The following is a 72,089-nucleotide window of genomic DNA, read 5'->3' as shown; positions in this document are numbered from 1 at the left end:
GAAGTTCTGGATTTCTGGGAGCTGTCTTTTTTATTACCCCCTCCCTCTTATCTCTTGTCCTATTCATTGCTGTCACTTTCACCTACATCTTCAAAATGTTCTACGTTACTACAACACGTTACTTAGCTACGTACACGCTTTGGCTGGTATGCGTTTCTAGCATTCATGGATTTAGCCTCTCCAATCATGAAAGGGAAATATTAACAAGAATGCATAAACAGGGATTTGATGCATGTATTAGAAAGATAATTTGCAATACTCGGTTTAAGTTTCAGTTTTGAGTACACTACATACCTTGAATGGAACAATGCATGTAGATTCCATCACAAGTTACAATGTCAATTATATGGTACTTGGATATATTTTGAACTTGACATATATTGAAGCTTCTAATTTTATTAATTAAAAGAGGAAAGTTATACTTACAATTTATTTTCGTTTACAACCTTTTACAATCATATCTTAACCATTGATTTCCGTCAATCAACGTTTATCATTTATTGTGAATTAATAATTAATTAATGAGTTTGATTTGTAAAAATAATAACCGTTGATTGGCGAAAATCAACTATTAAGCTATAGTGTTATAAACAAAATAATATTTATCTAGTTAATGCAGATAAGTTATCTACATTTAATCCCAAAACGACATCGTTTTGGGATTAAAAAAATTAAATAATTACAATTATAAAGACTATAATAACCCTGAAATAAATTAAAATTACAAAAACATCATGATTTCGACCTCAAAACGATGTCGTATTAGGCTTATATGCAGTAACTACATAAAAAGCGAATCATATTATAAAAGGTGTAAATATAATCTTCCACTAGTTAAAAATGTTCAAACTTCAAACGCTTCATATAATAAAGAATGTCAATTATAAGGTACTTAGATGTATTTGCTACCTACACTTCACCTAAACTTTATTTGTTAAGAGAGCAAGTGCATGATTGAGCAATCAAAATATCCACTTAGTCTTACCAATAGTGCTTGATTTCCACCCTCCCTTTCATGCTAAGAGGAGTAGGGGCTCATCTTTATTCTTGAAGATAACAATATACAGAACTCCAAGAGCTTAATGGATTCTATGTAATATTGCCATTGGGAAACTCAAAATCTCTTGAATGGAGTGAATAAAAGGCTCTGCTAACAACATCACAGTGACATGGATGTTCAAACTTCAAAGCAATATGGGACAAACCATCTGCATACCAACAAGTAGCATTATTTTAAAGATATACTTTGTATGTTTATGACTTTTTTAATCAGAGATAATATTTCACCGCATTAACTAGGTAATACAGCATTTACAAATCATGTTTAGAACAATCACTAGTGTCGAAAAGCACATTTTGTCCTTTAATTTATTTATTTTTTGATAGAAGCATATTTTGTCCTTTAATTGTTATCATTACCACCATTAATTTTACTATACAAGCTACCGCTGTATACTTTTCCCTTTAGGCTTTTGTATTATAATATAGATATAAGATATGCATTATTCAAAAGTTTTCTACAAAGTCAATCTCAATCAACATGGTTATGGACCATTTGCCTGCAAAGAAAGCGGAGAAAGGGGAAAGCGTTACTGTTTTCGGTTGCAAAAATCATGATAGCTACGAATGATAGCATTCACCAGAGAACTTACAAGCCAAGCTTTGAATTCCAAAAAAGGCACGGGAAAAATGAGGAGAAAGTAAACAATGCAATTATATTAAAATTTCTTTAACTGAGACGATTTTATGTATATATAATCTTAAGGATTTTGATGATTTACCTCACAATCTAGAGGCTTTTAACTATAACAATTATTATAGTTTAAGTAAATTAATTTTATAAAGTGAAATGTCACTTTTTTTTATACAAACTGTAATTATCTACTTGAGACAAGTTGGCCTCAGGTATTCTCACAAACTTTAATTTTTTGAGTTAACTATGAGACTAATCCTTAGCTAAGAAAATCGAACTCAAATTATTTCCTCACTCTACTCAGCTTATGTTAATTACGTTAGGTAATGTCACTTCATTTTTAATCTCAAACACTTGGGTGAGAAGCAATATGAGTGAAAGCATAGTTAGAGCTAAATTACATTTGAACACATTAATAATAATAATAATAAAATTTTGATATAACAAATTAAATTTTTTTAAGTGCATTTAAGCTAAAATAAGCATGCCCCATATGGTTATTTGCTGCAATATTTATGTTTCTTGTTGTGGTACTAATGTGTAGCATTGCAGATAATTACATAAGTCGCATTTCTCACATCTTGAATCATTTTGGTCATTTAATTCACAGAATCAGAACACAAAATAAAAAAAGATGCCAAAAATCGAATTATTTCATATGGTGAGTGGGACCCAAGGAATGGGCAAAAAGAGGAGGCATCTTGCAGACAGATGGGTCCAACTCATGTCTGTATGACAGAAGGCTGGCCACCACTACACATTATCATCTTCATGATATATTAAGAAAATTTCGAAACAATGTTGCAAAATTCACATTCTCTTTTGACAAAGTTTCCCCCTACATTAATTAACTTTCGTTTATAAAAGGCAAGGACAACATCATGCATGTCGTAGCACTATTTTTTATTGATTACTTTTCTTTATTTTATTGGGGTGAAGTACGTTTCTATTTAGATAACCAAAATCCTTGGAAGTTTCCTCCCATTTTTGAAAGTGAAATTAATATGGCATTTTTCAATTGTATTTTTTAAAATAATTATTAATTTTAAAAAATAATCAATTTAAAGAATTGAAATTTATGAATATATCGAGCCGACTCGTCTCAAAAAATTAACTAGTGTCGGTATTTAAAAAAAAAATAATAATGCTTTTTACACGTTTGTATATCTCTCATCCATTTATAAAAGTATTATAGGTAGAATCAGAATATAAATATATAAAAAATAAAAGAAAAATGAGATAGATTATGGCAGAATTTATGCAGGCATTAATAACATGTATGGCAGTTGGCATAAGATTTCAAAAAAGAATATAATCATAATAGTGTGCATTCTTAAATTATTATTATATAATCTATCAGACTATTTTTAATCCTCGCACATAAAAAAATTCCAGAATATGTGTTACTTTCCCAAGACTCAAGTTAAAAAATATATCATGTTTTTTGTTGCAACTCATGTTATATTATTCATGTGGTAAATTTTTAGATTTCCCACCTTATTATTCTTTGTAAAATGTATCATCCCAAAATAATATTTTGTTCAAGAATCTTAATATAAGTGACTTTAATTTCTCTTTTATCAGGGAACAAGGTCGTTTTGCCTCTCCTTTATCTTATCCTTTCCTCACTGTTATAACCCAAGAAAGATTAAATTAAGTATTTAACAAATAAAAAAAATGTCAAAAGAGACAATTAATCTGTAAAGTTAAAATAAATATAAATTTATAAAGAAATCGCCTAACTAAATCCAAATTTCACCGTAAGTTTTATATAAAATAGTTACATTGTACATTATATTTTCTTAAAAAATTATAATCCAACACAAAATTAATATAGATATAAAAACAATTGTATTGATGGAAAAAGTTTATTTAAATGAAATTGTGTTGGCAAAAATAAAAGGGTCTGATAGTGTAATACCCTGTATTTTAGAATGATACCTGACATCTAATAAGCGCGGACACGCAAGTTTTTGAAAAATTTGCATGCCGGACACGTGTCCGACACGTGGTTAATATTTGGAAACACGCGGTCAACTCTCTGACATGTTCTTACATGTTTTTCTGACACACAGTCAATGTTTGGACACATTTTTAAATCTTAATTTTATTTTGTAACTAAATATAAAAGAAATAATTTATAAATTAATTTTTTTCTGTTATGAAATTTGAGATGAAAAATTAACAAAGTACGAAAAATTATTTATATTTATATTTATGTTATGAAATTTAAATATTTAATTGGTTATATGACTTATTATTGACTCTTATATGTATTAAATATAAATTATATTATATATATTAAAAAAAAAATTAATATCAAAACGTGTCCCAACGTGTCGAAAAATAACATTTTTTAGAATTAACGTGTTGGCATGTCATGTCGTGTTCCGTGTGTTCGTACAAGAGAAATATTTTGAAAACTTAAAAATTTTGTTTCAATTTATATTGAAATATTGTACAAGAGAAATGCTCGTATAGTATTACATTTTTCCTTTGGATAAAGTAAATTACTACTATTGATTTGTCACTTCTCTGTCTCAATTTATTGAAGTTCATGAATAATTAACACTTTAGTAATTAGAGTTAACAGTAACTTATAATTAATCGTTTATTAAAAGGATAACTTTTAAGAAGAAAAAGTAAGAAAACAAAAATAAAATGTGAAAAGCAAATTAATTCCATGATTATCAGTAAAATGGGTGTCATCTTGCAATAATTAATGAGACCCTTAATACAAATTCCAAACAATAAAAGACCCTACTTGTTAGCCACCGCCATTAACATGAACCATTGAAATAGTTTGATCCATCAAGTACAACTAAAGAATGGATATGTAATCCAACCTGAATGCTTTTTTTCACTTTCAAAAGACATGACTCCACTCCCCCACCTGCTACCAAATGCATGTGCATGGATGATGGGGTGTGAGAGAAAGTGATTTGGGTGATTGTAATCCATATGACCCCAACATCCAAAAGCAATGAAAAAGCATATGGGATTTCACTGTGGAATCTCTAGTGATTGAGACTGGGCTCTCTCTTTATTAGACATGCATCATGAACCTTGTATCATTTCTTGTCTCACCTCTCTCGTGCATCAACCCACTTTCTTTCTATGTCTCTCTCATCCAAGCTTTTTCCCATTTGGAATTTTCTTAGGTTCCCCCACCCCTTTAACCATTACCTTTGGTTATATATAATTATTGGAGAAATGTTCGTTTATAAATTTTTCTTTATAAATTATATTAAGTATGGTCAGTCATATACTCTTAATTGAAGTATGATCGGTCATATTTAGTGTATTTTGTAAGAGTTTGTAAACAAAAAATTTGTAAATATAACCTTTCTCGTAATTATATATGATGCGTTGCCACCTGTATAACAAAAATTTCAAAAAATTAAAAAATTGTCATTTCAAAGAAGTTTGAAAAACAAAAAATAACAACCAATGTGCACAATTATTAAATTACGTCTAAATATATGTTAAAATAAATTAAATGCTATGAAAATTATTCTCCTTGTGAAAATAAATTACATGAGAAAATGAATCATGATCCTGCATCATCTGATGCATAATCTCCTTTTAAGGATACCTTTATTTTTTCTCCTTTTTATTTTCCCATGGAAGGATAACAAGTTTTGGGTTATTTTAGATTTGGAGTGCGTTTGGATAATATTTTTTAAAATTAATATAATTTTTTAATTTTTTTTTTTAAATAACTATTACTAATTTCTTAAGTTTTTGCTTTTTTCCTAAAATATTATTTAATTATTATAAATTATTTTAAAAACTTGTTAATTAAAAAATAAATAAAAAAGAAATGGACCCCTAGCCAAAAAAAAAAAAAAAGTTTTGAGCCCAAGTGGGCCTGCATAATGCATTCCCTATGTTCAAAGCATTCTTGGTCTCAATTACGGACCCATCCTAATGGGTTGAATTCTTGTAATAAAACTTGATCGATTTTGTTTCAGATTTGATTCAAAGACTTACACAATACTGCATTTAATTGAACAACGGCTAAAACCATATGCATATGCATGTCAGCATGTGGTTTGAAAACGAAAAATCTTACTGTAATGCAGATAAATTTGCACTGAAAGACGTCAAACCAGGATTCCATGTTTGATATTACTCGGAGAAAATCAAACTGAAAAGTCTTTGTTCTACAATTAGCAACTACTAAATAACGAGAAATAAATCAACATTTCCCTTAAAGAAGAAAGAAGGATTTTTAATTTTATTTTATAAACTATCAGTTTCTTTCATTTTAGATATATGCACCGATGCACGTATACATATATATGGAACCATCAAATACTTCGATTATGTACATCACCAAGAATAGCAATGTTAAGCCACCTGAATATTCTGTACAAAAGCTAATTCTTCAATTATCTGAAAGCTATATATAAGATGTAGGGGTATTGAATATATAACCATGAGACAGATATAAGATCTGTATTTGTTGTGGCATTAAATATGTTGTGTTTTTTTAGAGAGTTTAATTTTGATCTATTTCATTTAGGGTGCTTTAAATATTCTTCAGTGGGAATCTGTAAAATGTTAATAATAGCATGGATGCCCATTAATGACTTCATCGAAGAAGAAAAAGAAATCCAAATGAATAGTAGCAAAATGTTAATTCATTGCATTGTATGGATGGCTGTTACTTCATAGAAAGTAACTGAACAAAGGTATTTGACTGTGGAATCTAAATCACATATTTTAGAATGATGGGAAAGTGGAGTGGGGAATGTTTTTTTATCAGTGTTTGGTATAAGTTATCAAGATTTATTGCGAACAAAAAAATTCTCTCATTAATCCCTATTTGCATTAAGCAATGGAGAAAAACTATCTCCCCAGCCTATGGTATTTATTTTTTCGCGTTTACTCAAATTCTGATTGTAATGAATTCAGGTATGAAAATGCACGAACAATGCAAGCTGTGACTTTTGGGTGAAAAATGACTACTGTTGATGTTTGCAGATACTGGGTTTAGAGGTACAATATTCAAAATTCATGGGTAAATTGGTAATTGTCACGGTGAAGGATCCTACACTGAAGAGGAGGACTGGGGCTCCTTTTTGGGCCAAAGATTACATTGTGTAATCAGCCCATTATCCAAGTGTCCATGTCCAAGAGGAATTGACCCAACTTTAGTATTGATACTTATTAGGAGTAAATTGTCTTTCTGTTACGTGTTGCCTTTTGAATTGCAATTCTGTTTTATGTTGCTTTCTTTTGATGAGCTGTTGAATAGTATTGATTACGTGTCAATGTATCAATTCAGTTACAGAATGGTTAGACTTCGTTGCTTATAAGCACGATTAGGGTCATTTGAAGGTATATTGATGAATATACAGATTTCCTTTTGCAATTTCTCTCTGTTTTGCATTTGTTCTTCTTGTTCCCTCCCTGAGATTCCCTTCTTAGGATCCGTTATCCTAACATTGGTGCTTTCATCTCCTTGGAGCTCAGCAAGATTTCACGATGCGCGTTCAAGAATTGGCCGATGAGTTTGGAGCATTTCAGCTCCGTGTCGATCGTGGTTTGGTGGACATGCAAGCTCGAGTAGATCAAAGTTTCACCGAACATTAGAACCAATTTGTTAGTATCACTGCGCAACTGCAAGAAATACATGCAGCGGTGGTTGGCAACATTAATCGAACACATGGTGCGCACTCTTCTGCTGGTAATGATGTCAGAGGCACTTCTCATCCGTGATTTGCTCCTGATGATCCTCGCTTCCTCATGAAATCAATTCGCATGGAGTTACCAGTTTTTAATGGCACGGATCCAAATGGTTGGATTTTTCGCACGAAACTTTACTTCGGTTTGCAACAGGTTCCTGATTCGTTGAAGGTCCATTTGGCTGGGATGCGTATGGATGGGTTAGCTGGCCCATGGTTTCAATGGTTGTTTAATGGAGGTTCTGTCTCATCTTGGGAACAACTTAAGTTGGCAGTTCGTCAACGATTTGGAGGCACTGCGTACACGGATTTGAGGGGTGTTCTCTCAAAGTTGACACAAGATGGCAATCTGGATGACTACATTAGGAACTTTGAGGCCTTAATCAACCAAGTCACTGAGTTTTCTGATGAAGTCCTTATGAGTTTCTTTGTGTCAGGGCTCTTACCTGATCTTCGCCGCGCTATTCAACTTCATTCTCCCACATCTCTCCACCAGGCTATGCAGTTGGCCATCACGTATGATGCCCACTTTGTGGAGCTGCGTTCCTCTTTTACTTCAACAGGGACTAAGAAGAGTTTTGTCAAGAGTTCCTATACAGTGGAGCAACCAAAACCGATCACCACTATTCTGTCTAACTCGAAGCCTGCACTTCCTGCTCTGCCGTCTAATGTCCCTTATAAGAAGCTTAGTCATGAAGATTTGCTTAAGAAGCGGGAGTTGGGGATTTGTTATACTTGTGATGAAAAGTGGAATCCCCGGCACAAGTGTCAATCTAAGCTCTTCTTATTGGTGGGGGATTTCGAGGATGCTGTTGAAGAGACTGATGAGCATATTGTGTGGCAGCCTGAAGTCACTCATGAAGTTCCTCTTGAAGCTGCTCTCCACTCTCTCAAAGGTGACAAAAATCCACGAGCTATTCAGTTTCGTGTAAAGCTCCTCACCCAGTGGGTATCTATCCTAGTTGACTCAAGCAGCTCCCACAATTTTATGCAGAAGCACTTGGTGGAGGCTATGGGATTGTCAACTCTTAAGGTGCCCAGAAAGCGTGTTTTTTTGGGTAATGGGGAGTTTCTGGTTTGTGACAGAAAATGCTTGGTTGTTCCTTTGGAGATTCAAGGGTATGCATTTACTGTGGATCTATGGATTATTGAGTTGACTGGTTTTGATATTATTTTGGGCATTGCATGGCTGAGTCAATTAGGCAGAGTTATTCATGACTATGCTGAATTGTCCATGGAGTTTATGTCCCAAGACGGCAGGGTTATTTTACAAGGAGAATTTGTTGGTGGAAGGGTGGCTTTTGTTGACCAGCAGTGTTTGACATTAACAGGGAAGGTTAATCATATGGGGTCTGATATTCTTCCTGAGTTATTGGATTTGAACAGAAAATCCCCATTGCTGTTTGGGAAATTTTGGTGCAGTTTCAACCAGTATTCCAGCTGCCTCAGGGATTGCCACCTCCTAGGAGTTGTGATCATGTCATTCATTTGATAGAAGGGGCTAGGCCAGTCAATGTGAGGCCTTATCGGTATGCTCACCATCAGAAGGGAGAAATAGAGAATCAAGTCTCTGATCTGTTGTCATCCGGATTTATTAAGGAAAGTAGGAGTCCTTATTCATCTCCTGTGTTACTTGTTAAGAAACAAGACAACTCTTGGAGGATGTGTATCGATTATAGAGCCTTGAACAACATTACAGTCAATGACCGCTTCCCTATTCCAACAATAGATGAGCTTAAAGGAGCTACTATTTTTACTAAGTTAGACTTGCGCAGTGGTTACCATCAAATTTTGTTGGTCCCTGAAGACACCCAAAAAATGGCATTCCGAACTCACGAAGGCCACTTTCTTGGTGATGCCTTTTGGCTTAACCAATGCTCCCTCGACATTTCAAGCGGCCATGAATTATATGTTTCGGCCATATCTTCGCAAATTCATCATAGTGTTTTTTGATGATATCCTAATTTACAGTGGTTCAATTGAGGAACACTATAACCATCTTGTACTGACTTTGACTTGTTTGCAGGATAATATATTCATGGTGAAGCTTAGTAAATGTTCTTTTGCTCTGGCTGAGGTGGACTACCTAGGACATCTGGTATCAGGCTTTGGTGTGAAGGCTGATCCCAGGAAAATTGCTGCAATGCAACAGTGGCCACAACCGAAGACAATAAAACAATTACGAGGTTTTATTGGTCTTACGGGATACTATCGAAGGTTTATTCAGCACTATGCAGCAATAGCATCACCCTTGACTGACATGCTGAAGAAGGACTCTTTTTGTTGGACAGAGGAAGCTTCTACAGCTTTTGATGCCTTAAAAGAGGCTATGTCTAAGACCCATGTCTTGATTCTGCCTGACTTCGCTTCCCCTTTTGTGGTGGAAACTGATGCATCATCTTTGGGAATAGGGGCTGTCCTTCAACAGCAAAATCACCCTATAGCTTTCTTCAGCAAGAAGCTTGGGCCACAAATGCGAGTAGCTTCAACCTATGTCAGGGAATTATATGCCTTAACTGAGGCAGTGAAGAAGTGGAGGCATTACTTGTTGGGATCTAGGTTCATCATTCGAACAGATCACAGAAGTTTGAAGGAATTATTAACGCAAACAGTCCAAACTGTTGAGCAACAGAAGTATGCCTGCAAATTAATGGGATATGACTTCAGTATTGAATATAAACCTGGTGTGAACAATGTTGCTGCAGATTCCTTGTCAAGGTGTTTTGAAGAGGAGCAATCAGGTTTTAATTTGACTTTGCTGTCAGAAGTTACATTTCCATTACTAGATCAGATTAAGGCTGAAAATCATTCTGATCCGGAGTTAATGGATATTCGGATGAAATTGGAACATAATGAGCTGCTGAATCCTGACATCACTGAGAGAGATGGAATATTATACCATAAAAATCGCTTCCTGCTTGGTACTGCTTCAGCATTAAAGGACATTATCATGCATGAGGCACATTCCACTTTGATTGGAGGACATGCAGGATTACCCTTATCCAAAGGATTCAATGTTATACTGGTAGTGGTTGACCGTTTGACAAAATTTGCTCATTTTGGGGCCTTAGCTTCTCCTTATACTGCTGCAAAGGTAGCTACTCTGTTTTGTGATATGGTAGTCAGATTGCATGGTTTTCCAAAAACCATTGTTTCAGATAGAGACTCTATTTTCTTGAGTCATTTCTGGTCTCAGCTCTTTAAATGTAGTGGGACAAGCCTCAGGACTAGCACCTCTTACCACCCACAGACAGATGGGCAATCTGAAGTTACAAACCGTTATTTGGAGCAGTATCTTCGTGCTTTCTGCCATGATGAGAACCATAAGTGGGCAGGGTACTTAGGCTGGGCTGAGTTTCATTATAACACTGTTGTTCATTCTTCAATTGGCATGTCTCCTTTCCAAGCTCTTTACGGTAAGGCTCCTGTTATGATTCCTTCTTATAGCAAAGGTTCTGTCCGAGAGGAGGCAGTTGATGCCACTTTGCACCATCGTGATGTATTACTGCGGTATCTTAAGGATCAGCTACAGGGAGCTCAGAACCGTATGAAAATCCAGGCTGACAAGCATAGAACGGATTTCACATTTTCAGTAGGTGACTTGGTGTTAATTAAATTACAGCCTTATCGCCAGATCACAGCAGCACATAGGAAGTGTCAGAAGCTTTCCAAAAGGTATTTTGGTCCTTATCCTATTGTGCGTGTGTTGAATCCAGTGGCTTATCAAGTGGGATTGCCTGATAATTGTCGAATCCATCCTTCTTTCCACATATCGGTGCTCAAACCATTTCGAGGTGATGGTTCTATTGCTCATGTACCGCTGCCTGCACTTACTAGGGAAAATCACCCTGTCCAAGTCCCTTTGGCAGCAGTAATGACTCGAATGGTTCATGAACCTCATGGAGATCGTAGACAGTGGTTAATCCAGTGGACCAACTCCCTTCCTGAAGATGCTACATAGGAGTTTGAGGATGATCTTATCATGTTTTATCCAGAGTTTTCTTTTCCAGATATAAACCTTGAGGTCAAGGTTCCTATTGCAGGTGGGAGTAATGTCACGGTGAAGGATCCTACACTGAAGAGGAGGACTGGGGCTCCTTTTTGGGCCAAAGATTACATTGTGTAATCAGCCCATTATCCAAGTGTCCATGTCCAAGAGGAATTGACCCAACTTTAGTATTGATACTTATTAGGAGTAAATTGTCTTTCTGTTACGTGTTGCCTTTTGAATTGCAATTCTGTTTTATGTTGCTTTTTTTTGATGAGCTGTTGAATAGTATTGATTACGTGTCAATGTATCAATTCAGTTACAGAATGGTTAGACTTCGTTGCTTATAAGCACGATTAGGGTCATTTGAAGGGATATTGATGAATATACAGATTTCCTTTTGCAATTTCTCTCTGTTTTGCATTTGTTCTTCTTGTTCCCTCCCTGAGATTCCCTTCTTAGGATCCGCTATCCTAACAGTAATCTATGTTAACTTTCCCTTCAATATTTTACAATCAACCAAACGTATCATCATTAAAATTAAGCACATTCTTTCGATACAATTTTGACATACCAAACAACTTTTTGTTACTTTTCAGAGCTAAATTATTTCTCATCGTATTATTAAAAATCTTTTTTCCCCGGACAAAAAAAATATCTCTCATACCAAATGTCCTAAAGAATTACAAAAAGAAGAGCGCAAATTTAAGAAACATGCCATCACAAACAGTGGTAAGAGATACCAAAGGATGGTAATTGGTGCCGGAAAATTGAATAAGTAGGTATAAGAGCGTATGTTTGATACTCCCCATTACTCACGAGACTCACCCTCAATTGTTCCTTGCGCTTTAAGCAAGGCAGTACTTGTTCGGTGGTATTGAGAATAAAATATTTTTATCAAGTAGGTTAGAAAGTGTTCATAAATTAATTAGAACTTATTTCCTTTAACTATGAACTTTTTAATTTAATATAAGGCAAAAATGTTTGTTTTTTTAAAAGGACGATTATTTTAGTTAAAACTAGTATTTTTATTTAAAATTTAAATTAAAATAATCACCTATTTTCTTTTCCATGATTTTCATTGTATATCTCTTTCTTTAAAGGACACAATTTGATATTCTTTAAAATGATATTCTTTAAAAGGACAAACACCAAACCCTTAATCTAATAGTAGTCGTGATTTTTTTTTAAATATTGAATATTTTTATTTCTACAAAAATTATTTTATTTTTTTGGACATATTGATCGATAGATTTTTAAAAAAATGAGATATGACATATTTGGAACAATTACATAAATTCTTTATCAACGATTATTTTTGTCAAAAATATTTATTTTTATCTTATCTAGTGTTATACAGTGCTTTATCAAATACTAGATATTATTATCTTATACAATACATTATCTTATACAATATTATGTCAAATGTTGTATAGTAAGAATAGAGGTATGTGTCCTGCAGTGAAGTATGTTGATTTGACAAAGACAAGAAAGACAATTGTATAGACCAAAACTCTTCAGAGTTATCGTGTTCACCTCAGACTAGCTGAGAGTAAAAGGAGAAGATGTTTCTAGGCTCGATTATGGTTGAGTTGATTTTGTAGTAATAACAAAGGTGCAAAATGTAGAAGATGATAATTTGGTAAAATGAAGGACTCTAATATATAAGGTGAAGGAGATTACCTCAAGCACAAAAAATATGATGCCATATCCGTTTTTGCCTTGTGGGTCCTATTATGATGTGAGATTGCATGACCCTTGATCTGTAAAGTTCGTGCATGCATGAGAAAAATGAAAGTGAATGTGTACAGGCGAGTCATATACTCCTTATGCTAAATGGTTGTGACCTTGTTAGGCAACCATTTAGACTAGATAGGCAAAGCCATCTAACTGGACCTGGTTTAAAATCGAAAAAATCTTACAATAGTGGAGACTATTTATATTACTAGGAGAAAATCAAACAAAACAGGTTGAAAAGTCTTCTTCTATTTCATATGATTCTACAATTAGCAACTACTAACTAATGAGAAATAAATCAATCTTCGCCTTAAAGATAAAAGGCGGATTTTGGACATGTTTGATTGTGTTCTATTTTTTTTGTTCTTAAAATAATTTTGTAAAATAGTTTATAAAAATTGTTTTTCAGAATCGAAGAAGGAAGAAATCTGTTTGATAAAATTGTTTCCAAAGAGTTTTAAAACTTAAAAACAAAAAGATTTGCTTGGTAATTTTGTTTTGCAAACATATTTTTAAAGTTAAAAAACAGAAAACTTGTTTGATTACTATTTTTTTGTCAATTTCATTTTATAATTTTTTTTTAACCATGTGTAAAATTTTAAACACATTTTAATAAAATATATTTTTAACATCATAACAAATCACATTATAATTATTTTTTAAGATTAGAATAAATCACATTACAAACTAATGAAAACAAAACAAATTTTTTAATTGTTATTTAAAATTGTTTCTAACAAAATAAAATTTAATTATTATGCTGTTAATTTATTAAACATAAAAATAAAATGAACTTATATGTGTGTGGTTATTATCCACTTTAAATCGTTTGATCTCTTCTTTTTCATGTCAAAATGCTTATTTGTCTATTTTGTTATAAATAATTTTATGAAGAATTTATATTCATATATAATTTAATAATATTTTACTTTTTATTCCAATAACATGTATAAATATTATTAGTCATATTGTGTCTATGTCTTCTCCTCATCTTTAATTGAATGTTAATACTGGAGATTTATCATCTATTCTCGTGCATATAAGTAATAACACACAGAAATTGTCACTCCAGCCCCCATATCTATTTCACTTGCTACTCAAAATGTTACAAAAGATGGGCAGAAGAAAGTAACCATGCTGCTCTATGAAGGTTGAGATTTCAATGACGTAAAAATGGCATTGTAAGTAATGGAGGATAGTTTCTGGGGGCTGTGTAAGTAAGTACAGTGTACATAAGATTAAAGCTTTTCCTCAGAGAGAGGATACTTAGAGGTGAGAACAAAAAAAGGCTAAAAAAAAGAAGAATTACTTAGAAGTGTATATGCATATACAAAATTAACAAATTGAGTGGTATCCTTGATTATCTAAAAGAACTAAAATATGAGACAATTGGAATCAGGTTTGGAAATAAGGTTCCCACATTTGCACTTTCAACTCATGGGCTTGTAGTTGGAACTATCTTTTCCCCTGTCATAGGCAAATATCGACATTATTGAAAGGTTGATCTTCCCCTTCCCCTTCCCCTTCTACCTGGTGAAAACCATTTTGTTTGAGAGCCTTTTTACCTGTTAGAACAAAAGAACAGACATTGTTAGTTGGAGCTGGTTTCTATTTGGCAGCTTTTAAAATTGTTCATACAAATTAATCCCAGCTGGGTCCAGCTTGAAATTATCAGAAAAAGAAGAGAAATGTTAATAAAACTGAGTCTTTGACCACAAATGACATGATGATCACGCCCCATTTCTGATACCACACTGTTGTAGGGGAAGTAGAAAATTGAAAGTGAATGGAGTTAGAGAGAGCTGATCAAAGAAAGAGAATCTGAGAACTGAAGGGACGGATATATAATAATAATATAGGATGTAGCAAACAGCACTAACAAAATGACACCATAGCAAGTAGGAAGCAATATATTACTAAGATCTTTTTTATGTTGAAGTGATGGAACATAATTTCCCCTATCGACTTCCTTGTCTTACTGAACCATAGGTTAAGTGTTATTGAAAACAGTGGATGATGTTAAATCACTAAGAGGTTTGAACCCATGTATAAAGCAGAGGAGGAGGTAGATGATCAGAATTATCACTGTGCGATTATAAACAATTAAAAAACAGACTTACTTGTCAGGTATTAGAGAAAGACAGAATGATGAATCAGATATGCAAAATCAGAAGGATAAAATCCGAGTCCACAGAACGTGTCTCCTTAAGACAATTTGCCCCCATCACTGATGCCTAAGGTTGATGGACACTTGTCTCCCAGGATAGAACGGATTTCGTCTGAAGAGTGGCGACACTACCAGTCAACAGCCCAAACAAACACAACAAAATGCCAGAGGAAACTACACCGGAGTATGAAAAGGAACATGCAAAACCGGAAGGAGAAAAATTCCGGCAGAGTTTCAGTGCAGAAAAATTGGATCCATTTTCTGAAGGTGTCAGTGTCTATTTATAGACAACGTAAAGTCACGTTCCAAAAGGCACCTATTCGACGACGAAACAACACATCTGTTTGACACGAAAAGACACATTCGTTCGACACGAAAAGACACATTCGTTCAACACGAAAAGACACCCATTCAAGGATGAAACAACATGTCCGTTTGGATGAAACAACATGTCCGTTAGGATGAAACAACATGTCCGTTAGGATGAAAAGATACATTTGTTTGTCGATGAAAAAGCACACCTTTTCACTACCAAACTTCTTATTCATAACCAATAGATTGTCTATACAATTTATATATATATATATATATATATATATATATATATATATATATAAATTCCAACATTAAGCTCCACAACATATCCAAACAGAATGGATATCTAATTAAGCAACATACTCTTATCTTGTTGATGTCTAAGATTTGTTTATGAGACTTTTGTTCCAGACATGATACATTAATTGCAAGCTTTCATTCACACAACTTTTATTTTATTTTTATAAATTATCAGTTTAAGCCACCTGAAAATTCTGCACAAAAGGTAATTCTTCCATTATCTGAAAGCTATATATATGATGTATGAGCATTGAGTATAAAACCATGAAACAGAAATAATATCTGTATTTGATGTGGCATTAAATGTGTTGTGTTTGTTTTAGAGAGTTTTATTTTAATCTATTTCGTTTAGGTTGCTTTGTATATTCTTCATTCCTATTGTGCCTAAACTTTATTTTTAGGAACTTTCTCTTTAGGAGTTTTGCAATCTGGGTACGTAATGTAAGAAATTTCAAAATAGGATTATACGAAATTAGAACATCAAAAGATTCAGACTTACTTGTTGAAGACATGATTCTTGATTTCTTGAAGGCTTCTTTTTTCGTCTGATGATTCTGCAATGGAAAGACCAGGATCTTCCTCTGCAATTCACACCACTCCTTAATTACAACCGTCGATGGGGCGAGTTGTGGAGTGACGGTTTTCTAACACATTGTGAATGCAGAGGGGACCTAGCCAAACTTATTAACCCTAGTCCCCTTCCCATCATGGGCCTATGGGTCAGGCCTACACTGTTACCCACACTCATCAGTTTATAGATATCCAAACTCAAATCAAAAGGATCACTAATTAACTGGGTTTTATACTGCACCCATATGGATCATGACTTAGCCCATTTTTTATTAAAACAAGAAAAACTACAATTGATTGAAGCCCACAATTATAAAAATTTCTAACATTCTCCCACTTGGGCAAAATCAAATGTAAAATTTTAATTTAAAAGAGAAAAGAAAAACAAGTTATTTGAAAACGACTCTCGGGCTAAGGACTAATTCTTATAATGTGGCCACATTTTAAGAAAACACATGATCCAAGGTGCGATATCTGAATATGATTCCATCCAACTAAAATCAAATAACATTGAATCAGGCGGTGATTATACCCTTACCGATATAAGACCTTCCATGGTCACAAATGTTACTTGACTCTGTCGACTAGTCATTAGTGTGGAGTGTAGCAAGAAAATAGCATGCCAATGTGATTCAACAACAGCCAAACTGCTATTTTCTCTGTCAGTCCTCAAATTTCTCTCAAATGTCTTAAAGCCAGAGAAATTCCATGCTTTATCAAAAAACCATCATATAATCAAATATGGTGTCGACTACGGGCCCTGTAGTCATAACAACACCATTATGTCTCAAACTCCCATATAGTGTCAACCACAGACATGATGGTTCCAACGACACTGAGTTTCAAAATCATGCCTCAAACTCCAATATAGTGTCAACCACAGGCATGGTGGTCCTAACAACACTGAGTTCCAAAATCTTATTATCATGCCTCAAACTCCAATATAGTGTCAACCACAGGCACAATGGTCCCAACGACACTAAGTTGCAATATTTCACAATTGACAAACACAAACACATATATTCAATATACATAATAATAAAACTCAAATCCTGATCAATTGTTCATAATAAAATTTGTCTGTTAAATAAACATCAATTATATCCAAAAAAAATGGTTCAACATGAAAAGGAAATAATAAATGATTCAAACTCCCACTAATCAACTAAATTAAAGGAATTCATAATGCCTATATTCTTCACATGTATTTATCATAGGCCTAAATCCTTTGGTTAGAGAGTCAGTCAATATTCTCAACAATGTACAATACAAGAAAGGGAAATTTTCTCCCACTGATCTTATGGTAAATATACTAACAGAAATTATTTTCATCGTAACTCAAGAAAGTCACTACCTCATCAAATCATCATTAATGTAAAATAAAATCCATGTTGATTTAAAAAGGATATAGAATTTAAAATCCTTCTCAAAGAGGCCTTATTGAAATTCATTTCAAAATAAACTCATATCCTGACATTAAAAACTGAGCAATTACCTCCCACGGGTTCGACAATAACTTCAAGATCACACAAAATTAATCATATCTCTCCCACTAAAAAAACACGTCAAGTATGTTCTCTACACACAATGCCCTATCAAGATCAAAATTCATAAAAAGATAAAATAAAAATCAAGATCTCATCTCCATTAATCACAATTCAATCCAATAAACAATTCTATTATGACATTGTTATCGTTCATATCAAAAGTATATTTATTACATAAATACAATTATATTAATTATGAGCAATGAAATAATTTTAACGAAAAAATTAGCATATTATAAACTCTCCTTTGGGCATAGTATATAATACACAATTACTTTATATTAATCCATATAAGTTTCAAAATTTGTTGCATACAATAATTCCCTTTGTGCAAGTAATTGTATATAACAATTTATATTGTTAAAGAACTCTCACAATTTATAAATAAGATTAGAAGTAATAATTCTGAAATAATATGAATAACTTTATAACATGCGTTTTCAAAATTTATATTGCATTCTCCAAACTACAGTTTATACCAAAAATTCTCATGCCCAACATAAACAATTATACAGTTTGGCTCACTAATGAAACTTAATTGAAAGAGTACATAAAATATATGCATAATTAGAAAGAGTAAGATCTCACATCATAATCACCATAATATGTAGCAATTTTTCATTAATTAAAATTTGGAAAAAGGAACATAAATATTTATCACAGAGTTAAACATGAATAAGAGCTCACAAAATTAAATATGAATGAGAGCAATTAATTTCAAATAAATATTTGTGTATATAAAAAATTAAAATAAATATTTCAAAATGAATCAAACATGTTTCCAAATCTATTTAAAGAAACTAACATAGAAATTCATTATTAAGACAAAACAGATATTCATCATAATAAACTAAAGGACAATATACACATTCAATTAAATCAGGATATTATAATGAGGCCAACATAATAGTATATTCCCCTTTGTAACCAAGGTTGTCACCAAGGTCAGAACCTCGAATGAGTTAATCAATGAGCGAAACACTGGGTTTGAAAATTTATCCCCTTTGGGCAGATAGATTCCTAGACCAATGAGCCTCCAATAACTTCATCTACAATCTCAAGAAGAAGTTGCTCAGGATGAGTTAATCATTTAGCACAACAGGTTGTCATAACAAGGCCAACATAATAGTACATTTCCCTTTGGGCAGAATGCACAAACCAAGGTCTAAACCAAGGTCAGAACCTCAGATGAGTTAATCAATGAGCACAACATTGGGTTCAAAAATCTATCCCCTTTGGGCAGATAGATCCCTAGACCAATTAGCCTCCAATAACCTCATCTACAATCTCAAGAAGAAGTTACTCATGATGAGTTAATCATTTAGCACAACAAGTTGTCATAACAAGGCCAATATAATATTACATTCTCCTTTGGGCAGAATGCACAAACCAAGGTCAGAACCTCAGATGAGTTAATCAATGAGCACAACATTGGGTTCGAAAATCTATCCCCTTTGGGCAGATAGATCCCTAGACCAATGAGTCTCCAATAACTTCATCTACAACCTCAGAAAAAAAAGTTGATCAGTGAGCATACACTAGCTTTAGAGATTTGTCCCCTTTGGGCAGACAGATCACCTAGACCAATGCACCTCCATTAACTTCATCCCAAATAAGTTCACAGTTATAGCACATAATTACTCCCTTTGGGCAGAAAATTACAAGAAATAACTAAAATCATTCCTCAAATTTTACAAAGAAATGTTCAGAAACCAATATAAGCAATTCCACTTTGGTGGTAATCCCTATAGTAATTCATAAAAATTCTTGTACAAAAATATGTTTAAACATAGTAACATTCACGTACCCAAAACCATGATCCAATCCACAAGAATGTGCAACATCTTTACTGATCAGGAATTTAAAATAATATTATTCCCAAACAAATTTTGCATTTAAACAATTCATGCGGAAGCATGCATCTCAATAAATAAAAATATTAGAACAAGCATTAGAAGCTGAGAGATATCAACACTATATTATAACTGCATCCAAGTCACATCATCACTTGATGCAAAATAAATTAATTTTTCAATATCTTTTCTTCGAAATATATCCCAGAAGCAAATTATCAAGTATATAATAAAATTCAGCATACCTCTTCTCAAATCAAAAAATGATAACGACAAAATTTGTCTAAATGGAAACACATAAATAACATACGCATTATTCAACAAATTTTACAAATATCTCTTTATAAATAATTTTTGATGTACAAATCTCTTTAATTAACGTATCTCCCAATACAACTAATAAATATTTTTCTCGCTCAACTCCAATTTCTTAAACATGTATTGAAAATATAAATTACTATAATAATTAAAAGGGAGCAATAGTAAATTATTCATCATAGTATTATATGAATATGGTGCCCACAAATATAATATTATAATATTTATTTATTTAACTTACATGCAAATAGCTATATTCTTATAATTTATTGAACAAATTTTATAAAATGACACTGTACTACATGAACATTATTATTATTGTTATTATTATTATTATTATTATTATTATTATTATTATTATATTAAGAAAATCTTAAGCTAATTGACGAAAAAGAGAACCAACATGCCACTGCCACTTTATTTGCTTTCTTTTATTGGTCTCAAGTCTCAAATTTCCTACCAATGTGTTCCCGCATATGCATATACTAATTTCTTTCAACATTTGGAAAAGTCATCGATTCATTAGTATATGTCACAGCACATTGCAATACCAAATTGAACATTCTGACCCCACATTGACACGGTCTACTTTTTTTTTTTTTTTTTTCTTAAATGAAAACGCTATACACCGTATAAAATTGTGACCTTTTATATCATAAACATCTGAATGGGGATAGAAGCAAAAGTAGAATTGATCAATCAAAAAACGGCACAACACCTTTTCTTGGATATGAATTGCGGGTAAGACAATCGATTCTCAAAGTTAATCTAAAAATTACATATTTCATAATAAAAGAATGTAACGAATTGATCAAGAAATTTCAATCATGTTCAATAACAACAAAAATTGGGTCCTAACTCATATAATTTAGGCTCTGATACTAAATATAAATTTTTTTAAAATAAGATTATATGAAATTAGAACATCAAAAGATTCGAACTTACTTGTTGAAGACATGATTCTTAATTTCTTGAAGGCTTCTTTTTTCCTCTGATGATCCTGCAATGGAAAGACCAGGATCTTCCTCTGCAATTCACGCCACTCTCTAATTACAACCGTCGATGAGGCGAGTTGTGGAGTGACGGTTTTCTAACACATTGTGAATGCAGAGGGGACCTAGCCAAACTTATTAACCCTAGTCCCCTTCCTATAATGGACCTATGAGTTAGGCTTACACTGTTACCCACACTAATCAGTTTACAGATATCCAAGCTCAAATTAAAAGAATCACTAATTAACTGAGTTTTATATTGCACCCCATATAAATCATGACTTAGTCCATTTTTTATTAAAACAAGAAAAACTACAATTAATTGAAGTCCAGAATTATAAAAATTTCTAACACATAATGCTTCAGTCCCATTAGGATTTGACAGGGAGCAGGCTTTGTTCCTTATATGCTCGCTCCTGGTAATCATTTTGATTAAACAGAACAGAACATGCCAAATCAATATTGCTTTGATGGTTCTGTTGCAAAACTGCTATCAAAGGCGAGATAGATTCATAATAAAAATTTTAAAATTAATATTCTGTATTCATTATAAAAGCTTATGCAAATCTAAGCCAATATAGATCACTCTAATTCTAATTTCTTGAAGGGATTTAACTCTGACACTGTCATAATTTTGCAGCTTTAAGCAACAAAAGTGTCATGTGAAATGATGCCATGGTCTCGCCCATGATTCGTGCTCAAGGAGAATTATAATATAAATCATTATTTTTTTCTAATTTATTTATATATTAAATAGGGGAAGAATATTATAACAACTAAGTTGTGTTACTACCAATTAATCTCATCGTTAGATCGATTATGTTGATCCAATGATTATATTTATTTCCATCTTTGTATGGTCATGATTTCTCAAATTTAATACTTTATATTTAGTTCCATCTTTGTATGGTTATGATTTTTCATATTTAATGCTTTCACTTTAAATATGAGGAATCATAACCATACAAAGATAAAAATAAAAATAATCGTTGGATCCACATAATCGATCTAACAATGAGATTGATTGGTAGTAACATGGTAGTAACACAACTTAGTTGTTATAATATCTTTTCCCAATTAAATATAAATAATTTATATAATTAAATATAAATATATATATTTTTTTAATTTTGAAAATTTATCTTTTATTTTTTAAAATATATTTGTGTGTATTAAATTTTTTCTTACTAATGTAGTGGCTAATTATGTATCTTTTATCATAATTTTAATTTGAAATAGAGTTTACGTAACCTATTCTACCAAGGCAAAGGACGAGGCTTTTTGACCCTTATGACCCTTAATTAATAATTAATTATCAAATTGCCCTTCATACAAAACTATTTCGAAAATTTACCCTCCCCAACAAACATAACACCAATCTGCCCCTGTTTGACCGTTGACCACGAAGCCTACCCGGGTACACCCTTACCTACCCGGGTAATTTTTGAAAATTTTTATCTACCCGGGTAGAGTTCTTGAATCTGGGAAAATGGTTGAATTATTTACCCGGGTATGGAGGAGTGTACCCGGGTAAACATCGACGGTAGGGTTTTAAAATACCCCAGCAGCCCCATTTCGAAAACCCACAAAAGGGGTACCCGAGTAGAGCTGCTGGAGGTGTGTCTTCTTGAGCGATTTCAGGCATAATCTTGCACCAATTCTTCTTGTTTCTGATCATCATTTGCGGACCTTGCAACTTCTCTGCCTTCTACCGATTGAAATCGATCAAAGGTGCATTTTTTTTTTCATTTTTTTCAATTATGTTCTGATTCATTGTATTTTCGTTTATATCATTTGATTCTGTCCGAATTATTTTATCAATTTGTATGTCATACGCTTACCCTAACCCTAACCCTAACCCTAACATGTATCTAATTTCTGATTTTGGTTATTTTTTCAGTTTAATAGTGTGACACAATGACCTCTAGACGCGTTTCAAAGCTGCCAGTGATCCATTCCGAGAGAAGAACCAAGAGTCGTCACGATGGGTCGTCATCTTCTCAGCCCCAGGCTGCTTCGAGTCAGGCTCCGGACTTGACGTTCGGATATTTGTTTGAGGATGACATACTTGCACACGAGAAGTTCGTGCAGTTTTTCATGACCCGGAAGATCTGCGAACCGAAATCACTGGATTCGGCATTCTTCAACCTAGAGCGTTTTGACATTGTGCCGCTTCTTGAGCAGACACATTTACTTCACCTGGCGAAGATGCGGTGCCCATACTCGGAGGTTATGGTAAGAGCCTTCTACCAGAACCTTGGCTACTCGCAAGGCGAGCTGACTTCCCGTGTCTGCGGGATTGATATCATCATGACTACTCCTATCTGGACGGAGCTACTGGGGTTCGATTTTGATGGTGTCACATGAGCAGCACTATATGATGGAGACATCCATCATATATTTGGTGATTATAACCGGGAGACCATTGTTACAGAGACTAGGAGGGCAGACGCTGAGCCCGGTCATTTTGCTCATTATCCTGTGAGCAACTTGTCAGTTTCTGCTCGCATTCTTCATTATGTGGTGACACATATTATTTTCCAGCGCTCGCATAATCACTCAAAGGTGCCGGAAGGGGACTTTGTCATCCTGTGGGCCCTCCTTCACAGTCAGCAGGTGAACTGGAGGCATTACATATGCATACTGATGTGGAAGGCAGCCAAGTCAAAGAAGGCTGAATTGCCTTTTGCATTTCTGGTGCAGAAGATTCTGCATAGATTTGGAGTGCCTATGGCAACAGAGACCTTGAAGACCGCCAGAGGCTGGAATGCTATATTTGGTGAGAGGCTCCTGAGGCAGTGTGGGATCCTACCGAACAGAGCGGGTATCTGGACGTGGAAGAAGGCACCAGAACCACCTGAGATCCCAGTCCACCACGATGCTGAGATGGAGGATGCACCTGCAGGTGATGTGTTGGTCTTTATGAGTTTATGCATTTTTGTGTTGTTTATTTTTTAATGTGGTATTTATAAGATGTGCTTTTCATGGTTTATGATGTAGGCCTTGATGATGATGACAATGATGATGGCGTTGCTGAGGTTGATGTCAGACCGACACGTCCCACCCGCAGTCGGCGACCACCAGCTCCTCCTGAGGGTGGATGGACACTTGATCATGTCATGGCATCCATATATGATCTAACTACTGACTTTAGAGGATATAGACAGAGCACGAGCAAGTGGCAGAACCAGATGGACACAAGGGTTGCACGGTTGGACACAAGGGTTTCACGCTTGGAGGGTTTAATTGGCGAGGGTGCCCATACTCAGGAGGAGGAAGAGGATGATGACAATGGGGATGACACGCAATCGGATGATGAGAATAGGGAGGACACGCCATCGGATTAGTGTGCCCATAGGGTTTCATATCATTGATTTAGTTTGATGTAATGTAGTCATTTTGGTACATTTAGGAACTTTACCTACATTGCATGGATCTTTTTGTACTGGATGTTCAAAATTTGAATGAATGAAATTTTCGTTTTGCGCACGTTCAGACTTGTTGGTTCTATGCATTAGTATGGGACCTTGCATTAATATTGTCATAATTAATTTGGAAAACAATTCAACCCAAAGTACTTTAATATTGATGTTCAACATTGATTGGCGCACATCTTGATTACTGCATCCTATTTCTACGAAATCAATCCACCCCCAAGTCATACTGTATGTAGGTATTACACAACAATTCAAAAAATGCAAAAAAATGGCCAAAACAGCATCTGCAACTGGTCTACCCGGGTACCACGAACTGGTCTACCCGGGTAGGATGTACTCGGGTATATCATTACGAGTTACCCGGGTAGACCAGTTGCAGATGCAGCAGCAGGTGCTGTTCAATCCATTTTTTTTGCATCTTGGTAATTGATGTGTAATACAATAACCTTAACTGACTCGGGGAAGGGGTAAATGGGTATGGTAGACATTCGGATTGCACAATACGGAACGAGTGACTCGCTAAACTTAACGGATACATTTCAACAATACATTTCAACAACACAAGAATACAGTTCAACAATACATTTCAACAACACAATACATAACTAATACAAGATAAAGTTTAGGGTACAAGGAAACAAAACAATACGTAAAGTGATTGTCATTACAAAACAAAGTACTACACAAAAACAATACGTAATCATGCTTGTCTTAGTCTCAATGGACATGTACGAATGTTATGTCCAACTTGCTTGCAATGCTTACATCTGCTCTGACTGCTCGAGGGTTGAGACTCAACCCAATCCATCTCATTCTGAATCCTTGAAGACTTTGGTCTTCCTTTTGCACGTACCAACTGAGCATCCGGAATTACAGTAGGCCCAACAACGGATGGAATCAACAATTCATTGCCAATAGGAAACCAGTGTGCAGCATATACTTTAGCAATGGTTGGAATTTTGAAAACATGATCCACATAATCATAATGGTTTAACTTGGCTACCTTGCAAACTGCTAATACATGACTGCAGGGATACTTCCTTGCTGTAAACCTACCACACTGACATGTACGATTGATTAAGTCCACTCTCATGGTGTCACCGACCTCGTGTGTAGATTGATTGTAGGCATCCTCAACCTCAAACAATAACAGCTCACTATCATATATCCTCACACGATAAGTGCCGGCCAATTCATCATTTTTTTGCAAAGCTGCCTCAACCTTCTTTGAAATTATCCAACCTTGTGAGATATCTTTTTCAATCCCTTCACGTCTCTTGACGAAATACTCAACGAGTCTACTGAATTTCATCTTGACCAATGCAGTTATAGGCAGATTTTGTGCTCCACGAAGCACCTTATTCACACACTCAGATAGGTTAGTTGTCATATGACCAAACCTACGTCCTGTCTCATCATACGACCTGCACCATTGCTTTTTCGGAATCGCATCGAACCATGAAGCAACTTCAGGATTGTTCTCGATAAATTCCTTGTATCTAATGTCGAAATTTATCTTTGAACATGTGTACCCTGCAAAAAACCATGACATATGCATTGGTTAGTGAATTTCATCAACGTTTTCTTCAAATGGTTGAAAATGTGAGTAATTATACCGTACATTACCTAATTTCATCAACGTTTTCTTCAATTCCACATTCCTAAAACGGGTATTGAAGTTGCTTCCGATGTGACGTAGACAAAATACATGATAAGCATATGGAGGCTGCCACCCTCCGTGATCTTTCACCGCCCTTATGATGCTTCGATGACGATCGGATATTAGACAAATACCATGCCTATGTGTGACATGAAAACGTAAAAGGCTAAGAAACCAGGACCAATCATCCAACCTCTCACCTGGAGGAACAACAGCAAAGGCAATAGGGAGCAGAAATCCATCTCCATCCTGAGATGTTGCAATCAAGAGAGTACCTCTGTACTTCCCATACAGATGAGTGCCGTCAATTTGAATTATAGGCTTGCAGTGTTTGAATGCTTCAATGCATTGGTGAAATGTCCAAAAAACCCTTTGAAATACGGCCCTGTCTGTATAAACCCGACGTTCATCAAAACATTGATTTGTATCAAGCTTGAACACAGAACCCACATTCACCTCCGTCATATACTTCAGCCAATTTGGCAAGAATCCGTACGATTTCTCCCAGTCACTAAACAACTTAACGATGGCCTTCATTTTTGCCTTCCAGGCCTTCCTGTACGTTATGTTGTATCCATATGTTCCCTGTATCCTCTCCTGTATCAGAGCTGGTCTTGTGGATGGATCTTCCTTTAACATATCTGGAAAAAAAAAATAACTTTACCATATTCTCAATTAATCTGAATCATTAAATACACAGTAGAATACATACTCATTATAGCCGCACAAATGACATTTGAATCCAACTGTCTATGATCCTGTGATAGGCCTTGATTTAGGCATGTGTGACCTTGACCCCATTTACGGACCACCAAATTAGCTCCCTTCTTCGGCTTAATTGCCCTCATATACCAGGGACAACCGTCAGCATGGTTTTTACACTTCATAACAAATCTTGACTCGTCGCTTTTTTCAACTATGGTTGTCCTGCGCCCCTTCATACAATGTATCTTCACAGCATGTTGCAATTCTGGTTTGGACCCAAATTCTTGTTGCACAAATAACGGATCTCCTAACTTCCAACCTCCGTGCAAGTCATCATCGCCATATAGGATCTCCAACTCATCATTAGGGTGCGCCCAGTTAATGAATGAATAATGTTGGCTTTCATTCCAGAATGGCTCCACCTCAGTCCCTGCATCTAAAGATCAACTCTCATTTGTCTGAATAAATACCACCACAAATAATAAATTGTCTAAAGCAAATGTTCAAATTTAATAACTTACCACTACTGACTGGGTCGACATGAAGTGGTGACAAGGCTGGGGTACCCAGACTTACGGCGCTCATGTCAGCCTCAAAATTACCCTCCACGTCAGTGTCTGACGAATCACCTTCTGGAATAGCACTTTCAGGTTCTCCCTCATCTTCGCTGTCCACATAGTCCTCGTCTTCATCCTCATCCAATGCTACCTGAGGAGGTGCAGAAGATCGTACAACTGTATCTTCTTGACCGGTACAGTGTGCAGTAGTGGTTGTATGCACCGGTAAAGATGAAGATTGACCAGCATCAACTTCAACATATATCTCAATATATTTTAATACTTTCCATTCAACAAACGCATCTGTTACGAACTCCACATCTTCATCATCATTTATATCGTTTCCAATGTAGTATATTGTATCCATATCCACTACAGTCTCTAACCTGGCTATCATGCGGTGGATGGAATGGATGCCTTCTGACCCCATTTTTTGAAAAATTCTCTCCTTCAGTTCATTGCATGTAGTGCCCACTTTGATTTTCATCGTTTTTGTTTTTCCTTCAAATCGGACACCGTTCAGACCTTCAAAATGCCTCCCATTGTAGTAAATAACTATAGGAACCATGGTTGGACTTGAACTCATCTTTCACACAAAAATTAGATCTAGGTTTTGGGTTTGGAGGTTGGTTCGGATTTTTGAGCACAAAATGAGAGTGTGGAGATGTAATCTCAATGTCCCACCAAGATTCAGCTTTCTGAAATGATGAGATGAAATATGTGTGATGTTTCAGATTAGAGAGGGTAAGAGAGAGAGATTTGGGGTTTCAAAAACCCTATACCTCGCAACAATGGCCGAAACCCATACATATTGGGGTTTCTGGACGCGATTTACCCGGGTACACTACTCCATGCCCGGGTAAATAATTCAACCATTTTTCCAGATTCAAGAACTATACCCGGGTACACCCCTACATACTCGGGTAGATAAAAATTTTCAAAAATTACCCGGGTAGGTAAGGGTGTACCTGGGTAGGCTTCGTAGTCAACGGTCAAACAGGGACAGATTGATGTTATGTTTGTTGGGGAGAATAAATTTTCGAAATAGTTTTGAATGAAGGGCAATTTGATAATTAATTATTAATTAAGTGCCGTGAGGGCCAAAGGACGACGATAACAGTGTTTACCTTCACGGGCAAGGAGTAGACTCAACTACAGTCCACAGGCACAGTGAAGAAACAGAGAAGGGAGATTTTCATCGCGGGTATTGAATCTCAATTCGAGCGTAAGGAACACATCAGGGTTGCGACTCGTGAGAGCGAAGAAGAAGAAGAAGAAGATGGCAGTGGGGAAGGACGACACTGTGATTGTGAAGGCTCGCATCGACAAGAGGGATTACAGAAGAGTCGTTCTTAGCAACTCGCTCCAAGTGCTCCTCATTAGCGATCTCGATACCGATAAGGTTAATTTTCAATTCAGTTACTGTTCCATCGTGTTGATCTAGAAACTTCTCTCTCTGATTTTGTTCGTTCGTTTTTTTGTTTGTTTGTTGCAGTGTGCTGCTTCTATGGACGTTGGCGTGGGTTACTTCAGTGACCCTGATGGCCTTGAAGGACTCGCCCATTTTCTAGGTATTTTCGCTTTTCGTGCATCTCATCCAACTTTGTATATTCTTTTGTGTGTAGATTTATATTTGAATTGGACTTTGTGATCGCTTTGCTATTAATCTGTAGAGGACACCTTGTTTGGAGATTGTTGTGTAGTTAAAATCATATAGGTGCATGATAATTAATATTATATTAGAAGACAGGCAAAGGGGATAGAGGATTTGAGTTTTACATTACAGAATCTGTATATTGATAAGTAGATAAGAAAGAATGTGGACTTCAAAAAACGGAGCTATTTATTGGGGCACTTGGCACGCGCGATGTTAGTGTTGACACTTTGAGATCTAGGCCCTTATGTGGTGCAGTTAGGATAAAAAAAAATGATCAAATTTTAGTATTTGACATCATTGTTCAAACCAAAAAGTTATATTTTGATTGCTTATTATGGTGGAGTGCAGAATATTTATCCGTTTTTATTTTCGGGTTGACATTCATTTAAAGATTTTATTCTGGTCATTTGTATTTTTTTGTTGACAGAGCACATGCTGTTTTATGCTAGTGAAAAGTACCCAGTGGAAGATAGCTACTCCAAGTATATTACTGAGGTAGCATAAAGTTCAGATGTCCCATCCTATTTTATTTTTCCTGTGAAAGATGCAATGGAATTTTCTTACCACTCTTTATGGATGTGGTCGACCGATTTTTTAGCCCTTTTGTCCTATATATCTCAGCTCTTCAATTTTATTCCTCCATAATTTTATGAAGATAAAGAAGTTGAAGGAAATATCCCAATCTTATTGATACTAATGGGTTGGATGTTAGTAGCTGTTCAAAACTTAAAAGAAAGCATTGATTGAAAGGGAGAAACTTATTTTGAATTGCTTGATGAAATTCTCAGCATGATTGAGTATATATAACATGATTTACAATTTCTAATCTCATGAAACTATGAAAATAAGAAAATTATTCAGAAAATATACAAATATAATTTTTATTATTAATAGAAAATATATAACCCCTACTAGGAGATATTTTTCCTAAATAAGATATGCTTTTCAACGTTCCCCTTGAAGCTAGAGCACACAAATCATATGCACAAAGCTTGTTATAGATGGAGTGGCCTTGAGGACTGCGAAAAAAACTTGGTAATGATATCTACAAGTTGATCACAAGAATTAGCAAAGGTTGAATTTGTATATGCTTGGTCCTCTCATTTAAGGTTGAATTTGAGGCGATATGTAAAGGTGCTTTATTATCACAATATAACTTCATAAGATTTACATATCCTAACTTTAACTCACGAAGTAACTCTTTAACCCATATAAGTTTGCAAGTGATCATTGCCATTGTTTGATATTCAGCCTTTGCATTAGATCTAGCTATTACATTCTGTGTATTTCTTTTTCAGGATACAAGGTTATCACCAACAAAAACATAGTATCTTGAAGTAGACCTCATATCAATAGGAAAACCAACCCAATTTGCATCATATTACTCCACAACTTGAGTGTTTCCTTTGTCTTCATATAACAATCCTTGACCCGGAGACTTCTTAATGTATCTCAAAATTTGGACCATTGCATTCTGGTGATCAACACATGAGGACGGCATGAATTGACTCACATTCTAATTGCAAAGGAAATATTTGGTGTAGTTATTTTAAGGCAGTTTAGTTTCCCTAAAAACTTACTATGCCCTCTAGGATCTGAATAAGGTTTCCCTTGATATAATAATAACTTGCTGTTTGGATCCATTGGAATGTCAACAAGTTTGCAGTTTAACATATTAGTTTTTTCCAATATATGAAGGGAAAAATGTGTATCAATTTAAAGGACATAAAGTTGTGTCATTTTAAGTGAGAGAAAGAGATAAATCATGGGAAAGAGAGTGGGGGAAAAAGTTTTAAAGATGTGGGTTCCACCTCTTTGTGAGAGTGAAAGGATGTAAGGTGTGTCATTTAAAATGACACACCTTTTTCCCATATATGAAAAGTATATTTCTCTGTGAAATTTCATTACAATTCCTAAACTTATCTATCTCAATACCAAGGAAGTATTTGAGTTTACTCAAGTCTTTGTTCTAAAAGTGACTAAACAAATGTTTCTTCAACTAAGACATTTCCTAATAGTCATTACTTGTAATTATGTTATTTACATGAACTACTATAAATGCATCGACCAATTGAAATATATTGATAGAAAACTGAATGATCAACTTCACTTCATGTCATACCAGATCTTTGAACAAAAATATTAAACTTAACAAACCAAACTTGTGAAAGAGCTCAGGCCACCTGCCATGAGGCGACATGACTGTGCCGCTATTGCACGCGGTTGATAACTCTGGTTAAAAATAATATTCAGATGAACTCTCTTGAGATTGGATGCCATTGTGCCATTTGCATGCTGAATTTCTTTGGTGTCTTTATTATGTGGGTAAGACTCTCAGTAGGATTCCTTTTCTGCTTAGCAAAGCAAGTAATCTTTTAGAAGGGGCTTAATTGATTAGCTAGTTTGGCATGTAATATATTTACCTAGTACGTGCTTGGGTTACTTATTTTTGTGAACATGGTATCAAGTACAAAAAATTGAGCTTTATACTCCATATAGCTGTGTATTGGTAAAAGAAAAGGGTTGTAAAGATTGCAAAATAATTAAATGCAATTCTTCTGTTATGTTTGTAGAAATCAGAAACTGTTTGAGAGGGGGTGTGTGGGCAGGAAAATTGCATATATTAACTGACAGAAACAAAATTATAATTAGAGAGAAAATCTGCAGATTATGCAGAATGGACTTGAAGGAATTCTAGCACTAAAATAGCATAAAATAAGAATCTGTGTAGAAAAATAAAAACCATGTTAATGTTAGAATGAGTAAAATATTCCATTATTCCATTTATTTTGCTGAAATTCTTTGGGCAGACCTCTACTCTAAAACTTACTGATGCCCTGCTTGAAAGTTGAGTTCATGTTACTGCTAAGTACATTCTACGTGTATGTGTTAACATTAATAAATAATAATTATCACAGTTTATAAGAAAATGGTCAAATCATCTTAGAATGACCAATCTTGTATGATATTTATTTGATAAGTTAATTTATTTGATAAGTTAATTAAAAATGGTCTGAAAATTGATTCTTAAAATTTATTTGATAAGTTAATTTGATATTTTAAGTAGTTTTAATTATTCTCTAGCTATGCTAACTATTTTTAATAGATATGCAAGGATGTGTGAATCTTACGTTCTTGGGAGGTGAGTGTTTCTTTAAGAAACAGGTGTCTTGTGTCCATGTTATTCAACAATGAGTTTAATTTTTATAATAATAATAATAATTATTAACTCTTTTGTGACTGGAAGTGGTAAGGTTGCTTTTTTATGACTAGAAGGTCACGAGTTCAAGTCTAGGAGACAACCTCTTTATAAAAATGCAAGGATAAGGTTGCGTAAATCGATCTTCACCCCTACCTTCACAAAGTCGGGGAGTCTTTTAGCACTGGGGTTTGCCCTTTTTCTTAGTATTAACTCTTTTGTGTTTGCTTAAAATTTAAAAACCACGCCTACAGGACTACTAGTTTTAGAAATTTCTAGGACGAAATGAACTGCAGAAATATTATATTATTTTAAATTCATCTTGCCATGGCTTCACTTTTTTGATTCAATCACATATTATTTTGATTTTGCCATGTTTTTAAATTTGGAGGGTATAGGACTCAAGAATTCTGGATTTTGGTTCTTGTTGGGAGGGGTTAATAATGTGATCTCTTGGGCTCATAAATTTTTCTATGGGTATTTTTGGGAGAAGGGGAAAGGGAAAGGAAAAGAGGGAAAGCTTTATAACTGTAAGACTATGATCATTCTATTGCCAGATATTTTGAGCTATGATTATGTTATGCTTTTAGTTTAATGCATTTCCCCCCAGACTCCCACTTTGCAAGTAGCTGTGTGGATGCAGATTGTATTTTTAAAGATTTCTTTTCTTTTCATATTGTATCAATTGGGGTTTAGAATGCTGAAATAATTTCATTATTTTACTATTTATTTATTAATTTTTAAAGTTATTCTTACATTTATTTGCTAATCTCTTTTGTTTGGCCATCGCTGTGGTCTGCATCCTTGACACAGCATGGAGGAAGCACCAATGCTTTTACATCTTCTGAGCATACCAACTATTTTTTTGATGTTAACACTGATGGCTTTGAAGAGGCTCTGGACCGGTAGGTCCTGCTTTTGTGGTTTTCCTTTTTTCTTTCTTTTAAAATATACTATTGTTGAAATTCTGAGCTTTGGTTATGGTCTGTCTTCCAGATTTGCTCAGTTCTTCACTAAACCATTAATGTCTGCTGATGCCACCATGAGGGAAATTAAAGCTGTTGACTCTGGTCTGCAAATCTTTTTTATTTGGTTTGATGTCTTTAGTATTGTTTTCGTTGTTTCTTATCTGTATACCTTTCCTCTACTCTGTTTCTTACAGAAAACCAGAAGAATTTATTATCTGATGCATGGAGAATGAACCAGGTGCCTGTTATTGCTTTTATGATGCTTTTTTGGGTGTTGTGTGGTAAAGTTGGTTGTTTGAAATGAAAATTCAAACTTGTTGTTATGAAACAGATTTTCCAATAGTATTAACATGGACTAAAATCTCTATTTTTTTAGTATGGAATATAGTTTCAATATTCAAGATTTTTCTGTATCCATCTAGCTCTTCATGATGGCGAGATGCTAAATTTGTGTAAAATGCTATAGATTATGTTTCTAAGCTGTAAATAGCTCATTTATTGCAATCAGTGCTGGACATGGTTATCCAATACATGTGTATGCATTAATTAGACAGCTCAGGATGTGAGGCAGCGGTCATCAGTTGCAGTTTTATTTTTCAATATTCCTTGTTTTTCATTTCTGGATGTGTTGTGTAGCTTTTAATGCCGCTGAGTTGTTGTGTATGATGAAACTCATTGAAACATGTTTTGTTAATTACTGATACTTGAGGCAAGGGTCTTATGAAATAATTTGAACTGAAAATTTGTAGAAGGATATGGAAATATGGAAGAATTACTGCTCTAGATGGATCAGGTTGATAGCAAAGTTGAGGAAAGGGAAGGGGGATTTCCTGTCTTGGCTTTTAAACTCAGATTGACTAATCTCAATAACTTTTAACTTGCAATTGTCAACAAAGTAGATTCATGATTTTTATTAAAAAAAAAGAAGTAGATTCATGATTGATTTCTGATATTCAAAGAAACTGGACTGAGCAGGTGGAGGTGAGAGTATGTGTTCGATCCTCTCCAGTACCATCTTTGGGAGGGGTTTAAAGCTTTAATCTCGGGATTCGCCCCGAATCGGACTAGTCGGAAGCGATGAACCGATTGAAATATTTCCAAAAAAAAGAAACTGGACTGATTTGTTGCATTTCCTGTTCTCGCTGTTTATCTGTTTTCCTTCTCTTCCCCCTTTGTTTATCGTCACCCTATTTGTGGTTTCTTTCTTCAATATGTATTTTGGGTTTTACTGCATTTCAAGTTGTGTTTTTAAGCCTCCTTGGAGAAATATTTATGATCTCTCTTTCTCTCTATTCCCCTTGTGAAACATTACAATCTGTACAGCTTCAGAAACATCTCAGTGCTGAAGATCATCCATATCATAAATTTAGCACAGGTGAGTGATGGATTTAACTTGTACTGCTTGTGGTATTAACTTTTTTTTGGCTATTTTTCCTTTTTGATGGGCATGTGTGCCGAGCAAAATGCTTGTTTTCATTGATGCAACATTAAGTTTTGTATTTTAGTTAGTCAAAGAACTAACACCAAGCTATGAATTTTGCTATGTGTACAAAACCTTTTAAAACATTGTTATATTGATATTTCTTCCTAATTAGAATTTTATTAGTGAAAATAATTGGCTGCTTGATCAATATGATAATGGACGTCAAGAGTTAGATTTTGTAGTTGTTCAGACTTATTTTCTTTTTGCCTTGTTGAGAATGAAGACTGTGGATTTTTTTTCCAAAACATTAGGAAGCATTTCCATGCTGCTTTCTAATCCTTCTCATCACCCGCTTTATTCCTTTTTCAGGTTCATTGGTTTTAAGAATCTGTTTAACTTTTTATTTCAATATGTCGAAATGCATTATTATTATTCAAATAAATTTTGTCTAAAGTGGGGATAAACTATATCGAATATTTTGCTAGAAACTTCTTTGAAGTATAAGATGAATGCTGAGGCTACATATTAGAAATGCAGACTATATGATTTTAGATTTTCTTTGATATTGTTCTTGCCTCACATTATAGCTGCTGACTTCTGAGCCAACTGGAGGATATTTTCGTATAGTTTTCCTTGAGTTAATTTATAGAAATATTGAAGTTCCAAATTTCAATTTGTGCTTTTGAATGAAAATTAACTTTATGTGTGCATGTGCACATGCATGAGTGTTATGTCATTTTATGTTGCACCGACACAACACGATACTCTGATACGTTAATTATAAAAAATGTTAGATTTGGACATGTTAGGACACTTATTGATATTAAATAATATTTTTAATTTATGTAGTGTATATTATATTTAATATTCAATAATTTAACAAAAAAATGAAACTAAACTTATAATACCCATTAATTTTGCAAAGAAACATAAGATGTAAATATTTACTATTATGTTTTCAAATTGAAAATCTTTTATATGCTCGAGTGAGATTTATTCGGTTTCCATTTTTAATTTTTATTATATCAGTTTGATAAAATATTGATCAATTTTTTCATGATATGTAATGAAATTTCAAATATCATAGATGTTGGATCATGTCAGAGTGTCGGGGAGTGTCAGACGCGACACTTTAGGGTTTTTAAAGTGTCGGTGTAACATAGATGTCATTGATATGGTTTTGCATATATGTGGCTCTGGTGATTAGTGCTTAAAATTAAACACAAGGATGCTTAACTTTGTTGTAATTTATCCTAAACAAATTTTTTTTGTCCAAATTAAGGTGTAACATTTGTCATCATTATCATGGTTGTAATCTTCTTCTGTTTATAATCATTGCTTGCAGTGCTCTAAAATATCTGTTTTGTTAGGTAACTGGGACACTTTGGAAGTTAGACCAAAAGCGAAAGGATTGGACACAAGGAATGAGCTTATCAAATTCTATGAAGAAAACTACTCTGCCAATCTAATGCATCTAGTTATATACACAAATGGTAACAGATAATTTCTTTACAAAATACTGGTTCAATTGATTATTTATTTTGAAATGGCTACAACACAATAAATTGTGCATGGATATTTTCAGAAAGCCTTGATAAAATTCAAAACCTTGTGGAAGAAAAGTTCCAGGATATTAGAAACACCGACAGAAGTTGTTTTCGCCCAGCTGGTCAGCCTTGTAAATCAGAGCATTTGCAGGTTTACATCTTCTATTTTTGACTCAATGGTAAATTCCAACTAGCTCCTTCAGCATTGATTCTAATGTATGTTCTATTTTGGCTTTCTGTTTTAGATTCTTGTCAGGACTGTCCCAATAAAACAAGGTCATAAATTGAGAATTGTATGGCCAATAACCCCTGAAATTCATTATTACACAGAAGGGCCATGCAGGTATCTTGGTCATCTTATTGGCCATGAAGGAGAAGGGTCTTTATATTACATCTTGAAAACATTGGGTGGGTACTGTAAGTTTATCATTTTTCTTTGAAATGTTGCTTGCCCTATTTGAAATCTGATCCTTCTATTTTATATGAGATCTTAAAATAATGAAATTTTAAAAACATTTAATTATATATCCACATTTCGGAATGCTGCCTTTTCCCTAGTCCACTCTATTTTTTCAAATACGTTAAAACTGGTTTTAAAAGGAAATCAAAGGAGGATGGACTGGATTCATTTATTTTTGAAATAGTTTTCAGAGAGCCATTTTTTTCTAGTTCTATTATTTCTAAGCATGAAGCATGCTCTTGTTCTTTTCCTTTTTTTTTTTAGTGATCCTTTTTTTATCTCTTAATTCTGTTCTCTAACAATTCTTTCACCGGATTCATTTATCCTTTTTCTAGTTCTATTAATTCCACCTGATGAGCCGTTAGATAGCAATTATTACTATAAATGCAATCGTTGACAGGAGACTAGCTCCTTTACAATCCAGACATGAACGCAAGACAGTAACACCAAGAACAGAGCCACAACAACTCCACACTCTAAATACAGACTCAACAGCAACAATGACAGTAATTAAACGATAGTGCAGAATTGCAAATATAACAGCAGCAGAAAAGGATAACAGAGATACAAGACTCTTAATAGAAAGAACAAGAGGAAAAACTCCACTCCAAGACAACAACCTACCCTTGAGAGCTTCCATATTTTCTCTCCTAATTCCCGATTTTCAAATAACAATCAGCATAAAGAAACCCTACCCTAAACATCTATATATAACTAATTCCTAACTAATGGGCTTGGATACTTTATTAAAGGCCCATTAATACTTCCCCTTCAAATTTCACTCTGTCCTCAAGGTGAGAAAGGAGGACATGTAATGTGAAACAAATACCACTCGGTTCCATTCCTTACAGGTCACCCTTATCCTTGATAAATTTGGATCCCTTCATAACTCCATCATTCATTCTGTTCGAGGGACCATTAATAGCAACACCTTGAAGTTAGGCTTACATACTCCTTGGTTCTTCATCCTATGACCGTGGCACTTCCATTGTATAAGCCTGGGTTTGCTCCATTGAAAGTTGTAGCTCTGCTATTGAAATTGCTAAAAAATTATGAGATGCCCTATAGTCAACCGAGATGGTGACCCTCATCCCCTGAATCTCGCCGCATCCCTTAGAAGTAATTCTTGCCATGCTATGCATACTCAAATGAAGGGCCCTCCCTCCTCTTTCTAGGTACTTATTTCTTCTTCCAGTGTTGATTCACCCGCTCCCCAATAACATCTCGTGCAAGCGTTGATTGTGACAAACAAGGTTAGGCGAGAACGGACCATCGCTTCTGAAATACAAATTAAGGCTCCACTTGTCCGCCACCTCCTCCCCTGCTAGTCGTCTGAAACAAGAAGTTCTCTGTTCATCGTTGGTAGCGTCATGGCTATCTCCACTGTTTGACGCATGTGAGCCCCTCGTTCGCCATTCCCATTTCCAATATGGTTAGAAGGCCCTTGGATTGATTTGTAAGTGTGGCATTGACTTAATGAAGACTTGGGCCCGCGTGTGGAATCAGTATTGGGCCTAATTGGATTGAAGGCAGACCTATTGTCTATCCCAAGTTCATTTTGCAGATCCATAGTGGTTGCAATGGATTGGGTATGGATTTTGTTCAATAAGGCAACCCGTGTAAACTAACCCAAACCCGTTCCATTATTCATCCCATACCCAGGTTTTCTCTTATTTCTGCCTCAACCTCCTCTTCTTTCTTTTGATCTTCTTCGTATTCTTGTGCTTCTTCTACTTTATCCTCTTCTTCTTTGATTTCTTTTGCTTTTTCTTCTGCATCTTCTTTTTCTGCTTCCTTTTCTTCTTCTTCCTTTGCTTCTGTTTTAGCTTCTAATTCATCCATTTCTTTTTCTTTTTCTGCATCCGCTTCTTCTTCTATTTCTCCTTTGCTTTCATTCGTATCTGTTTTGGATCTCGTTACTACCACTTCAAAAACTTTCGTGTCTCTTTGCTTCTTTTTTCATTAGAGCTTTTTGCTTCTCTTCCCAAGCATCCATGATCTTTATCATCTTCTGAAACAACTCAATGACCTCTGATGTACTTGCCTTCTCCAAAGCTTTAAGATTCATTCTTATTTGAGACATTTTTTTACCCTTACATATTTGGAACAGAAAGCACTCCCAAGATTGAAAGTGCTTTGATACCAAATTGATGGAACCTCAATTTGATATAAATGTTGAATATCAGTAACCAAGAGGTATCATTGTAATCCTTGTTGTGTTAAACTACACAACATTGGTTCTATTATATAACAAACCAAATGAAAAATACAAAGAGATACTTAATATATGGGACTTCTATACCACTATTCTAACATTATTCTTAACACTCCCCCTCAAGCTGGAGCATATAGATCGTATGCTACAAGCTTGTTACATAAATAATACTCCAGTTAGGAACCAAAAACAACAGTGCTACATCAACGAAAACAATTACATTAGAAACCAGATACAAATTAACAGACAATAACATTAGAAACCAGATACTGATTAATAGACAATTACATTAGAAAGAACAAGAGGAAAAACTCCACTCCAAGACAACAACCTAGCCTGGGGAGCTTCCCTATTTCCTCTCCTAATTCCCCAATTTACAAAGAAACTTCACCCTAAACATCTATACATAACTAATTCCTAACTAATGGGCTTAGATACTTTATTAAAGACCCATCAGGCTTCTATGCTTGTATTATGTGAAAGTGAAACTCTATTTGTAGTGTATATGAATACACTTACCTGAACCTAATAGTTGACTTAGAGCTTCCAAAACAATCATCTCTCTCTCACCTTCTTTTCCCTCGGTGCCTCTCTTTCTACATCGAATGAGAGCCAGTTAAAAACTCAGTATTCTTAACATAATGGATGGCAAGTCCTGATGCCAAAAGCGCATAGAAAAGTGGCTAAATAGAAAGTTAGGATTTTCACAAAAGAGTAACCCTCTGGTACTAAATTTCTAATTCTCAAATAACAAAATTCAACACCCAGAATAAGGGTCATAAGCACCCTTTATAGACTAATTACAAATTGATTCAAAATTTAAAAATTTAAAATCTTAAAAATAAGAAAACTTCCTAAAATAAATATAATAGTAATTAGATTCTAAAAATAAATAAATAATTACAATTAAATCATTCAAAATACTTCCCAAATCTTTAACCTTAAATCACGCCAAATGTGTTGCTTTCCTTTTTTTCCCAAACAAATCACAATCACATATGCTGTTTTATTGGACTTGGATTCGATTGTAATTTGTTATATTTCAAATCATTGTCTCTTTCAACAATTGAGTCATACTTATTGGGCCACAACTCTAGTTGACTACGAGCTTCTTGAATCAATGATTGGCCATGTGCAATGGGCCAACATTAAGTGCATCAAGTCCTTTTGGCTGTCTTTACATTCATTATGGATCTATATATGATCCTCTGGAGTCTGGTAGAATGTTATTCTGATACATTTGTATAGGAGGGAGGTTATATTTACAACCTCTTACAACCAAATCTTAACTGTTAATTTCCATCAATCTAACGGTTATAATTTATTGAGCTATATTTATTAATTAATTATTAATTCTCAATAAATTATAACCGTCAGATTGACGGAAATCAATGGTTAAGATTTGGTGTAAGAGATTGTAAGTGAAAAGAAGTTGTAAATATAACTTTTCTCTTTGCATAGACATATTCTAGATTCTATACTTTATGAGTTGTCTCATTTTACCAAAAAAAAATAATCCAATATGCAGGATGGGCTACAGGCTTGTCTGCGGGTGAATCAGATTGGAGTTTGGACTTTTCTTTCTTTAAAGTTGCAATTGATCTTACTGACGCGGGTCATGGTTAGATTTCTCTTTCCCTCCCTCTTATCTCTTTTTTTCTCATTTGTTGTACATATCTCTCTTTCAAAAAGTTTTACCATGTTTACTTCTTTTGATTTTTGATTTTTATTTTTTAATATTTTACTGACTTTAAGTTCTGTTAAGCTTTGTTTGTTGGTTCTGTAAACTCATTGGTATTTTTGGCATGGATTTGTAGAGCACATAGAAGATATCGTTGGGTTGTTATTCAAATACATTGAGCTTCTTCAACAGTCTGGTGTTTGCAAATGGATATTTGATGAAGTATGGATATAGGTTATGTGTTATGGTTTAATATATCCTCTATTTTTTATTTTTTTTATACTTGTGTCAATTCTTTTCCTTTTCCCAAGCAAATATTAATTATTATTATTATTTGTAGGGCCTAAAAATCTTCATTAAATAAAGGATTTGTGTTTTAATTTAATGTCAATTGTCTATGTAATTTTTTCAATACCTTTGTTAAGAAGTATTTATTGCAATCCCATCCTCTTTTCCTGTAATAATCTCTTCTTTCTAATAGTTTTTTTCACAAAAAAGTGTAAAAACAATGAGTAAAAAAGTGAAAAAGCGGTATGTGGTTTCAATTTTTTATGTCTGGTACACTACTTAATTTGTCCAATGCACTTAGGCCCACTGAAACATATTAGACTATTAGTGGTGCTTAGATGTTTTTCTGATTGTTGTGATTAATGTGGATCTGTCAAAATAAAGGGAGATATTCAGCTTTGATTATATGAAGAGCTTCTAGTCTAAGGTAAAGAGATGCTTTTCAAATGTCTGTGTCTATACTATGACAGATATTAATCAGCTCTTTTTCAGCTTTTTTTAGCCATTTTGGACTTCCCAAGAATGACCAATGGTCTCTTTTAATTGTGTGTGTTTTTTGTTGAAATTATAGGGTTTAGATAGAAAGGGAGGAAAAGAGAAAACAAATTCTCAATAATAGAATATAATATTAACCTATGATGTGTAATAATGTGTTACAAATAGAAAGCAGTTACTGCTTTTTATACTATTACAAGACTCTAATCTTAATCAGAAAAGGAAACAAATCATGAAATATTTTGAAATATGGAAACCACTCCTAAGAGATCATCTAAGATATTATAAATATTCTAAGATACAATAATGATATTATGAGGTATTTTTCTGACAATTTTAATACCTGAACATTTTTGTGGATTATCTTGCGTTTTTCTTTTTCTCTTCTATTATTGAAATCTCTTTTTCAAATAATTTTTTTTTTTTGTAAATAATCACTTGAAAATAATGATTGCAAGTCTTAAAATATTTTGTTATAAAGTATAGATTAAAGTGACTTGTATTTAATTAGGCTTCGATACAGTTTTGAGTGTTGATATGATACTACTTGCTATCGCTATCTTCATTGGTGATAGTGAATTTCCTCTATGCTTCATTTGTGGTAGTAGGTCTACAGTTTGCTGTAGGTCTAACCGTTGAACCACATTAGATCAGTATTGATTTCTCTTCTCTCTTTTTCTGTTTGAGCACCTGGTTTCATCAGATTATAATGCAATTTCCCATGTTCATGAAGCTTTCAGCTGTTTGTGAGACCAAGTTTCATTATCAGGACAAAATCCCTCCTAGTGATTATGTCGTTAATATTGCATCAAATATGCTGGTACTCCCTTTTATTTTCTTTTGATAAATAACTTCTCAGTGAAGTTGTATGTTGGTTGCTTGAAATCCTCTTCTTGAAAATCATGTTATCAACGGATCTTTGTTATTTTGCAGTTTTATCCTGCAAAAGATTGGTTGACAGGATCATCCTTGCCTTCTAAGTTTAGCCCAAGTGTTATCGAAATGATACTAGATCAGCTTTCTCCAAACAATGTTCGGTAAGTGTACTACAATATAAGCTGTAAATTTATCTATGTGAAGTATGTGAAGGACCAAGTGTGTTTGGATTAGCTTTTTTGGGGATATAATTGCTTTTTTTGGCGGCTTCCTAGAGAGATTTTAAAAACAGAAGTGATTATTTGATTTATTTACTCAAAATTAATCTTTGCCAAACATGCTACAACTCTCCTAAAAGCTTGAGTGGTTATTTGACGAAAAAGATTAAAGTTATTGAGAGATGTAAGACAAAAGGTTTTCTGATTTGATACTATTTGATTTACACTGAAAAGGTATATTTATATAAGAGTAAATGAGAAAAAAAACGGAAACAAATTCAAATCCCTATTAAAAGAAAAAATAAATCTCTAATCAATTGGCTATAAATCAGAGATATGATTGCATCCCAAATAAAAAACGGAAAGATTCTAATCCTGATTTTCTCTAGGTTGTTAGTAGCGGCCCGTAGCGCCGCTAAACCGCTACCGTAGCGGGTAGTGGCGGTCGGCCGCTACAAACCGCGACGCTACGCGACATTGGCCGTAGCGGAAGGTAGCGGCATAGCGTAGCAGCAATACCTCTACCCGCTACACCTGCTACCCCGCTACACCACTCCCATGTTGGAATTTGATGGAGAATCCGAAGATGATGATGATTTTCTTTATTAGTTCACTTCTTGTACTTGGCTATTTGACAATTTTATTGTTCAGTTGTGTTTAATTTTGGATCCTTCCTTTATGTTCCTTGTATTTGACATTGATTGTGGAATTATGTGTTTGGGTATTGCCTTGTTTCTTGACTGTTAGTATAATATATGTGGAATTAATACTTCACCGTAGCGGTAATACCGCTACCCGCTACACCGCTATACCATTTTCGGGGTCGGCCGCTACTGGCCGCTAACTGCTATTGACAACTATGGATTTTCTACACTCCCCCTCAAGTTGGGAGGTAAATGTTGATTATTCCCAACTTGCCAATTAGGTCTTCAAAGGCTGGCCTATGTAGGCCCTTAATAAGGATATCTGCAATCTGCTCTTTGGTAGGAATGTACATCATACGTACACTTCCATCATCTATTTTTTCTTTGATAAAGTGACGATCAACCTCCACATGTTTTGTTCTATCGTGGCTCTGATAAAACAGAGAGGCTTCCAGTGTTATTTTCACCCCACACTCACTAGTCGTGTTTAACGGAGAGTGGTTCTTTTTTTTTTTTTTTTTTTTTTTATAGATTTTGAGCAATACTGACAGCAGCCTTATTATCACAATACACTCTGACAGGTAGGGAAAAAGAGATATTCAATTCCTCAAGGAGTCTTCTTAACCAAATTCCTTCACAAATACCATAGGCTAAAGCCCGAAATTTTGCTTCTGCACTGTCCGGGCAACAACTGTTTGTTTCTTACTTCTCTAGGTCACAAAATTTCCCTAGACATACGTACAATATCCTGAAGTGGATCTTCGGTCCAATGCAAAGCCAGCCCAATTTGCATCTGTATATATTTCAATCGTCCTCTTGTGTCCCCTTTTAAAGAACAATCCTTGACCAGGGGTGTTTTTGAGGTACTTTAGAATTCTATAAAATGCACTCAGGTGTTTTTTCCTGAGGAGAATGCATCAATTGACTAACCATGCTAATTGCAAATGCAATATCAGGCTGAGTGTGAGATAAGTAGATCAACTTCCCCACCACTCTTTGATACTGCTCTTTGTCAACTTCTTTCCCATCTTCAATTCCCAATTTAATATTGGGTTCAACTAGAGTCTCTGCTGACTTGCTCCCAAGCATTCCTGTTTCTTGTAACAGGTCTAGATTATATTTCTTTCGAGTTAAAGAAATTTATGCATTACTTCGAGCAACTTCCATACCCAGGAAATATTTAAGAGATCCAAGATCCTTCAGTTCAAACTGATCAGCTAAACACTTATTCAAAGAGCTTATCTCTTCACAATCATTACCTGTGACAATTATGTCATCAACATAAACAATGAGAATAGCAATTTTACCACCATTAGAGTGTTTTAAAAATAAAGTGTGATCAGTCTGAGCTTGGAGGAATCCTCTTCCCTTAACAGCTTGAGTAAACTTCTCAAACCACTCTCTAAGGGATTGTTTAGGACCATAGAGAGACTTCTTCAACTTGCCTACTAAACCTTCTCCTTTTTCAAAACCAGGTGGTGGATCCATATAAACTTCTTCATGTTGATCACCATTCAAGAAAGCATTCTTTACATCTAATTGTTGCAAGGGCCAACTAAGATTGGCAGCAAGTGATAAAAGAACTCGGATAGTATTAAGCTTGGTAACAAGGGCAAATGTCTCCTGATAGTCTATCCCATGAGTCTGAGTGAATCCTTTAGCAACCAATTTGGCCTTATACTTGTTGATGCTGTTATCTGCATTAAACTTTATTGTGAACCCCCACTTGCAACCTACTGTTTTCTTTCTTCTGGGTAATGTTACAAACTCCCAAGTTCCATTCTTGTTGAGCGCATCCATTTCTTCATAGACTGCATTCCTCCATTTTGGATCATCAAGTGCTTCTTGGATATTTTTTGGTATTTTTGTACTGTCTAACATAGTGTTGAAAGCACGAAAACATGGGGACAACTTTTCATACGTGATATGATGAGAAATAGGATGAGCAGTACAAGATCTAGTATCTTTTCGGAGAGCAATAGGCACATCTAGGTCGACTGTATCAGTGTTGCTAGAACTAAGACTCGAGTCAGAATCGTGGCAGTCTAGAGGCTCCTGAGGTGATTCTCGCCTGCTGTAAAACTTTCTCCATTTATCAAGAGGATCTCCATTGACTGACACATTAGCTCCCCCTGTCTTTTTTTTGATGACTCTCTCTGTCTCCAGCAGCAAAGACAAAACAACATAATCATTTGGTTTCCAAGACTTATCTTCATCTACCCTAATAGACTCCCCCTGAAGAGAAGTCGAACGAAAAGAAAGATTTTCTCTCATCAAATGTGACATCCATAGAAACAAAAGCCTTACGAAGAGAAGATGAGTAACACTTGTAGCCCTTTTGGTTAGGAGGATATCATATGAAGACACATTTGATAGACTTAGGATGGAGCTTGGACCTTTGATGGGGAGGAACATGTACAAAAGCCACACAGCCAAACAACTTGGGAGGAAGGGAAGAGTGAGCCCGAAAAGAAGGAAAGGTGTGGGTAAGACAAGATAAAGGAGATTGAAAATTTAGGACATGAGAAGGCATCCGATTGATATGGTATGCTGCAGTCAAGACAGCTTCCCCCCCACAGATATTCAGGGACATGCATGGTAAACATAAGAGCTCGAGCAACTTCAAGGAGATGTCTATTTTTTCTTTCAGCCTCCCCATTTTGTTGCGGGGTGTTAGGACAAGAACTTTGATGAAGAATATCATGCTGGGTGAGATAGTTTCCAAGAACAGAATTAAAATATTCAGTACCATTGTCAGTTTGAGGAATTTGGATTGAGGTTTGGAACTGAGTTTGAACCATAGCATGAAAATTTTAAAAAATGGATGCAGCATCAAACTTATCCTTTAGAAGTTATACCCAACATACCCTAGAGTGATCATCTATGAAAGTCATAAACCAACGAGCACCAAAGATATTTTTTTCACGGGCGCTGGACCCCTATATCACTATGAATCAAGGTAAATAGAGAAGAATCATGATGGGCTCTAGGAGGATAACAAACACTAGAATGTTTTGCTAACTGACAAATATCACAAGAAAAAGAACTGGGATTTTTATTGATAAATAAGTTTGGCAACAACTTCTGAATATAAATGAAATTTGGGTGTCATAACCTACGATGCCACAACGGAACATCATTACAATCATCAGACAAACATACCGAGTGATTCACAAATTTTTTTTCTTCCTAAGGATCTTTTTCAAAATAATAGAGCCTTTCTCCCTTTCTATCACTGCCAATCATCAGTCCTGAGTTCTGTTTCTGGAAATCACAAGCATCAACAGAAAACTTGGCAACACAATGTAACTCAGAGGTAAGTTTGCTGATAGAGATGAGGTTACAAGTAAGAGAGGGAACATGAAGGACTGAGTTCAAAGTAATGTGTTCAGAAAGTTTAATGGATCATTTTCCAGCAATAGTAGAGAAGCTACCATTTTCTGTTCTTATTCGTCATTGTTGATAGTAAGGGGTATAAGAACAAAATAAGGTTGCATTACCTGTCATATGATCAGAAGCCCCTGAATCAAGAATCTAACGACTACTATTATGAACATGGAACGCCGTACCTTGTTGTGCAACATTGCTGGATGGAAATTTACTTTCAATCAAATTGGAATCGAATGTATCCAATTCAAACACAGAGGAAGCTAAGGCATGAGACATGATACTCTCTGAGTCATCCAAGGTAGCAAACTTGGAGTCTGATACAGAAACAGTTACAGAAGTGGAACTGTTTCATGCCCAACAGTAGCAACAGTCACTCTCTTAGTTTTTTTTCTTGGATAGCCATTGTTCGAAATAAAAGAAGTCTCCAATCACTGATTTGAGCCTTCAAACAGATAGGAAAGAGGGAGACGAGCCGAACGAGACCTCTCTGAAACAGAACAGAGCACTGCAGGGAGGCGCGTGGCTTACATGCACTGTATGGTGAAAGACCAGATTTTGCCTTCTACAGTGATTCACAGCCTTACTTAGCTCTTGGGACTTTGTAGGAAGGGAAAAACAGCTTTAACAATGGTTGAAGGTTGAGTTTTCCGGCGATATGCCGCTTGTTTGACAGTGGTTGTGGTGGCTGAGTTGTTTCAAGACCAACCTGCTCTTGATACCATATTAGGAGATGTAAGACAAAAAGTTTTCTGATTTGATACTATTTAATTTACACTGAAAGGGTATATTTATACAAGAGTAAATGAGAAACGGAAACAAATTCAAATCCCTATTAGTGGAAAAAATAAATCTCTAATTAATAGGCTGTAAATCAGGGATATGATTGCATCCCAAATAAAAAATGGAAAGATTCTAATCCTGATTTTTTACAAAAGTGTTAGGTGGTGGTTCATAAATGGTTTCATATCTATCAGAGTTTGGTAAGAAGTAGAGAGAAGTGAGAGAGAAGAGATCTGAGAGAGCCATTGAATTCACTATATATTGCCATACTGAAACTAACACATCGAGGCTCTATTTATAGAGCACAAAAATGACTCAGATCTGAGTCAGCAAAATAACAAACACTATAACAAACTTAACATACTACAAAACAGAAAGACTGGTAGAGATCTAGTATAACCACAAGTATAATAACATCATCAAAGCTAAACAAAGAAGCTAAAGCTAAGTGAGCTATATCACTAATATACTCTGGCAAACTCAAGGAGGCATAGATTGAAAAAGGGAGCAATCCAAGACCCTGAGTTTGGACCTTAATTCAGCAAATCCATCAAGTGACAAAGCCTTGGTAAGGGTGTCAGCAACCTGATCAGAGGAAGGAATAATGATTCATTTTGCTTCAATTGTAACTGTTCATAGGCCATTAACTTAACTGCTATGTCATCCACGCCATATGCCTTTTCACATCCATGAACACTGAGAATGAACGAATTGTAATGTGAAGGAAAACCTTCGAGTATGTGCTCGATTTGATCCTCTGCCTACATGGATTGCTTATTGCCTTCTGTAACGCTAGGCTACTTTCAGGATCAATGACTGGCCCCACATATTAACACAAGACTTTTCAGCGTGCTTTGTCCTCATTCACACACACTTCCTAAGAAACTTCTCAGGAGGTCACTTATCCCAGAATTACTTCAAGTCAAACACGCTTAACTATGGAGTTCTTCCATTATGTGCTACCAAAAAGTAGATTCATATTACTTTTATAGGTAGTACCTATTAATTCTTGTAAGTCATCCTCAACTGTAAAGTCCCATACGTGCACAGTCTCCGGATCCCTCTCGTTTGGGTGTTGATTCGATTCATTCATGTACCCCTCCTACCAGAACATTGTACGTTAGCTCTTCCACTAACCATTCATTCAATTGCACGTTAGCTCTTTCACTAAGCATAAAATTGTCACCGTCCGGGATGTTACACCTTCAACGAGTTACAAAGCGTGTTTGATTCTGGACAAATACTTAGAGATTGTCTTGGTACCTTTCTTCAACGTGCGAAGCTCAGATATGAGATTTCTTGCTTTGGACTTCATCATTCCATGAAACAATTTGTGGATCTTATCCCAAGCTTCATGAGAATGTTTGACTCCTAGGATTTCTTTCACTATAGATTCAGAGAGCGTGGAAAGTAGCCAAGTTAACAGCAACTGATCTTGTGTGAGCCAAGTGACATACTCTGGATTTACCGATTCATTGTCTCGATATTCTTCGGTGAGAAATTTTAACGGAATTTTTGAATTTACCAGGAATCGTTGGAGCTGATGTGTTGTAATTGTCATCTCTACAATCTGATTCCAGAATAAGAAGTTGTCCTCCGTGAGATTTGGAAGAGATTTGGAACTTTCTCCATTGAAGGAGTGTGATTCAAGCTGAGATTCGAGTTGTTATTGTTGCGATTTTCTTGAGAAAATGATGTTGTGGATCCATGAGTGAAGCAAGAAATGGATTAGGCCCTCCAGATGAGAGCTCTGATACCATATCTAAGTTTGGAAAGAACGAGAGACAAGAGAGACCGAGAGAGAAGAGATCTGAGAGAGCTATTGAATTCACTGTATATTGCAATACTAAAACTAATACATTGAGGCTCTATTTATAGAGCACAGTAATGACTCATATCTGAGTCAGCAAAATAACAAACACTGTAACAAACTTATCATACTACAAAACAGAAAGAATGGTAGTGATCTAGTACAACCACAAGTATAATAATATCAGCAAAGCTAAACAAAGAAGCTAAAGTTAAGTGAGCTATATCACTAATAATATCTAACAAAATATATTATATAAGACTGTCGCTTTATGTGGCTTGCAAGAGCAAGGCTATAATTATAACTTCTCAAATGAGCTTGCAAATTTTCATTTGATTGAATCATATCATTGGATACAAGTCAAACTCATTTTTTCCTCATTTGCAAGTGAAAATTCAATAATCAATTACTGATTGATCTGCTTGGTACTCTGTCATGGCCTTTTTTATTTTTTAAGAAAACCTATAAAAGGACATTTAAGGCTGATCCAATGAGCAAAGGTTGTGTTGTAGTGCACATTATTTAATTTGGTTGTAATAGAAGACATTCAAAAAAATAAAATAAAAATAAAAGCAGACTCAATAGGCCCATTTAGGGAAATTAAGGAGTAAACTATACAATTTGATTAGTTTTCATTGTGAAGATTGGCTAACATAGTGGCAGATTGAGCACATCATATGCATGATGCCACTTTTGCATGCCATTAAATCCTGGTTGAACTTAATATATTTGCAAAGACATTTATCCTGTATTTGGGGCATCAGAAACCTATCAACTAGTGCTTGGAGTTCAAATTACAGCTTTGTTGATTAATGTTTCAGTTACTTGCAGAAAGTTAGCTTTTCTTTTTAATAGTTTCTATTTGTTATTATTGTTGAAACTTTTGTATCGGTGGGGCTATGGCTTTGTTATGATTGCAGTTAATCTAACTCATTCTATGTCATGCAGAATATTTTGGGAGTCCAAAAGTTTTGAAGGACATACTGATAAGGTGGAGCCATGGTATGGAACTGCATATTCCGTTGAAAAGATTACTGGCTCTGCGATTCAGGTCTGTGTTTTTATGAACCGTTATGGTTCATTTTTGGACTGGATTATTAATTTGAATGGTTTTGTTTTTGCACTATGGTGTTCATTATGTTCATTAGTGTTGTGAAATTGTCATGAAAGAATGGAACTTGATAGTCCTATATACGATTGTATTTGCAGGGGTGGGTGCTTTCTGCTCGTGATGAAAATATGCATCTTCCAGCTCCGAACATATTCATTCCAACTGACTTGTCACTTAAAATTGTGCAAGAGAAAGTATGACATATTTCAATTTATTAGTATTTATCTATGATTTTCCGTGTATCCTGATTAAATTATTAATATTTTTAAACAGGTAAAGTTTCCAGTTTTGTTAAGCTGGTCATCTTACTCAGCCTTATGGTACAAGCCTGATACATTGTTTTCCATACCCAAGGCTTATGTAAAGATTGATTTCCATTGCCCATATGCTGGAAACTCTCCTGAGGCTGAAGTTTTGACGCATATTTTTACACAGTTATTAATGGATTACTTGAATGAATATGGTGGGTTGCTAGTTTTAGGCCTGACCTTGCTTATTCAAAGTTATTTCTGAATTAATGTCTACTCGGTTGCTAAATACAAGTTGGAGAAGTTCTTACCTTATTTCTTGATCAGCTTATTATGCTCAGGTTGCTGGATTATATTATAGCATAAATCACACAGATGATGGTTTTCAGGTATTATGTTTAATATAATTTAGTTTGCTAGATTGTGATTTCCTTATTAGATCAGTTATTAGTCTATAAATCAATAACGTGCAGTCTAGTTCAACGGTATTAACTGTATCTCTTATTGTTACTGTTTTACCTTCACTATTTTCACTGTTTAACTTGGTGTATTTTATTATTATACTTGTATCCACAGGAGACAGAATTTATCTACTGGTTTTTGTAGTATAACCACTTATGGTTACTTAGTTAGAGTTTAGTTGGGTTATTAGCTGGACCCATGACTCATTAGCTGAGTCCCTTTCCTTTTTTATAAATAGGACGAGTGTCCTGTCGGATGTGTACCCTTTGCCTTTTCATGAAATAAGATAAGAACCTTTTTCTCTCTTCATCGTCTTCTTTCTTCTCTCTCTCTCTCACACTCATTGAGCTTACTTTTAGCTTCCATGACTTCCACACAGAACTTCAATAAAGGGTAAAAAGAAACCATGATTTCAAAATACAGTTAATATCCTTTTTAATGTTCACAAGTAGGATAATCATATCTTTGAAAGCACAATATCATTTTAAAATTGATTGTTCAATCAAGGAGGGACATTGTTGACATATAATTTGGAAGGACTCTTCCGCTCTTTATAATGAACTAGTTTTATTTACTATCAACTCTTCTTCTGTTTTTTAATTAAATCTTCAAGTATCTGCTATTTCTTTGGCTGCTTTATGTGATAAAATTTGTGTGGCATATAAATGAAAATAGTAAACAGAGGAGCTCTTTGTTCCTCTGTCTTTGAATGAGTGTGTTATTTCCATTCTCATCATTACAATCACATTTTATTCTTCAGGTAACTCTCCTTGGTTACAATCACAAGTTAAGGATTCTACTTGAAACTTTAGTTCAAAAGATTGCAACATTCGGAGTGAAAGCTGATAGGTTCTCAGTTATCAAGGTACTATATAAAGCACTTCTCAGATGACATTTGGTCCAAACATCCTTGTCCTTTGAGGATTGAATTGATTTTTCATAATAAGAAAATATGTTAACAAAAGAGCAAGAGCTCGTGTACAATATTTGTTCTATAATTTATGTATGTCATATTTTTTAAAATAAAAAAGTTGTCTTGATTTTTGTATTTATTTAATCATTTATTTATTTATCTATTTGGTATACCCTTTTATCAGGAAATGGTAACCAAGGAATACGAGAATTTCAAGTACCAACAACCCTATCAGCAGGCTATGTATTATTGCTCTTTGATACTACGAGATCAAACCTGGCCTTGGAAAGAACAACTAGAAGTACTTCCTGATCTTCAAGTTGAAGATCTTGCTAAATTTGTACCAGCGTTGCTCTCAAGGACCTTTATAGAGTGTTATATAGCAGGTTCTTAGGCCTTTCAGTCCTTTCTTGGTTGGCTGAGTTACTTTTATTTCAATTGGATTGAAATTTTATGTTCAGGAAACATTGAAAGCCACGAAGCAGAATCAATGGCTAGGCACATGGAAGATGTTCTCTTTAAGTGTTCAAAACCACTATGCAGGCCTTTATTCTCATCTCAGCATTTGACAAATCGGGTTGTTAAGCTTGAAAGTGGCATGAATTATTTCTACCCTTCAGAATGTCTTAATCCCGATGATGAGAATTCTGCTCTTGTGCACTATATACAGGTGGATTTGCTTGTCTGTGATAATTATTTGTTATACATTTGGATTTCATTGATATATCCAAATATTATCATTTTGGAGAGGAAAAACTAGTTGTTTACATTATGCCTATTTTGGCTGTGTCCAAAGTTTCATATCGGTGCCAACAAATTCTGCATGACTTTGGTGGAGCCTAGGCCTTAAACAGCTAAACTGTTTCTAAAACAGTATATTGCTAATTTGGTTCTTTAATGTAGTCATGAATATGGACTCTGGTTGAAAATTATCATGTGGGGAATCCTTACCTTCATATTAAATTATTTGACAACCCAGTGTTATCCTATTTGCACCCAATGCCTCTATCTAGGATCATATTTCCCTAAAATTTTGTCATTCTTCTTTATCTACCTTCACCATGTTACATTTTACTTTTTTTAGGTCTTTTTTACATTTCCAATGTGAAGTAGACCATCCTTCCTACTGAATAAGTGAAGTGTTAAATTTCTCGTAAATTTCATTTTAAAAGACCTTGCTTTGAATGGATTTATTGAAAAAGATATTGTTTGATCCATGTAACTGACCCTATTTAGTGGGATAAGACATTGGTTTTTGTTGTTGTACTTCTGTCCTATAATATTTGAATTGCCATCGTAGCTTACCCAAAAAGGTCCTTGATGGAAGTTTTGTTACGTGAGTTTTCATTATTTTGTGAGCCTCCAAAGTTCTCAGTTTCTTCTGTTTATATATTAGACTTGTACTTTTCCCCTACCTTTTGGCCTTGTCATTTGATTAGATTAATTGTTTATCATTGTATTTTTTGAAGCCATTGTTGCTTGTAACCTTCCTAAGGAATCTGTAGGTTGGTCGAGATGACTTTAAGCTGAATGTTAAACTTCAGCTTTTTGCCCTTGTTGCGAAGCAACCAACCTTTCATCAGCTTCGATCAGTTGAGCAGCTGGGGTACATTACTGTGCTCATGCAGAGGTATGTCGATCTGTAGAATCCCTGATATCCATTTTCAGCATGAAAGAATTGCACTTTTGTTTTTAACTTCGGTTTGGAACATATGTAGGAATGATTGTGGTATACGTGGACTGCAATTTATCATCCAATCCACAGTAAAGGTATTTTCCTCTTTGGAACTAATCTAAAATAATTTATAATTTATGACCTTGTTGCTTAATCCTAGTACTGTACTTGCTTCCCAGGGTCCTGGAAACATCGAGGAGAGAGTTGAGGCATTTCTCAAGATGTTTGAGACGAAACTTCATGAGATGACAATTGATGAATTCAAGGTTTGGTAGTTTGTCCTAATGATATTATTTACTTGTTCCCTAATTATGATTGAATAAAGAATGCTCCTTTGCCATAATTTTGGTAGATAGGCCAGAGCTACTCCTTGCATGTGAGTTTTGAATTCTTGTTGCAAGCATGAACTAAGAACAGGGATCATGATAAAGGATATCTTCATTTTTGCTTGATGTGCACATTCACGTACAATGAGCTTAGGAGCTCATGTGCGTCATCATTTATAAGTAAGGACAGCAATATATGCACATCATTTAGTTTAAATTCAGTTTTACGCTATTTCAATCGATTCACAGGGACTAAGGTGAGTACTGCACAGGATCCAATCCATATGCAGGACTGATGTAAACCCAACCTGTTGACTGAATCACTACTGTATACCGAAAGAGGAAATCAATACTGTTCATTATTATGCTATTCTTAAGTACCATTTATTACTGAAACTAAACTTGAATGTGTTGCAATTTGTCACCTGAAACGTGTATAAATGTGCAGTAGAACCGAAAGCATTGAGGTATCACAAATCTGTGCTTGCTGGAAATATTGCTACTCTCTTATGATCAATGATCCACGAGTATTTTGATAAGATCAATTTGGGAGGACAGTTAGAATCTATTATATGTGATTAGGTTATTTCTCATTTTCATGTATATCAACTTGGCTATGGCATATAACAGGGCTTGGATTATATTTATTGTTAGAGACTTCAAAACCAAACTTGGTAATTGTGTTCTAAATACCAGTTATTCATCTGACTTCTGAACTGCTTGAATGCAGAGCAATGTAAATGCATTGATAGATATGAAACTAGAGAAACACAAAAACTTGAGGGAAGAATCAGCATTTTTCTGGCGAGAGATTAATGATGGTACTTTGAGGTTTGATAGGAGAGACTTTGAGGTAAGAGTCTTGCTACTTTTGTTTCTGTATATATGAAGGTTCCTTCAAGGAGAAAATTTAGGACTTAATTTGGACGAATTGACTTAAAATAAGTACAGAAACTCGGAAGATATACTCTAAAAATGGTATTTTGGCCATAGCATTACACTTCAGCTGAATTAGTGATTCTATTTTGTGGCTTTGGAACAGGTCGAAGCATTAAGGCAGCTCACTCTTCAAGAATTGATAGATTTCTTCAATGAATATGTCAAAGTTGGTGCACCTCAAAAGAAGACATTAAGTATCCGAGTCTATGGGAACCTCCATTCTTCTGAATACAAAGCAGAAGCTTCAGAACCACACTTGGCTAAAATAGATAATATTTTCACTTTTAGAAGATCACAGTCTCTTTATGGTTCATTTAAAGGACTTTCTGGGCAGATGAAATTATAGGGAGCGAATCCTCTATGTTTATAAACACTTCCTCACCTTAAAGAAATTCGTAAATGAAAGAACACCAATGGCATCGGACACTCTCATATCAGCTTGGACAAAATGTTCGCCTTTTCAGTTCATGACATGAGGAAGTGCTATTTATTTGGATTTGAATGATCAGAGTGATGATTTACAATGAGACGAATGGTATCAATTCCATTTCTGGTCTCTAATGTAGATTAATCAAATCATTTTGTAATTTATTATATGATTATTTGCTCAATAAATCACACCAAATAGGTTTTATTTTTTATTTTTTATTTTGTTGTTTTGAAAATAAAAACACTATTTTTGAAAATCGAATTCAAACCTGTCCCAAGTCATTTTTTATTAAAGTCAATTTTTACTCATTTACTGTTTTTTCTCAACTTCTAGTTGTAGATCTACCCCACAGGATTTAGTGATTTGCATACTTCAGAAAATTATTGTGTGGACCCACATACAGCTATACAGTAATTTGCTTAGGTTTCCCATCGAAGATGTAATAAGCGAGAGTACTGTTGAGCCACGTTGAAGATATAACTTTAAACGCTTTATCGAAATCAGCAAACAATTCAATTTAGATAACAAGGTCAATAGGGGACCACGATGATCAAAGACTATGAAATTGACAAATGAAGAACCAAGAATGCTTCAGAACGATGAAATTGCGAACGCAGCGACTCGTTCACAGTTCTAAGGAAAATGAAATTTGTTTATGAGAGGCCTAACATGGGGTAATCTTGCAAATAATATTAATAATTAAAGAAGTTAGAATCTCTTACTATTATTTTTATTTTCATTGATTTACAATTAAATTAATAATTATAAAATAAATCACGTGAGAATAATTGATCTGATTTTTATTCAACAAAAATAAAAAAAATTATATAAGGATTATAAGACAAAAGAATTTAAGAATGGGATAGGATATTGTGACAATCAAATAATGTTACTACCACATCTTAACCGTTGATTTCCGCCAATTAAGATGTGGTAGTAACATTATTTGGTTGTTACAATATCCTATCCCTTTAAAAATATAACATCTCCTTTTATTTTTGTCACTCCAGATGTGGTAAACGATTAAAGACATCACATCCGCAGCATACACCCTTGAACTATACTCCTATTAGTACAAATCATATATAGCCCATGAGTAATTAATTGTAGCCGTGCTTCATCTCTTATTTGTATGAGTTACTTCCAATTTATATTATAATAATTGTCATATGAGTAAGGCCATAAGTAGTGAATAGGAAATAAGCACATACACATATTATACAAAAAATAAAATAAAATAAAGTTTCAAAATCAAAGGAATGAAATATAAATTAGTCAAACTAAAAAAGGAAGATGGGCTAAAAGAAGCGGATGGCTTACAGTGAGCATCCCCAGGGAAGGCTTAACGTGCAGCACTCCAATGTGAACGCCTTTGATGTGAGCAATCATGGGCCAATACTCACCATTTTGAGGCTGACATTTTCGACACAATTCAGGACAACCTTCTATTCCCAAATATTCAAGGGCAGTGAGGTGATGCATGTCACTTGGAAGATCCAACAGTTCAGGACAGTTACGAATGAGTAGAAACTTGAGATGAGTCATTGTGGTCAGCCACTCAGGAAGCATCTTGAGATTAGGAAAATTAGAAATGACCAAGGTCTGTAAAGTGTCCGCAGCTCCTTGAATCCATGGAGGCAATGTCTGTTTCCCTAGAAAATTCCTTAGAAACAAAAACTTCATCCTCAATCTTTGTATTGGGCATTCATAGTTCACTGACATCATCGGACTGTCTTCAACAAACAGAGCCTCCAATTTTGGGAGAATATAGAGAGGAAAGGACCCAAGGCGCCCACATGATCGAACTTGATATTCTTCAAGGGAAGTGAGTTGTGTCCCATTGAACGAAAACTCCAAATTGTCACAATTTTGAAAACTCAAAGTTTGAAGATTGCTTAAGCTTGCAATTTCATTCTGTGACAGAACAGATTGTTTTGTGGTTATAAACAGTCTTCGAAGGCTGATCAGATTCCCTAATCCTTTAGGCAGTGTTTCAAGCTCCATGCATCCTGTGAGTGACAATACTTGCAAATTTTGGAGTTTGCATATAGAATGAGCAAGTCTTTTGATTTTGCAATTATTGGAAAGAATGAGAACTCGCAGATGCTCCAATTTATCAATTGAATTAGGTAGAGTCTCAAACGAAGAATCACGTAAATCTAAATACCGTAAGTATCTGCTGTATCTTGATACCCATGTGTCCAAAAGAGTTTCACTATCAAGATTCACTCCTTCAATGGGAAATTGTATAGTTCTCACTCTTCTGGACTTTGAGAACAAAGCTTGGCTAAGTGAATCATTTTGTACAATTGATAAATGCCTTACTTGCTCAGGTATACTCCTAGTATGGGAGTCTACCACTAGAAACTCCTCTTTCGCAACATATATTGCAAGATCATGCACCAAATCGTGTACTTTGAAACAGTAATAGTGGCCATAGTCTTCAAAATCTTGAAGAAATGATCTTGAATAAAACTCATTTGTATATTGTCTTGCAATATTCTCTGGCTTTTGACTTTCATCTAGGGATTCAAGTAATCCATGCGCCTCCCAAAGATTACAAATTATAAAACTTAAAAAGCCAAAATCTTTGGGAAAAAGGGAAAAGAAAGCAAAACAGTGCCTTAAATGAGATGGCATTTGATCATAGCTTAACTTCAGAGCTGGTAAAATGTCATCTCTCTTTTGTTCTAATTTCCATATCTCATGGTCTCTTATAAATTCCCATTGATCTAAATCAAACTTTGAGAACAGGGAACTTGCTAATGTTCTAATTGCCAGTGGAATCCCTCGGCATTTTTTCACAATTTCTTTTCCGATTTCCACTAGATCGGGATGTTCTTTTTCTTGGCCTTCTTTAAATGACCATTTCACAAATAGGGATAAACTATTCTCAGGGGAAAGACCATCTAGAATACAAGGACGAACATTGCCCATCATTGAAGCAATTGAGTTATTACGTGTTGTCACCATGACTTTGCTTCCTATTGCGCCAACTTTTATTAAACTTTCCAATTCAATCCATTTTGCACGATCTTCATTCCATATATCATCTAAGACAAGTAAGAACTTTTGACCAAAAAGCTTTTGTCTAAGACGACCTTGTAGCTGCTCAATATCCAAGTTGCTAATGTTTTCTTGATGAGCAAGAGCAGTTGGAGCATAAGCTGAAGCCGAATTGATGATTTTGACAATTATCTGCCTAATGTCAAAATCATTAGAGACACACACCCACATCTTCAAAGGGAAAAGCTCATCTATCCTCTTATCGTTAAATACCAACTTTGCAAGTGTGGTCTTCCCCAAGCCTCCTATACCCACTATAGGAATGACACAGAGGCTTTTATCACCATCACCATCACCATTGGGGTGAGGTTGCATCAAAAGTTGGATAATATTTTCCCTCTCATTCTCCCTTCCTATCACATTTGAAGCATCAACATGGGAATAAGTCATTTCTCTCCTTTGCACCACAAGTCTGTGGTCAACATCGATCCTCGCATGAACAAGACCAAACTTATTCCCATCAGCAGCTACCTTATCCAATCTATCCCTAAGTTGTTTGATTTGACGAGCCATCCTAATACGGAAAACAAGAGGATTAGACTTGGAAAAGAAGTGGCATACCTTCATCTTGGTGCTGCCAGAAGCTTTGACCACTTGTTTGCGCAAGGTTTGGCACTCAAATCCATCCAATACATCTTCAGCATCGGAGCAGACATGATGAAGCTGCCTCAGCCATTCACGCAAGCCATGCTTTTGTGCCTTCCTCTCCTCAGCATCCAATAGGACTCCTTTGACAATTAACAAAGTGTCTTTAAACCCTTTCAGATCATCATACACACCATAGGCTCGAGAAGCTTCTTCATAAACATGAGAAGCAAGCTTCTTTAGCAGTGATTCAGCAATACCAAAGACAAATGAGTCGGCCATGTTAATCAGGGTAAGAGCAAAAACGAGGTAGAGATATAAGTTTGTGGTTGTGTTGATTGTGCCTCCAAATCTATACTTGTTTATATAACCAAGTTAACCAATTCAACCCGCCAAGCCTTTCTTTCTTCAAAATCAATTTTTACTTTATTCCTTTTTCTATTATCAAATTCCATGTTCAGGGGGTTATGCATTGTTCACAGAACCTGATTCCTCTCTCTCCGTCATACCCAAATAATCATAAAAGGATAAAGCAAGGCATCTTCTGCCCTCTAAATTTTACTTGTCAACAGTAAGTGTTACGTCTCTCTTTCCTTTAGGAATCATCCCTATTTTTCTTCCTTTGGATGTAGTATTGAACTTTATGGACTTTTGGGTGAAACCCATCTTAAGTAAGGAATCTAAGTTTGATTGGTTTCTAGAAATTGATGAGCAAGCCTGTTATGTTATGTATACGAGCTCTTAGTTTTCTGTCATTTTCTCCTGCATTTGAATTTCAATACTCTGAATAAAAACAATCATATCCAAATATGTTTATTAGGTTAAGCTCTAGGATACATGTCTCCTGCCACAATGACTCTTATGGTAATTGGTTTCTCACACAGTTGATTGTTATTAGCTGTTATGAGCAATTATTTATAATCTAGTTGTTAAATATGTTATTTATTATAGTTGCAGATTCATTTTATGAAAGAATAATTAATAATAGTTAGTAACTTTGTCAGCAAAGTCTCTTGGCGATGCCTTTCATTTGTTGATGTTTTGAAAACTTAGAATTGTTGCTTTAATGAAATCTGTTCTATTTTCCTTCAATATAAGCTCCTGTCGTTTTGCCAGTTCATAAAAAAAGAAAAAAAAGAATACCATTTGCTGGTAACCTCACTCGCGTGTAATACTAATAATAGTGTCATGGATGTATTTGGAATTTAGAAATTCAAAGAGCTAAAATGAATTTGCTAATGAATTGAGATGGGAACGAGAGAGTATGACGGCAATAACTCTACATTTTGGCCTATTAGGGGTGTGCATGACAACCATTCTATTCCCGAGCACTGTTTCTGAAAAGAAACAATTCTTTTCTATTTCTGTGCTTTGGAACAGTTTCTGAAAAAAAAATGTGTTTGATAACATGTTCCATTTTTATTCCGAGAATGAGAATTGTGTTTGATAACACAACAAATAATATAATAAAAAATAATTCCTATTAAATATTAAAAAAAAAATCGGATCAACTCTTTCCTTTCTATATGGTGTGGTTGTGGTGGTGGCGGCGGTGGTGATACGGTACTGGTGGTGGCAGTGACGTGGTGAAGATAATGGTGGTGGTTGTGACGGCAGTGGTTGCGACAATGGCGGTGATAATGGTGGCAGCAGCGGTGGTAGTGGTGGTGGAGGTGACGGCAGTGACAACGACAATGGTGGTGGGTATGGTGGTTGGTGGCGGCAACAATGGTAACAATGACGTGGCGGTGGTGGTTGTGAAGGCATCATGGTGGTGGTGGTGGCAGTGGCTGCGGCGGTGGTGATGGTGACGGTGGTGGTGGCGATGGCTTGGTGATGGTAGTGGTGGCGTTGGTGTAATGGTGGCGATGGTGGTGGTGATGACAGTAATGGATGTGACGATGGTGGTGGTGGTTGGTGGCGGCAGCGATGGTGGTGAAGACGGTAGTGGTTGCGGCAATGGTAGTGGTGGTTGGTGACAGTGGTGGTGATGGTAGTGGTGGCGTCATGGTGGTGGTAGTGATGGCGATGGGGGTGGTGGCATTGGCGTGTGATGGCGATGGTGGCGGTGACGACAATGGTTGCAATGATGGTGGTGGTGGTTGATGGCGGTGATAGTGGTGGCGGTGGCGGCGAAGGTATTTGTGGTGGTGGTGGCATGGTGGTAGTGATGGGTGGAGTTGGAGGTAATGGTGGTGGTGAGGGGTGGTGACGGCGGCACTGGTGGTAGGATGGCGACAGCGACGATGGTGGCGACAGCCGTGTTGGGATGATGGTGGTGGTGGTGATGATGATGATAGAGGTGGAGAGTGATTGAGAGAGATAAGTGTTTCTCATTTTGAGTCCGGGAACAAAAAAGCAGAAATTTTTTGATTCTTTTTTCTGTTCTCTAGCACAAAAATTTAACCGGTTCATCCCGGGAACAAAAAAATAAACCGGTTTTACCAAACGAGTTTCCTATCCATTTCTGTTCCCGGGAATAGAAATTAAAAAAGAATTGATTCCGGGAAGGTTGTCATGCGCACCCTAGATGTAACAAGAATTTGGATGAAAAACTTATAAAAATATATACGGAACTTAATTATCCAATTTGCTACTTTTTATTCTTTTTCGAGTGTAGTTGCAACCAACCTAATCAAACTCGAGTTTTTACATAGAAACAAAAAAGGTGTTAGAAACGTAAAACGTATAAATGATATGAAACGTAAAGTTTATATTACAAAATTATATATATGCATGTAAAAAAAATATTAAATAATGAACATGTGTGTTAAGTCACTTATCTATCTAAAAAGAAAAATTATTTTTAAAAACCAAGTATCAAAATTATAAACAGTGATAACTAACAAATAATGGATAATCAATCTGCTCTAACTGCTTCATATACTCTGCAAATTTTGGATCATCGCTCATTAGTATATAATTCAACTTCTTTCACTGTACACAATGATCCAAAAACACAAAACAATTCTCATAGCATAACTTATAATAGAATTACAGCTTTATAAGACATAATTATAAAAGACATATATCCAAACAAAAAGATATCAAGATACTATGCAAGTATGCATATGATTTGGGGAAAACGAAAATTGGGTTTTTTTTAAATTTCTTTTTTTGTAAATTTTTTTTTTTAAATTTTTTTCGTTTTAAGTAAAAATGGTCAAAACGGTAAAAATGTAAGTTTTTACGCTTTTACATGACGTTTTTATCAATTTTTACCAAGGACCGTTTTTTACTTGCGTTTTAACACGCATCACTCTAGTAAAAACGTAAAAATGTGTAAGTTTTTATGTTTTTACACTAGTTTTTGACAACAATGCTCTTTTCATGTCCTCACAGTTCTATATACTTTTATTATATGTATATAAGAGATAAAATTATCTCCTACAATATGAAAAACATTCATCGCTTTACGAGAAACATTAATTCGATAGTGGTTAGCGATGATGTAATGGCTAAAGGGAGGAGAGAGAAATAGTGAGAGCCTGAGAGGTAATGGGAGAGAAAAAAAAGGTATAAGAGTTTATTTTTAGGGAAAAACAAATATTATGTCGTAGGAAAATTCTTAGGTCATGTCATAGAGACAATCAATTGTGAGGGCCACTATATATATTTTTTTTTTTTTGATAACATTAAGGGGCGAAGCCCCAAACAAAAACAAACTAACAACCAGAAACAAAAAATAACTATCCAGGGTCTATATCCCTACAAGAGGAGATTCCCTGAAGATCGTGATCAAATAACTGAGCAAGGTGAAACGGCATAACTCTATGACTCCAGAATCCAGTATCTTTGTGAAGAGCAGACTTGGCTAACCAATCAGCACATGAATTAGCTTCTCTTGGAATATGAGAAAGCGTTACCTCCCAATCCTGACCGATGAGTGCTTGTATCTTAGCCACTATACGAGGCTGACAAGCTGCATTGCAATCAGCAAGCAAAGAGAATATTGATGGGCCCACTTTTATATGTTTATAAAAAAATTAGGCTTTTTAATCCTTTTGTCCCTCATTAATTAATTAATAATCATTTTACCCCTTATTGAAAACTATCTATCAATCTGCCCCTCTTTAATCGATTAAATTGAATATTTAATCGATTAAATGGTCAAAACTGACAAAAATCATTGACTTGAAAATTTAATCGATTAAATTTTCAACTTAATCAATTAAATATCCAATTTAATAGATTAAAGAGGGACAGATTGGTAGATAGTTTTCAATAAGGGGTAAAATAGTTATTAATTAATTAATGAGAGGCAAAAAACTTAAAAAGCCAAAAAAATTGTTTGTGTCACGTAAAAGGAGGAAAACATTACCCTTATTTATATCATAAATCTTCATGGTTGGACAAGATTATAATCTGACGGTATTAAGAGATTATACAAAGATAGACAAAATAAAAAGCCAAAAAAATGTTTGTGTCACGTACAAGGAGGAAAACATTACCCTTATTTATATCATAAATCTTCATGGTTGGACAAGATTATAATGTGACGATATTAAGAGAGGTATACAAAGATAGACAAAATAAAAGTAGACACGATAACCTATCTCTAAAATTTAACCCTTCAATTTTCCAAAAAAATAAAATATAATTTAACCCTGCAAAAACCCTAAAACCCTAACCGGGTCATTGTGATAAACTCTGATGGCGTGCAATGGCTCTGGTTGCCAATCCGGTTGCCAATCCGGTTGCTACAAAGACGAAGAAGCAACATCTAAACAGCTAACAGATTCTGTTGAAACCGAATCAACGAGCCCTAGTATTCTCTGCATCAAGTGCAAGCAAAACGACGCCGTTTCCGGCTATGGCGGAATCGACGATGGGCGGTTCTGTGCCGATTGCTTCAAGAGCAACTTGTTCGGGAAGTTTCGGTTCTCCGTCACATCAAACGCCATGATTTCTCCCACCGATAATGTCCTCGTTGCCTTCTCAGGCGGTCCTTCTTCCAGGTAAAAACAAATCCAATCCTCTTTTCTGTTTTTCAATTTATTGCATTATTTGAAATGTTGGGTTAATTTCAATTTTGATAGTTATATCTTGTAAATGATAAAAATGTATGCTTTTTATTTTTTTAGGGTAGCTTTGCAATTTGTGCATGACATGCAGGAGAGGGCTCAGAAGAACTTTGATGCTAGTAGAGATAGGTCATTGCCTGTGTTTGTGGTTGGAGTTGTGTTTATTGATGAGAGTGCTGTTTTGCCGATTCCTTCTAATGAAATGGAGGAGGCAATTGAATTTATTAGTTCGGTTGTGTCAAGTATAGCCCCACCAGCAAAAGAGTTGCATATTGTTCCTATTGAGTCTGTTTACAACTCAGATTCTAGTGATGGAAAGGAGAGGCTAATCAAGCTAGTGAATGCGGTGAGTGATCCAACTGGAAAGGAGGATATGTTACTTTCTCTGCGCATGTTGGCCCTGCAAAAGGTTTGTTTCTGGATTTCATGCTATTATCTCAGTTAGAAGCTTATGTTCATATGTACATGTTTATTTGAAATTCTTCATCACTGTCCAGGTTGCTTCTGAATTTGGATATAACAGACTTGTACTAGGATCATGCATTTCAAGGATTGCTTCCCATGTCATTTCAGCCACCGTGAAGGTTTGTTATTGGATTTGACTGAGTCAAAGTCATTAGCAGTAGTAAATTAAGGATCTTCTGCCATGGGTCATGAATCATGAATCAGAAGAGGGCAAATTGAATGTTCTGTGGTCTAGCATAGTATACTTGGCTGCTATGTGATATGTATGCTCTGCCGAATTACTTATTTTTGTTTTTTCATAAGTGCTTTGTCTAGTTTCTCCTTAAAGCATCATAGTAGAACAGTACAGTTAGTTTTTGAAGTTATTAGCATTCTCTTTATGTGCATCTCTTTTGTTGCATTAACTCCCCGGGTAAACATTTTGTAAGGTGGATTGTGGATAAGAGGCTTTAGGCATTTGTTAAACTAATCTTCAAAAGGTAAAATTATTAGGTTGCTGTGTTTACTGAGCTTAAAATTTTTAGGGACTATCACTGACGGAACTTTTGCATTTGGTTAATACAATTCAATTTTTATATTGCATTTATCTGAAGAATATAATATATGCTGTAGGTTGATCTCAATATGATGAGATTGAAAATGCATGTGAACTATTTGAACTGAACAGCCCTCACTACAAGCTGATGCATGTACTAAGCAAATGTTTTAGCCTCCTCTTATTTTTAATTTTTTTTAAGCTAAGCTTTATGCAATTATGTGGATTTTAGGATTCTTGTCCACATTGCACCTTTATAAAATCCAATTGTGTTGCGTACATTTTGTAGTAATCTTTATGACGTTGTCTATGTTTCTCCTTTCTCTTTCAGTCTACTTAGGAAATTACCTTACATAACAGCTTCTTGTGTCCTTTGTTTTAACAGGGTCAAGGATATTCATTACCTGCAGATATACAGTATGTGGATGCTAGATGGGAAATTCCTGTTGTGCTTCCTCTGCGTGATTGTTTTGCCCAAGAGATCAACATGCTTTGCCACCTTGACGGGTTTGTAATCCTCTGGCCATTAACATTTACAACAATAAAATTTGGTGTCTTTTTGTTTTTTCTGTTTAAAGTTTTGTGAAATTTCACATTATTTTGCATGTATTGTCTTCTTTGTTTGTCAGTCTGAATTATATAAATCTTACTGAATGGATGTGTCTCATATCTTTGGCAGGGCAGTCTCAAGACTATAAAGTTGTCTACAGGTCCGTGCTCTAGCATTAATAGCATCACCTCATCTTTTGTGGCATTATTGCAGGTATAACTTGCTGTACCTTACTCCTCTGATATTTAGCAGGGTTATCTTTAGCGATGACTGATGGGTTTTAAGCTTAGTAGAAAAATCAGTCATGACCTGTTTAATGAGTGTTTTAATCTGAGCTATTTGTTTTTATTAGACTCCTCATCTTTGGCATCAAGTTCTATGACTTGATATGCCCCATATATACAGCTATATATATGTATGTGTTTGTCTTTGCAAGTACAATCGGAGGGCAAATCTTACATACAATAGCTTGTGGTGGCTCTAAATTTATAACTTTTTTGTAGAGTACATTATTTTTCTTCAGGGTCAAGAAGTTTATTAATAAATAGGCGATGGTTTTACACAATATGTGGCTTAATGCCTGCCTTTTTATGGAATGTGATGTGTCAGACTACATATTCAATACAGAATTTTAAGTGTTCTCTTTTACGGGTTGAGATGGAACATGCTTATGTTGATTAGAATTTATTTTTCCTTTTAATAAAAGCTTAAATTTAATTTACAAGTAAGTAATTGAATACCAGTGTTGCAGGAAGAAAACCCATCTCGAGAGAGCACAATTGTAAGAACAGCCACGAAACTTATTCCCTTCCAATTCAACAGGATTCCAGAGATCGTTGATGGTAATGTTCCCTTGGCAACTCGAAGACGCCAGAAGAGATATAATCTCAAATCCAACGAATCTGTTTCCTCAGAATCTTTCTGTCCTCTCTGCAATAGCCCACTCCACAAGTGTGAGATTGTTGACCGGAGCAATCTTGATAATTTTAGAAGTAGTGACATTTTTTATACTACCTGCTGTTCAAGTTGTCAGTTTCAGATACTTCCAAGAGATTCCACGTCAATTGAGCAGTTTTATATGGATTTACCTCAATCGGTGATTGCCCGAGCAAAGCAAGCTAACAATGGTAATTTGAGTCTGCTAAGGTGAGTATTGGTTTAATTCATTGCATTTCAAAATTGGTAATAAGTCAGATTCCACTGGGCAATCTAGAAAACCCTAATTTTAGTATGGCACGAAATGCTATCTGTTTTCTTATAGTTAACTTTGCCCAGTATATGTTAAATGAAAGTAGGGTATATAAGAATATGGGAATTTTGGAGAATCTGTTTCTTTGCTATTTTTTGTCAAATCGAGTGGATCATTTTGGTAGCCATGAGTCCATGACTGATAGGAAATGAAGTTCCTAAATGAAATTGTAAGAAATTAAGGGTGTGTTTGATTGTGTTTTGGTTTTTTTGTTCTTAAAACTGTTTTGTAGAATAGTTATAGAAACAGTTGTTTTTTGTATTTTGAAAATTAAAAACCAAAACAGAAAACAAAAACAATTTAGACGTGTTCTCCAAATTTGATTCTAAAAACAAAAAAAACAGTTATAGTTTTTAAAATATTTTTTCCAAAACAAGCTTTACCAAACGAGTTTTTTTGTTTTTTTGTTCTGAAAACTAAAAAACTATTTTTAAAAACACTAATCAAACAGAGCCTTAGGTTATACTATCAATCTTTGGTTTTTTTTTTTTTCCTGGCTAGGGGTTCTTTGACATGTTCAAGTTTACGGTTATACTGTAATACATCATTTAATGTTTTGTTGCTGTTCTTCGGTGGGAACACAATTAATGAGTTATGTTCAATTTATTATTACTGGTTTTCTCTGAAGTATACTTGAGAGATTCTACTTGTTTTGTGGTAGGAACTTCAGGTGTCGATTTTTCTTCATGACATCAAAGTTTACCTGTCAATATTCTTTTTTTTTCAGGGAACAAATACAAGATTGTTTGCTTTCAGATGGTGAAGATGAAACATAGATTTTCTTGCCTACACTGAGGCTTTCAGTTCAATGGATAAATACTGGTTGTAGTAATTTAATTTACTGTTTGAGTGACTTGTGAGGTTACTTTTAACCACTGAGATTCACTGGGCTCCTTAAGATCATGGTTGTTGATTCTCTGTTATATCATTTGAGAACATATTTAAGTATTAATAAAGTGATAGATGAGATAACTGATTTTTTAATCTGTCAGTTTGAAGAGGGTGATAAAGTTGACTGCAGAGTCTCGTTGGGGACATCAAGATGTTCTTCATTCTTAACTTTCAAGCTTATTTGAGTATTTTCTTATGTGGTTATTTGCGTCTACTATTTCATTTATAATGACACTACTAAAAATTCATGTAGTGGGAGTGTCATTCCCCCTCCCCCCTCCCGTCCCAAAAATTAATAAAATAAAATAAATAAACGCCAAAAGAAAAAAGTAATAATAAAAAAGTGAAAACTTTATTTTACAATTTTTGAATAGTATGAAATTTTTATTTATTTTCCGTTGTAGATGTTTCAAACCTGCAGGTGGAACACATATTCTAAAGAGTAAATACTATTTTTGGTCTCTGACAAATTTCACAAATCTTTTTTGGTCCCTAGCAATAAAAAAGGGAACTTGTGGTCCCTTAAATTTTAAAAAACAAGCCACGTTAATTCTTCTGTTAGTTGGCATCCAACGACCAATGTAACGCTGTACACTTGTCACGTTAGTTTGCTGACTCATAATGAAACAGTCTATCGTGGAAAAAATACGACAATGTTTTGAAGATGAGTTGAATGTGTGTACTATAAGCAGAAGACGTTGTTCCTTAAGATTATTCATCCACTACCTTGGTTGTTACTGTTGTGACGCACTAACTATACTGGTTACTTGCGAAGAACCCCCAAGTTTACTCTTGAGCTTCATTATTGGTCAGCATTGTGAGTTGGGGTGGTTTCTGGGTGGAGATCGCGCGCTTACTTGGAAGGATTTGGAACACGGCTGCTTTTTTGGTGGTAGGAGGAGAGTACGATTGTACATGCAAGAAGGTACGTGTTGTTAGAAATTGAACTTTATATGTGGTCCTCCCCTCACAATGTATCTGTAATTTATGTTGAATATGATCCCCCATGTGTGGTCCCTGCTAAAGTTATGGTTAGGGTTTAGAAAATACAAACCATTTTATGTATGTGATCCCCTTTTGAGTAATGTGTTCGCATTTTTTAGTGTTTTGTGGACCCTCATGTTGGTTAAATGAATTGCATGCCTATTTTGTAAAGCTGACAAGTTTTTGTCTGTTTCCACAATTTACTGTATGTTTCTCCGCGAGTGTTGAGTTATATAGGCATCTTGATGTTGTATTAAAAACTGATTGTTTGGTAATAATGTGAAATAAAATTGCTTGGTAATGTGGTAGTGTGAAGTAATGGCAATGTAGTCTGTTTATTTTACAAATGGATGAATATATAGTGATAAGGTATCATCATGGGAGTGTGTTGGTGAGAAATGATGAAGGGGTGCTAACATATGTAAATGGTATAGTAGATTATTTACCAGAGATGGATGCTGACTTTGTGAACCTGCGTGACCTTGAAACTCTGTTCAAGGGTTATGGGTATGAGAGTTGTAAACAGATGTTGTGGCTCAAGCCAAATGAGTCTGATTTAGAGGTAGGTTTAAGACCTCTTAGTAAGGACTCTGATATTGTAGAAATGGTTAAGGTTGCCTTAGCTAATGAACAAGATAGATATATATTTTGAAGATTGCATTGCAATCCCTGATATTGTAGCACCTGCACCTGTAGAAGGGAGTGATGAGTTAGAATGTGATAGTGGTGATGATGAAAGGGTGCATGGTGATTCATTTGGCAGTGGATCTGATCATAGGACCTCTGGTGATGGATATGATAGTGGAGATGACAATGGATTGTCTAGTGATTCATATGACAGTGTAGAGGATGAGCTATATAAGCCTCCTCCCCTAGGTTTGGAGGACCAAACAGAGGACGAAGAGGAGTATGATTGTATACCTCAGGCTACTAAAAAAAAAAGGTGTGACAAAAAGAAAAGAAAAAAAAAGGATGTTGAGCAGCAGGCAAGGGAAAAAAACATGGAAGAGGATGAGCCATATCAGCCTTTGCGAGGAATTGAGGTGTTAGATCATGAGGAGGATGGCAGCACATCAAAGGGTTTTGGGAACTATTAGAGGTAAAATTGCTCCTACACAACAGAAAAAGATGGATCAATTAAAGGTACTCAGCAATTCATGGACATCTACATGGACGGGGAATATGCATCAAGATATCTATGAAGTCAGTGGCAAATGTGAGAGGGTTGGAGTGAATTTAACAACTCAAACTTGTGCCTACAATGCATGGCAGCTGACTGGACTGCCATGTGAGCATGCAATAGCAGTCATTTGTCACAAGAATGAACCTGCTGAGAATTATGTGCATCAATGGCTTATAGTGGATGCTTTGCATGCCACTTATGCACACACATTGAACCCAGTAAATTCTAACCAGTATTGGCCTTCATTTGATGAACCCAAACCTATTCCTCCACCACCGAAAAGGCCAATTGGGCGTCCCAAGAAACACAGGAGAAAGGACTCAAGTGAAGAACAAGGTAGCAGTGCAAAGAAAGTGAAAAGGACCTATGCAGCTAAATGTCCAAAATGTGGTGAGCTTAGTCACTATGCGAAGACATGTAAGGGACCAACAACTAGTAAGACAGGGAAGAGACTAGCAAGACCAGCAAATCTGGAGGTATACACAATAGTTTGCCTCCCACATTTACACCTTCGATCGGCAGTCCTTGTCAGGGTTCTACCCCCAATTGAAGAACTTCCACTTGAGCCCCTTATGCCAGAAGAAACACTCATCTTCTCCTACGCCCAACCAAATCTAGTATTTAACTTCTACCGTTGTCAATTTACAGACATGAACGTGCGGAGCTTTTGGGGAAATTTTTAGGTTACAACTGATTTAGGGTTCTGAATTTACCCCCTTGTTGGGTCAGGTTGGTCACAATGCTACGTCAGGTCTACGGTCAACGTCCATGGAGATGCAACTCATCTTCAAAACGTCGTCGTATTTTTTCCACGGTGGACTGTTTCATTCTGAGTCAGCAAACTAACGTGACAAGTGTGCACCGTTACATTGGCCGTTGGATGCCAACTAACAGAAGGACTAACGTGACTTGTTTTTTAAAATTTAAGGGACCACAAGTTCCCTTTTTTATTGCTAGGGACCAAAAATAGTTTCGTGAAATTTGTCAGAGATCAAAAAGAAAATTTACTCTATTCTAAATTGTCATGTTACCAGCCTCTTGTCCTTAAAATGGTTTTCAAATTAGCCATTGTTAGAGGATTGCGCATATATCAAAAGGGAAAATTATGATTTAGGAGCTTGAGCAAAACATAAAAGGAAATTATTTTTTCATGTTGTTGGAGGTTGTTTTCTTATGTTGTGAGGTATCGAAATTTTTATTTATTTATTTATTTATTTTTAACAAATGGTGAATTTCATCACTTGTTGTGTCTATAACATGAAAGATGTTACCTCATGTGATATGAGAAAAGATAGGCTCAAAACACAAATTAATTTTATTATTTAAGGAACATTAATTACTTCAGTGATTAATTATGTTTGAGAAGTTTGTACTTTGTTGTGGCCGGCTCTCATCTAAAGTTCTAGATAAACACGAAACCAAGCAGCAAAATACTGTTATATTTTCACGTTTTTGGCTCAACCTTATTTTTTTTCATAAATATTGTTATGGATTTAATTTTTATTGCATAAAATTAAGGGAAAAGTTCAAAAATTGCAATTTTATTTAGAATCATTTATTCTTTATATATATTTTTAATTATTTAATACTTTGATTTATTTTTATTTAAATTCATTCTTAATACAGTTAGAAATTCATTCTTTTAATTATTGCATAAAATTAAAAGAAAAGTTCAAAAATTTCCATGCTGTTTTGTTTTCAATCACTTACTTCTTATAAATTTTTTTTAATCATTTAATATTCTATAATTTTTTTTCATTCAAACTCATTCATAATATCGTTAGAAATTTAATTTATTTATTTATTTATCTTTCTTAAAAAAAAAGAGTGATTGACAAAAATAATATCAAATATATTAGAAATTTACAATATTTGCGTAAAAAAATAATAAATTATTGCAGCAAAGTCTTCAGTTACGTTTCTCTAGTAGCCAATATTATGCGGATATCATCATGCTTGCTTTTTGCTCTGTTCTGCTCAGCTAAGCCAAAATGCAATTAATGAAAATAAGGTAATAATTAAGAAAAAAGATATAAATATTCCCTTATTAACTTCAAGTAAGGTGCATTTACACTCAAGAATTTCCTGTAGTATGCAAATCGTGTAGGCTACGTTTAGAATTAGAAGTTAAAAAAACAGTAAATAATTAAAGGGAAATACTACTCTCATTTTACATGAGGTAGTTATCTCATTTTCTCTCACTTCGAAAATCATGCCCCTTCTTTTTTTTTCTTTTTCTTTTTTGCTTTTAAATAATGGGCCCTACTTGA

The 72,089-nt window shown here is 35.0% G+C and overlaps 3 protein-coding genes across 3 annotated transcripts; 2 read left to right on the top strand and 1 right to left on the bottom strand.

Moving 5' to 3' along the window:
* Positions 1–28,677: 28,677 nt before the first annotated feature.
* On the top strand, positions 28,678–55,505 carry LOC133286849 (insulin-degrading enzyme-like 1, peroxisomal). The gene is made up of 26 exons (XM_061484344.1): positions 28,678–28,934; positions 29,028–29,103; positions 29,617–29,684; positions 33,202–33,293; positions 33,385–33,458; positions 33,551–33,594; positions 34,680–34,731; positions 36,150–36,272; positions 36,365–36,477; positions 36,572–36,734; positions 40,530–40,622; positions 40,819–40,904; positions 42,199–42,285; positions 42,399–42,502; positions 50,132–50,234; positions 50,393–50,488; positions 50,568–50,757; positions 50,870–50,931; positions 51,765–51,869; positions 52,102–52,303; positions 52,379–52,587; positions 53,423–53,547; positions 53,636–53,687; positions 53,772–53,858; positions 54,649–54,771; positions 54,961–55,505. Exons 1-26 carry the CDS (start codon positions 28,812–28,814, stop codon positions 55,201–55,203), a joined length of 2,895 nt encoding a protein of 964 aa, XP_061340328.1. The 5' UTR covers positions 28,678–28,811; the 3' UTR covers positions 55,204–55,505.
* Positions 55,506–56,562: 1,057 nt separating this feature from the next.
* Positions 56,563–59,220, bottom strand: LOC133286882 (putative disease resistance protein RGA3). The gene is made up of 2 exons (XM_061484382.1): positions 57,703–59,220; positions 56,563–57,657 (listed from the first exon to the last, which is right to left on the bottom strand). Exons 1-2 carry the CDS (start codon positions 59,218–59,220, stop codon positions 56,563–56,565), a joined length of 2,613 nt encoding a protein of 870 aa, XP_061340366.1.
* A 4,364-nt stretch (positions 59,221–63,584) lies between these two features.
* Positions 63,585–67,780, top strand: LOC133286884 (cytoplasmic tRNA 2-thiolation protein 2). Its single transcript, XM_061484384.1, has 7 exons — positions 63,585–63,896; positions 64,023–64,371; positions 64,460–64,546; positions 65,348–65,469; positions 65,647–65,725; positions 66,264–66,658; positions 67,489–67,780. The coding sequence occupies exons 1-7, from the start codon at positions 63,592–63,594 to the stop codon at positions 67,535–67,537; spliced, it is 1,386 nt and encodes a 461-aa protein (XP_061340368.1). The 5' UTR covers positions 63,585–63,591; the 3' UTR covers positions 67,538–67,780.
* Positions 67,781–72,089: the final 4,309 nt, after the last annotated feature.

This window comes from Gastrolobium bilobum, unplaced genomic scaffold (assembly GCF_033153095.1).
Source record: "Gastrolobium bilobum isolate Gb01-03AN ecotype WA unplaced genomic scaffold, APGP_CSIRO_Gbil_v1 utg3261, whole genome shotgun sequence".
NCBI classification, from domain to species: domain Eukaryota; kingdom Viridiplantae; phylum Streptophyta; class Magnoliopsida; order Fabales; family Fabaceae; genus Gastrolobium; species Gastrolobium bilobum.
This window is presented reverse-complemented; position numbering and strand designations above follow the sequence as displayed.

What these genes read in the sequence shown, in the direction of transcription:
- LOC133286849 (XM_061484344.1), top strand. Translation starts at nt 28,812, where the DNA reads ATGGCAGTGGGGAAGGACGACACTGTGATTGTGAAGGCTCGCATCGAC. An exon ending in GCGATCTCGATACCGATAAG is followed by an intron (nt 28,935 to 29,027) that starts GTTAATTTTCAA and finishes TGTTTGTTGCAG; the next exon opens with TGTGCTGCTTCTATGGACGT. An exon ending in ATGCATGGAGAATGAACCAG is followed by an intron (nt 33,595 to 34,679) that starts GTGCCTGTTATT and finishes CAATCTGTACAG; the next exon opens with CTTCAGAAACATCTCAGTGC.
- LOC133286882 (XM_061484382.1), bottom strand. Translation starts at nt 59,220, where the DNA reads ATGGCCGACTCATTTGTCTTTGGTATTGCTGAATCACTGCTAAAGAAG. An exon ending in GCCACTATTACTGTTTCAAA is followed by an intron (nt 57,658 to 57,702) that starts GTACACGATTTG and finishes GTTGCGAAAGAG; the next exon opens with GAGTTTCTAGTGGTAGACTC.
- LOC133286884 (XM_061484384.1), top strand. Translation starts at nt 63,592, where the DNA reads ATGGCGTGCAATGGCTCTGGTTGCCAATCCGGTTGCCAATCCGGTTGC. An exon ending in TCAGGCGGTCCTTCTTCCAG is followed by an intron (nt 63,897 to 64,022) that starts GTAAAAACAAAT and finishes TTATTTTTTTAG; the next exon opens with GGTAGCTTTGCAATTTGTGC. An exon ending in ATGCTTTGCCACCTTGACGG is followed by an intron (nt 65,470 to 65,646) that starts GTTTGTAATCCT and finishes TTGGCAGGGCAG; the next exon opens with TCTCAAGACTATAAAGTTGT.